Genomic DNA, 72,089 nt, shown 5'->3' with positions numbered 1-72,089 from the left:
TCAAGGAATTCGAAATCCAAGGCTTCATAATCTTGGATAGGGTTTTCTGCTAGGAGATCAGCAATTACGCTCCCTTTTATCGCCTTTCTGGTCATATAGACAATATCATATTGAGAGAGTATGACCTGCCATTTTGCCACCTCTCTGGCACGAATGGGCTTTCAAATACATACTTGATGCGATCCATCTGAGAGATGAGCCATTTTTTATGATTCAACATTTAGTGTTTAAGCCGATTCACCGTCCAGGCCAACGCGCAACAAGTTTTCTCTAGGAATGAGTACATTGACTTGCAATCATTGAATTTCTTGCTTAGGTAATAAATGGCCCTCTCCTTTCGACCTGTGTCATTGTGCTGTCCCATAATGCATCCCATTGAACTCTGTTGGACTGCCATGTATAGAATCAACGGCCTTTCTGCTACTTGAGGGACTAATATCGGCGGGTTTGACAAGTACTGTTTAATTTTCTCGAAAGTCTCTTGACAAACTGAATCCCATTGAGTGGTGTTGTTCTTTCTGAGTAGTCTAAAGATGGGTTTAGCTTTAGCAGTGAGGTTGGAAATGAATCTCGAGATGTAGTTTAGTTTTTCCAGGAAACTGCGCACCTCCCTTTCTGTCTTTAGGGATGGCATTTCTTGAATGGCTCGAACTTTGTCTGGGTCTACTTCTATTCCCTTCTCACTTACTATGAACCCCAATAGCTTTCCAGATCTAGCCTCAAATACACACTTGGCTGGGTTCAATTTCAACTGATACTTCCTGAGTCTTTCGAATACTTTCCTCAACACTTGTACATGACTTTCTCCTTCTCTGGATTTGATGATCATATCATCCACATACACCTCTACTTCTTTGTGCATCATGTCGTGGAATAATGTGACCATAGCACGTTGGTAGGTAGCTTCAGCATTCTTTAACCCAAATGGCATGACCCGATAACAGAACACCCCCCACTGAGTGATAAAAGCAGTCTTATCCTTATCTTCTTCATCCACAGGATTTAGTTGTACCCGAATGCCCCATCAATGCACGAACATTTACCCAATCCTGCAGTGTTATCGACCTGCACATCTATATGTGGGAGAGGAAAATCATCCTTCAAGCTCGCTTTATTGAGATCCCTGTAGTTAACACATACCCTGACTCTCCCGTCCTTCTTCATTACCAAGACAACATTAGCTATCCACTGAGGGTACTTCACTACTTCCAAAAATCCAGCATCGTATTGCTTCTTGACTTCATTCCTAACTTTAAGCAGAGTATCGGGATTCATCCTTCTGTTTTACTGGAATTGTCTCGGGAATTAGGGAAATCTTGTGTGTCACTATCTGAGGGTCTAATTCGGTCATATCGTTGTAGCTCCATGAAAATACATCCAAGAATTCTTTGAGCAATCTGACCATATCTCCTAATTCTCCACTCCCCACAATCTTAAGTTTCCTCTTTATTTCTTCAGTCCCTAGATTTATGGTGTGCGTTTCGTCCCCGCAAGGCACCAGGGAAGGTTCGTCTCTTTCACCTCGCTCTTCTATAGGTTCTTCTTCAGAATCACTTGAAGTAATGGCAGTGATAGGAGTTTCAAAATTAACATGAGGAATTTCTGAGTCTATTGAATTATTAGGCATTAATTGATGAATGGTCTTGAAGAAACGAAAGTGGAGTACATTATAAGAATGAATTTTAAGAAAAAGAGAATTGGATGCAAAATGCGCTATTAATTCATTAACACTTAAATCATAAGAAGAGGGTCCATTTACAGCATTACACTTGTCACCATGGACAGAATGATCAAGTGTAGATAATAAAAGTACTTTACTCGAGATTGAGCACAAGAAGATCTTCTGCTTCCCAATTATCCAGCTCTTGCCCCTCAGCAATTGGCGAAATCAGGGCTTCATATAAGGAGTCCAGTTGTATGACATCAACAGATGGTTTTTCGGGAAATTTTTCACCTTCCTCCCGATTCTCAATGGTTGATTTGGTGAAGACATCTGTGATTTTTGGGACAACCTTCATTTTCCCAACTCTCTGGTCAAATCTCTGATCTTGAAGCATGTTCCTCCTCTAAAATCGCCTATCCATAAGAGCATCTTCTTCATATCCCAGGCCAAAATGGCCGATCTTCTAAATAGCTGGTATGGGTTTAATAATTCCTTGCAATGCGGCACCCAATCCCTTGCCTACTTTGTATCCGCTCTTAAGCATTACCTTTGCAACCATAGTTGTAGCCCCTTCATCCCTCAGGGTAGTTTCTTGCAACTCTAGGGCCTGGAAAGAACTTTCCAAGGACTTTTCAGTTGTTTCCACATAAGGAAGTGATTGCGGCTTGGTGACCAGCATGGCTTCTTCCCCCCTTACAGTGATGATCCTGCCGCCCATGATGTATTTAATTCTCTGGTGCAGGGTCAAATGTACGGCATTTGCTGAATGGATCCAAGGTCTCCCTAGCAACATGGTATATGCAGGTTCAATGTCCATCACTTGGAATGTGACGTCGAAAGTGCATGCCCCAATTTGGAGCGGCAAATTGATGTTTCCCAGTACCTCCCTCCTTGTGCCGTCAAAGGCTCTTACCACCATGGCACTTTAGCGTATGTTTGATCGGTCGACAGGTAGCCTTGCCAAGGTGGCATTGGGCAAGACGTTAAGGGCAGATCCGTTGTCGATTAGAACCTTGGCAACTATGCACCCTTTACATTTGGCTGTCACATGCAAAGCTTTGGTGTGCTTCAAGCCAGCTAGGTCTATCTCTTCTTTCGAGAAAGTGATGAAACTAGATGCCTATATTTGCCCAACTATTTTCTCGAATTGCCCCGGCGTGATATCGGGGTTTACAATGGCCTGATCCAGGATCTTTTGTAGGGCTTGGCGATGCACTTTCGAGCTCAAAATCAGTGCCAGCAACGAAATCTGGGCAAGCGTCTTCCTCAGTTGTTCGATAACATCATATTCACTCTGCTTTATTATTTGAAGCAACAGCTCCTCTTCTCCCCTTGGTTCAGTAGGTTCTCCTTTCTTGACTTTCTCAACCCCCTCTTTCGTGTTCTCTTGTGGCTCTCCCATTTTTACTTTCCCCTTTTTCTTTTCCCTCTCATCGTTCCCGTAACATCTCCCACTTCGGGTTATAAATTCTACCTCTTGCTCTGGTGGGGAGGAGTTGCTCGTTGTGACAGGTTTTGGGTTTGATTGGGGAGTAGCATCGTCGCAGGGTCCGGCGTAAGTCATTTTGAAGTGCTCGTGGGGAGCGAAGCACAGTTTAGGAGGGGTCATGGGTGGAGTATGTGTATAGGCAAGGTTAGGCACTGAGGTGCTACTAGATGCCTCTTGAGTGAAGACTTGGAGATTGTAGTTCCAAGGCACTGCATGAGTGTTTGTGACTGAGAGTTGAGGTGGGGTTCGGATGACTGTTATTGGTGGTGGTGGTGTGGGTGCGTTGGGAGCAGAAAAGGTTAATCTGGGATTGGGGGTGGAGGCATTCTGGCCAAATCTAGCTGTGTTCACTTCGTCCTCTACCTTTGACCTCTTTTGATATCTCAAAATTTTGAGGAACATCATCCTTTAGACCTCTTGCCGGAATCCCTCACAGTTGCGCAGCTCATTATTAGTTGCTCCTCCATGGTAAGGGCATCCTGTATCACTTTCTGACCCTGATGCCTAAGGGAAAAGGTAGCCTTCCCTTACCGCTATTGCAAAAATTTCCTCAAAATGAGGAATCAGTTGATCTACCTCTGCAGTTGACTTTTCATCCTCAGGTTCTACCATGTTTACACCACTGCCCGTACCATAATTGGGCAGGGGGTTTGAAGTGACATTGGGGAGAGAACTGTATCCTTCAATCTTCAACCACCCATTTCTGATCAGGGCTGTACTCTTCCCATAAGAGCTCCATATTTATCAGTCGAGTGCCCGAGTGCCCCTCCATGATATTCACATCGGGCACTGGCATCATACCACCTGGGGTATGGTGGCTGAATTGGATCAAGGGGGATTGGCACTATCTGATTTATACCGAGGAGGTATCGGTATATTTCGCTGAGTGGGAGGGGGAGAGGTGGATCAGGATTTCTCTGTGGTCTAGGATTATTTTGGGGAGGAGGTGGTCTTGATTGAACAGGTTGAGGAGGCGGTCTGGGTTGGTAAGCTGCTTGCGGTGGATACTGTGGGCGTGGGTGAGGATAATTTGGAAAAGGGGATGGAACGTTTGCTATTGTCAAGCCATGAACAGGAGGATATGGCTGAAAATTATTCTGAGAGAATAGAGGTTGGGCTTGTCGGGTGATGGAGTGCACATCACCTTCCTTCTTCTTACCAAAGCTGGCAATCTTCTTTGCAAGATTCTCAGTCATCTCCTGCAATCATCCTAACCTTAGGTTATCTTCGATTCTTTCACCAGCTTGGATGATATCTGAGAAGCTATTGGAGGTGTTTCCAATCATCAGATTGAAATATGGAGCCTTTAACGTTTCAATGAATAAGGAGCAGAGTTCATTGTTGGTAACCGGGGGATACATCTCCACTGCTTTCTCTCTTCATCTCTGGGCATACTCCTTAAAACTTTCTCTTTCTCTCTGCACCAGATTTTAGAGGTCTCTCCTTGTGGGGGCGACGTCACAGTTGAATTTGTACTGTTTCAAAAAGGCGTCGGCCAAATCTTTCCAGGAGCGCAGTTTGCTCCTATCTAATTGAATGCGCCATCGTAAGGCTGCCCCTGAGAGACTCTCATGGAAGAAGTGGACCAGAAGTCTATCATCTTCTGTAAGGGCGGACATCTTGGCGATGTAAGTAGCTAGGTGAATGCGAGGGTCTGAATTCCTAGTGTATTTTTCGAAGTCTGGGACTTTGAATTTGGGTGGCACCACCACATCCGGCACCAATCTTAGTGATGACACATCAACCGAATCATATATGTTCAGGCCTTCTATTGCCCTTAATCTTTCTTCAAGAGCAGAAAGCTTCTTGTTCTCTCCTGCTCTGCTCTCTCCTACTACATGAGCTATTCCCCCTCTTGGGAGATAAGGGGTAGGATGAACTGGAGGGATTGGGATAGAAGGGTATAGCTCGGCATTAGAGTCAGTCGGGTAGTAGAGGAAAGGTAAGTCATTATTTAGGAGGGTAGGATTGACAATGATTGTCGAATTCAGAATAGACGGCTGAAAAGTAAAAGAGGTTGAAGCTTGATGAGAATCAACCGTTGTAGGAAGTGGGGGAGGTAATGGCAAATTTGGTTTTGAGGGAGGCTTGTTCTGGGATATCTCCTTCATTAATTTCATGAGCTCTGAGACTTGATCTCTCAATTTGGAAACTTGTCTCTGTAGGTTCTGGACTTGTTCCTGATCTTCCATTATCTTCTTCGTTCGTGATCTTATTAAGTACACTCATCTCGGTTGAACTGCTTGTTTGGTCAGGCTTGCTTTGCTTGAAGCAATGTTGATTTCCTGTGGGAAAAAATCATTAAATGAATTTCAAATTTTGTTAAAAATTAAAGGTCCTAATTTGGACAAAGGATACGGTGGCATCTAAAAGCCAGGAATGGGATCTGTAGAAGGATAATTGCATCAATTTTATCATGGCATCACCCGATAGTCTAACGGTGAATGACTGGATCGAATGCGTGTCTATGAAACTTGTCCATATGCCACATTCGTCTTTTCGCATAACCCTAGCGAGGATAGTTCCTACGGGAGTCATACTATTCATTCATAATTTTGCTAAACAATGGTCCAAAGTGATTTTATTAATCAAATAGTTCATACATAGCATTTTACAATTGCCTAGGCTCAAGGAGACTTTTTAGAATGCAATGGCATCTTTTGAGATACTCGTAGAGCCTTTCCTCTTATCGAGCAGGGTTGAATGTTTTCAAGGCATATTCAGATTCTGGCAAGAGCTTTTGTTTACCTCGTGCTATCATTCTCTCCAGCTGGTCAACATTTTCTCTCAGCTCTTGATGGAGAGTAGCCTGTCTTTCTTTTTCCTTTCTTTCCTTAGCACACTCCTTCAAAATATCATTGATAAGCTGTGCTTGCTCTTTTAGTTCAAGCTTCTTCTTTTTGCCCTCTTGTTTATACTCTTCCATGAGTATCTCTTGGTATTTCATTTTCTCTTGCAATTCGTCAGTCCGTATTCCTGCCTCCCTTACTACGCCTTGGAGGGAGATCTTTTCCTTTTCCCACTGCGTTTCTTGTTTCTCAAATTCTGCCTTTTCTGTCATTGCTTCTTCCTGAGCCTTTTTACCTCCCTTTTGAGGATTTGCTGTCAGTTCTGCAACTGCCTTATCTGTTCTAGCAATTGCTGGTTCTCAATATCCGATCTTTACAGAGAGCTGACCAACTGAGCATTAGCTTCTTTTGAAAGAACATTCTGACGGGGGATGCTACTTTTAGGTTCTGTTGGCTCGGTAGTTGGGTATCCTTGATCCCTGCTAGCCCTCCATCTAAGGTAATCTTCTGTGGCACCTGGCCCTTTAGGCAATCTTTCCATCATAGTGATGCTCTCCCAGGATTTGCGAAATGCTTTCAATTCTTCCTCGCTACCGAGTTCATGATAAAAATGACCTTGATGGTATTCTTCAACATTGAGTGCAGACTGGGTTGAACCGAACTACCTCATTACCAATGCCGGGACGTAACTCGTGTATCCGGTCACTCCGATCAAAGATATCGAATAATTACTCCCCATGCTGAACAAAATAGGTTGACCCGACGTCCACATTTTCCTCCGGCAGTAGTTGTGACTGTTGAAGCTTAGAATCCGCTCTTGCCACTGCAACTTGTTCTTTGGTATGATTACTAATCTAGCCATTTTCTTGATAAGAGGTTGGTCAGGGTACCAAGTTAACCCCTTTGTCTCCAGATGACACATGTGACTGAGGATCCAGAGGTGTAACAATTGAGAGTAGCACTTAATAGATTCCCTGCCTTATTGTTGACAATAAGTAAGAGTCAATAGAGTCTCTGCAAGGATCACCGGTATTGGGTTGACTTTCTGGTTTTCTACTGCCCAGAACATCTCCGTGACACTACAGGTTATAATTCCCAAAGGCCCAAGGAATAAGATCAGGCCATAGATCCCCAAAGCTAGTGCTAATGTAGCTTGCTCCCATTGTTCATCCTGGATGTACAGGTCCAACTGCTTCTTGAGGTAGGTCCAATACCACCCATGTGTGTTCCCTTTGACAGTTTCTCTTGCCTTTGCTTCCTCTGGGGGGATCCCCAACATATGTGCAAATCATTTCCAAGTCTACCTATGCTCGAGGTATAGGTAGATCCGATTCTGTCCCACATAAGGAATCTCTGGCAGTGCCTGATATTCTTCCATAGTGGGGGTCGTATCGATGTCATTGAAGGAGAACACCCCATAATTGGGATTCCAAATTGACAGCATGGCCTTTAGCACTGGAATTTGGACTTTGATCCGTATCAAGGTCACAATCCTCCCATATTTTTCCTCGAACTTCGCCTTGATGTGATCGGGAAGCGATTTCCAACTACTGGATAGACCCTCAAGACCAGTCATTCTGACTTCAACTTTGCTTGGGTTTAATGGAGGTAGTAGGCCAGTATCTGCCCTGGTGATATCACTTTATGGGGACACTGAACTATGAGGCGGTCTGGACCATGGTCTAGCATTCTGTTCTTGTCTAAGAATTTCTTCCGTCGACTGACTCGAGGATGCCATGTTAAAATTGATGTTTATTCTTTTACAAACCCTAATTCTGTGATGCCTGTAGAGAAAACTCGTTAGTAGGACAAATTCAGGTAATTTCGAATTATACCATTGGCGGGGCGATACCTACACATCTATCAAAGTAGGAAGATGTGTAGATCGTTCTAATAGTATAATTCAAAATTACCCTCAAAATTAAAAAACACAAGAAAACACAAACAGAGTAGGGTGAGAGCAAGTATGTCCCTTTTGTCCTAAAATAGGGAGAATCCTAGCACCGGGTAAGTACTATCTAATTGAATAGTTCTATCTTATGAGGTAGTTTGCTACGGCTTCTAGCTACTGTGATAGTTTAGCTCAAGGTCTAATTTTCTAAAAGCCATAGGTTCCTAAATTACCCCTACTGTAAACAGTAGAGCTCCATTCCATCACCATGATACTAACGGGAGAATTCCACAGGTATCGCAGTAGATGGAATGAGTTTCAATTTGAGCAGAAGCCTTTACGGATACAAACGGGGTGAAACCCACGGGTACCGTTACATGACTCCCTCCTACTTCCCTAAAGGATAAGAAAGCCCGGGTATAGGGCTGAAGTGTGTGAGGATATTGTGTAAGTACTCAGTGTGTAAAGGGACACATTTACCACTTCCCTTCGTGGGGGATTTTTTTTTTTACTTTTTTTTTTACGAAAGTTGCTGTAGAAAATAAGACAAGCAAAAATGGTTAGAATAATAACAAATCAATATATCAAGATTTTCGAATTTTGCAAATTAAACCCCCCCCCCCCTAATTACAAATTCAATTTATATGAGCATATAACTAAATCTATTCTTGGACCTCTAAACCAGGGTAAAAAAAAAGTCCCCAGAGGAGTCGCCAAGCTGTCGCAAGGTATTTTGCGATCACCCGGATGAAGCTCTTCACCGATCTGGGAAAAGTGAGGAGTCGCCACTCTAATTTTGAGGGAAATTAAAGAAAACCATTTTATGAAAATAAATTAAAAGGAAACCACTTCAAAAGGGAAAAAGAGATTCTAAGTTCGGGGTCCGTATACGGGCGGAGAAGGTGTTAGGCACCCCGCCTTGTCCCTTAATGAGGGTAAATAGATTTAATGTTATGCTCTTTATAAATTGAAGAGATAATTAGAGGGTTGGGATAGGGATGATGTTAATCCTTTGTGCATAATAAAGGAGTGTTCGATATTTCACTTATTTTGGGTTGCCCAAGAACACGAGTTCGTGAGATGGCCCTTTAGTGAATAGGTGTCAAATAAAGTTATCTTGTATATTGGAGTTGTGTTATTTTACTTTTGATTTCATTAAGAGAGCTCAGATAAGAAGTTTCTACCAATCTCTAGATATATTTTATTAAGAGTTTTAGGTGAAAGATTTCGGATAAGAACTCTCCTCCGATCTCCACATATTTTATTGAGGTTTTGGTTGAGAAACGGGTAAGAACTCTCCCCTGATCTCTTAGAGTGTTTGGTTTAAAAATTTAAATGAAAGATCTCGAATAAGAACTCTCCTCCGATCTCCGTGTTTTATTTAAATGAGAATCGGGTAAAAACTCTCCCCTGACCTCTTAGAGTGTTCGATTTAAAAATTTAAATGAAGGATCTCAGATAAGAACTCTCCTCCGATCTCCGTGTTTTATTTAAATGAGAATCGGGTAAGAACTCTCCCCCGATCTCTTAGAGTATTCGATTTAAAATTTAAATGAGGGGTCTCGGATAAGAACTCTCCTCCTATCTTTTTATTTTAATTAAATGAAAATCAAGAAAGAACTCTCCCCCCGATCTCTTAGAGTGTTCAGTTCAAAATTTAAATGAAGGATCTTGGATAAGAACTCTCCTCCGATCTTCGTGTTTTAATTAAAAGAGAATCAGGTAAGAACTCTCCCCTGATCTCTTAGAGTGTTCGATTTAAAATTTTAAATGATCTCAGATAAGAACTCTCCTCCGATCTCTGTGTTTTAATTAAATGAGAATCGGGTAAGAACCCCCCCCCCCCCCCCTCCGATCTCTTAAAGTGTTTGTGATATAAGATTGAACTCTTCACCGATCTCCTAGGTGATTACCTTGTCAGAACTCTTTGGCCAGCTATATCCGATCTCTTTCGGTTATTAATTTGGGATCTGATCTTATATCGATTCCCGCTTTATTATGCTATCTCCTGGACTCATTTAGTAACCCGACCTCATAACTTTTCCTCTGAGCTACTATTCAACCTTTGGTTATTTTTATTTGTTTGAAAAAAACTTTCACGTTAAGATACTTCTACCAATATGTCGACACCATATTTTGGCCGATCCCCGAAATCAACAGACTTTGAAATCGATCCCCAGCACCAAGTCTCCATGTCGCTCACTTCATTACCGATCTCTCTTTAAAGAGACCAAACCAACACCAACTCTCCAGGTCGCTTAATTCATTACCAATCTCTCAAACCAATTATTGAGTCACCTCACCAGCCGATCACATTTCCGACCTCCATTTTATAAATATGGTGGATAATCGTTAAATGAAGTTAAGGTTTCAATCCGGTTCGATCTCCATTGTGGATAATTGTTTAATAAAATTAAGGTTTTAATCCGGCTTGATGTTGCTTCCGATCTTAAGTGTTCAAATCAGGTTTCTAATTTTAATATTCTTAAGTCCCGTGCGGTGTTTGTTCTCAGCCGATCTCATGTTTACAATATTTTTTCGACCTCTTATACTTAGATTAATAATCACTTTTAAGTTTGATGTTCTGATTGGTTTAGACGGTCAGGTGCTTGTACAAGTTAGATACTTTCTGATCACATCCAGTCATTAAACAAAAGAGAGAATTTCATTTCATTTCAAAATAAAATACAAGTCATTCGGCTGGAGGATCACCCCTAGCCTATTCTACATTTCGCTCACCCTCTCTGTCACCTTCAGCCTCCTCCTCGCTATCCTCTTCGTCTTGGGGAGCCAGGTCCACCATCCAGGAAAAGTCCTCCTTGGGATAATGCTTCTTGAGCTCGGCCAAAAGGTCCCCATGGGCGTTCACATAAGCACTCGCCTCTCGTCACTGCCTCTTCTTCTTTTGCTCTGAGTTCTTCAGTGAGGCGAGCGACGTCAACAGCTCAGAGTGCCCGAGCTTCTTCAAGAACATGAGCCTACTCGGCCAATTTATCCTCATAGAATTTCATCCGCCCCTCAATTTCAGCTATATATTCCTGGGCGGATGAAAGTTGGGATCGGGCGAAAGCTGCTTCCTAACCCACCTTTTGGATCTCCTGCTTTAAATGATGAGCCTTTTCCCGGATGATATGTTGGTTCACCAAACTCTCCATGCTCAAGCTCATAGTCTGGGTCAGGATATCGTCGAGACTGTTCGGGATCAGCCTATTCCGATCCTCCTGAAGGCAGATGGAGGCCCCCAAAACCTTAGCCAAACCCAGATTCTCTCGAACAGTTCGGTTCTTCTCCAAGGAGTGAATCAAGACTTGAGCGCCGCGGGAAAGGGTCCTTGTAGGAGGTTGGGAAGGACCCCCTTCCGCACTTAGAGCAACCGTTGGAGGTGGCAGTTCTTCTTGTCGAGGAGGAGATCGAACCACTTCTACTTCAGGGATCGGCGGTCCCGAGGGTCAGGACGAGCCTCCTTGCATCTCCCCAGGATCATGCCTTAGCGTCTGAGAGGCCTCGGCGTGCTTCATCTCCCGCACTTTTTTGGAGACCTCTCTCTTCCACTTTCGACTCTTTTTGGAGGCCTCGCCGCTCGCCATGCCTGCACAAAGAAAAGTCAGTGAGTTTTCTAAGGCTCAAAGATCAGAGATATAGAAAGTACCGAAGCCGAAGTCAGAGAGCTGAAGCCCGCGTTCTTCCCCGGTAACCAGCCGCATCATCCAATGATGCAGTTCGACCGTCACCACATCTAGACAGGAGAACTTCTGATTGGCCACCTGATCCTTTAACTCCATCACCATTGCACCCTCTTCCCTACTCAGGGCGATGTGCTTTGGGAGTGACGAGCCCAGATGCAGCCAACTACGTGGGAAACCCTCAAAACCGTTTGGAATCTTGCTCCTCATAATAAAGAAGCGATTCATCCAATTCTTCAGTGAGGAGGGTAGATTGGTAAAGAGCCCACAATGCGGTTTTGCCTGAAAGAACCAGTACTCATCGTTCTTTTGACGAGTTAGCCTATGTAGCTCGGCGAACACCTTCGCTATAGGACTGAGTCCCTTAGTTCGGCAGAGGCCTCTAAAGGCTACCAGGATCCGCCATGAGTTCGGATGTACTTAGGCTATACATACTTGGTGGAATTTCAGAACGTCCTTGAAGAAGTCATCAAGAGGAGACCGCAACCCGGCTTTTAATTGCTCTTCGTATATCATGATCATATCATTTTCTTCGAAGAAATTATCGGTTCAGAGATCGCCATGGCATCTGATAAGCTCATATGAGTCGGTCTGAAGATTGTATTCTTGGCTAATTGTCTGCAGATCGGTTTCTTGAAGGATTGACGGTAGCTCATCCACGGGAAGGCTCTCTGTCCCTGAGGAATGCGTTCGTCTTGAGGGTGTCGCTTGACCACGGGCTGAAACGGAGGTCGTAGGAGGTTCAGATCGCCTGCTTGGTCCGACCACTTCAACTTCATCTGATGACCACAAGACATGAACAGAAGGGGGGCTCGCCGCTTTCTAACCCTTGGCGCTGCTCATTTTCAAAGAAAAGAGAAAATTTAACTAAAAGAAAGATCAAAACCCTTACCGGAGTGTGATCGGTGTCGGAAGAACTTGAAAAAACGAGAGGATTTTGGAATCGCTCGCGAGATGCTGAAAATGATATAAGGGAGCAACTGGCTGACCCATCCCCTATTTATACTCGTCTGAGCATTTAATGCTCACAGTATCCCAAGCGGAGCATCGGTTAGCGGGATTCGCCAGTTTTTTCTGACACGTCGCAAGAATATTCTAGAAATTCCATAAGTAAGTAAGGGGAGATCGATTGCGAAAAGATCGGCAGATTAAGGTAGATGTTTACAATCACAGATCGGCTAAGGTCTATTCAGTCAGGAATTGGATCGAATAAACACATTAGAGATCGAAAAGTAACCAATGCAATAATAGTAAAATGATAATTGTCAAAATAAAATTTCATTTCCAAAAGGTCAGATTACATCATTTGGCCGATCTCAAGAGATCAGATTACATTAAAGGTCAGACTACATCATTTGGCCGATCTCAAGAGATCGGATTACATTAAAGGTCAGATTACATCATTTGGGCGATCTCTAGAGATCGGCGGTACATCCTACCTAGTAAAGACCTATGTCAAAGCTTAGTCTCGTGGCTGAATCAAAAGATATATTCGATCAGGAAACTAGCCATCGACACCAGATAAATGTACAGCTCAGATGGGGTGACTATGACTCTCATGAGGGTAGGAGAGGTCATCGTCAATGTTATCGCTCGGAACTGAGCCGCTGTCGGGACACCCGATGTGGTGAGGAGCCAAGTGGACTTCAAAGGGCAGTCACCAATGATGAGAGGGAAATTTGCAGTCTTCTCGCCCAAAATCGGTTCGCCGATCATATCGATCGATCGACTCGAGATGGACACAATCGATATTCTCGATCTGGATCGGTAAATTAGTTGGGTTCTCTCACTGTCATCAGAGGTAGCCATCATGATTTCTGATCACCGAGGTCCTAAATTTTCAGTCGATAAACAAAGTGAACAGTCGGAAAAAGATCAAAAGCAGCTGCCATGGCTGGGATTGTTACCGGAGCGGCTAGAATAGGAAAAGTGAGAAGCAGAAAGAGGAGAAAATGAAATGCGAAAAGGATGTCCCGTTGAAGGTATATATATATAGAGAAGGTTTGAGCATTTATTACTAGCGGAAAATGAAGCGGATGCCTCGGTAATCGGAGGAATAAATGCTTTGACTGAACCAACTCGGATAGAAGAGAAGGTTCTGGAATGTAAGAAATCGGGAGAGGGGCCCGGCATGAGAGATCGGAAAAAGATCGTATTAGGAAGATCGGAAGGGATGGGAGATCGGAAAGCAAAGAGAGAATAAGACAACTTCCAATAACTATCGTCATAATCAGAGCCGAGGTAGTTAAAGCATTGCAGACGAGATCAAATCTCCACCGCACACCTCATTTGCATAATCGCCCACATTACTGACAGATTGCCAGAATGTGTCATGACAGTCCTGTACATCTCGATCTCCATCTTTGATCTTACTTGTAAGGACAAACCCAGAGCCCTTGGATCAAAGAGAAGACGACAAGGCCAGCGCCTTTTATTCCCAGCCCTCAGATCTCCCTTGATAAGAGGATTTTGAACCGTTGGATTAGAAAAGAAAAAGGACAAATGTTCGGAATAGGATCTCAGCCATTCATTTTGATTCTCTTCAATTCTCAGGTATTAGATCATGTCCTTTAAAATCCAAACCTTCCATCTCCCTCAAAGAAAATCCTGACCCTTCATTGGGAGCACCCGTTCCCTATAAATACCAGCATGAAAACTATTGAAAGGAGAAAAAAAGAGAAAAAGGGTGGTGATTATAGTGGAAAGGCTCTGAAAATCAATTCAGTTTTGCTACTCTGCTATTTTTAAGCTTTCCAAAATAGAAAAACCTCAAAAACCAATTTTCTAAAGTATTTTCTTTGAAGGAGTATTGGACACTGAAACTCTTTATTTTCAGTTTGTTCATTGCTCTACGATACGCTCTCTTAGTTCAGTTCTGCTTTCCTCATATTTATATCCACTCTTATTTTTCAAGCTCAATCTCATTCGAGCCTGGTTATTGTCATTTCTGTTCGACTGCATTTTAACTTAGTACTCTTCATTAAGAGACGAGCATTAGTCCCCAGGCTATTAGCAAGCAGCTCTACCATATTTGTGACTCTATAGTTAGCTCGATAGATTCAACTCCCCACAGGTGAGCGTCTGAACCGTTGTTTTATCAAGCTTCTTTATTTGTTTTCATGTTAAAGAGTTTCACGAGGATGGTTATTCTCTTGAGTTTACCTTTATTACATCAGTTCATGTTATTTGTTTGTTCTTAGCCGTATTATCTTTCAAATATGGGTGTTCTGGTTACTGGTAACGTATAGGTAGTTTAATAAAGGTTGATAGCCGTATTTTGATACGAGAGTTTCTTAGAATAATAAAAGTTTGGATAATAAATCGGAGGAAGAGTCATGGAGTCGAACTATTAAACAAGCTCAGGATTTAGCCTGGCATGATGGGGGATCGAGGTAAGATCGGATCCAGGTCAGTAGGCAAAAAGAGATCGGACATCGCCTTCTGAAAGTACTAGTAAGGCGATCACAAAGAAGGTCGGAAGAGATTCAGTCTGGTATCCTTTCCTTAGCTATAAGGTACCAATGGGCTAAAAGAAAGCCTTGTTCAGGTCCCTGGCGTCTTTGGGTGCCAGAACCCTTAGTCTTAGGTTCTCATGATATGTAATTGTAATCAAACTTTAAGAGGTCGGGGAGAGTTCTTACCCGATCCTCACTTAAACGAAAAGGAGATCGGAGGAGAGTTCTTATCCGATTCTCAACCAAAAATTTTAATAAATGCTTAAAGAGATCGGAGGAGAGTTCTTATCTGATTCTCAACCAGAAATTTTAATAGACATTTAAAGAGATCGGAGGAGAGTTCTTATCCGATTCTCAATATCGGAGGAGAGTTCTTATCCGATTCTAAACCAAAAATTTTAATAAAAATTTAAAGAGATCGGAGGAGAGTTCTTATCCGATTCTCAACCAAAAATTTTAATAAACATTTAAAGAGATCGGAGGAGAGTTCTTATCCGATTCTCAACCAAAAATTTTAATAAATACTTAAAGAGATCAGATGAGAGTTCTTATCCGATTCTCAATCCAAATTTTAATAAATATTTAAAGAGATCAGAGGAGAGTTCTTATCCGATTCTTAATCCAAATTTTTAATAATTATTCAAAGAGATCGGAGGAGAGTTCTTATCCGATTGTCAATAAAAATTTTCATAAATATTTAAGAGATCGGAGGAGAGTTCTTATCCGGTTTTCAATCAAAAATCTTCATAAATATTAAAAGAGATCGGAGGAGAGTTCTTATCGATTCTCAATCAAAATTTTAATAAATGCTTAAACAGATCGGAAAAGAGTTCTTATCCGAGATTCCCCACTCAAACTTTAAGCAAATTATTCCTAGAGATCAGGAGAGGCTTTTACCTTGGGTTCCCTCGAATTCAAACTAAAATAACACAATACGCTAAGTGATCCCCTAAACAAAAACCGCTACGCAACATCAACTCACTAAAGGTTGTCTCATGTACTTATATATCTGGGTAACCCAAACTAGTAAAAATCAAATTTTCTATTTTATCTAAGGGATTAACATCATCATTCTAAACCCCCTAACTTCCGATTTTAATTTGTAAAATGTTAAATCTGTTTACCCTCATACAGGGATGAGGCGGGGTGCCTAACACCTTCCCCGCCCGTATATGGACCCCGAACCTAGAATCTCTGTTTCGAAGTGGTTTCTTTTAATTTACCGTTTTTTTTCATGCAAATGGTTTTCTTTAATTTCCCGCAAAATTAAAGTGGCGACTCCTCACTCTTTCCCACTTCGGTGAGTGTTCGTCCAGGCGATCGCAAAACACCTTACGACACAATATTTTATTAAATTACCTACAAGTTGCCCACAACCAGAACACCTATTTTCGAACGAAATGAAAGCTAAGGAGAAATAAATAAAGTTCACGGACGAATAGAAGAAGTAAAAATCGGGAAATAACTATCGGCCTGAATAATCTACATTGGGATTTTGGTGCAACTGAACTTAATGGAAATTTGAAAAATGAAAACAAACAAACTGAAACACGAGCATCCAGCGAAACAATAGTCTAGACACTTACCTATGGGAGGTTGAGGCTCTTGAGCTAACTCTAGTGTCCACAAATCTTGTAGAGGTGAAAACCGATGGCCAAAAGACTAAAACTTACTCGAAATAATAGGAACCAGGTAAGAATGAAGTTGAATAAGGAGAGTAATATATCGATATCAGGGAAGTGGGAATGAAACTGAGTAAAGAAAATGGTCTTTCGGAGCAGTGAACAAGCACTAAAAAATGAAGATTTCAGGGTTCAGAACTCCTTTGATGAAGATACTTAAGAAAACTAGTTTCTAAAGTTTCTTGAAAGCTCAGAATGGCAAAGTAGCAAGACTGAATTAGATTTCAGAGCCTTTCCACTATAATCACCACCACCTTTTTTTTCCCCTCCTTCTACAGTATTGCATGCAGGTATTTATAGGGAACAGGTGCTTCTAATGAAGGGTCAGGATCTCTCTTGGGGAGACGGAAGGTCTGGATTTCAAAGGACATGATCTGATGTCTGAGAATTAAACAAAATCAAAATGGATGGCCGGGATCCTATTCAGAATATTCGTCCTTTCTCTTCCTAATCCAACGGCTCAGGATCTTGCCTTACAAGATGGATCCGAGGGCTGGGAATCAAAAGCGCCGAACCTGTCGTCTACTTTTGATCCAAGGGCTCCGGGTTTGTCCTTTCAAGTATGATCAACGGTGGAGATTGTGATGTACAGAACTGCCATAACTATTTTTGGCGTCTGTCAGCAATGTGGGCGATTCTGTAAATGTGGCGTGCGATGAAGATTTGATCACACCTGTAACGCTTTAACTAACTAGGCTCTGATTATGAAGAGAGTTATTGGAAGTCATTTTATCCTCTTCATGCTTTCCGATCTCTGTTCCTTCTGATCTCTCTATTATGACCCTCTTCTTTTCCGATCTTTCACATATCGGGCCCCTCATCACTTCTCGATCTCTCTCATTCTAGAATTGTCCTCTTAATCTGACCTACCTTGGTCAACGCAATTAATTCTTTGATTACCGATACATCCGCTTCAGTTTTCGTGTGCAATAAATGCTCAGGCACTACATATATGCACCCGCGAGAGAGCCCCTCCACACTTTACTTCTCCTTCAATCTCTCTATTTCTTTGATTCTAGCTTCCCCGGTTATGATTCCGACTATGGTCACTGCTTTTGATCTTTTTTCGACTGTTTTCTTTGCTCCTCGACTGAAAATTTATGATCTCAGTGATCGGAGAAATATGAGAACAATATCTGATGACAGTGAAGGAACCGGACTAATTTACCGATTAGGATTGAAAACGACGATCGTGCCGATCTCGAATCGATCCACCAGTATAATTTATGGGCCGATCTCGGGTGAGAGTACTGCTAATTTCAATCTTAATGTCGGTGACCGCCTCTTGAAGTTCATTTGGCTCCTCACCACATCGGACGTCCTGACTGTAGCTCGGTTCTGGTCGATGACATCGATGATGACTCCACTCACCATCATGAGAGTCATAGTCACCCCATCTGAGCTGAACATCTATTCGATGCCTATGGCTAGCTTTCTAATCAAACACATCTTTTGATTCAATCACAAGACTAGGCTTTGACATAGGTCCTTACTAGGTAGGATGTAGTGCCGATCTTTAGAGATCGCCCAAATGATGTAATCTGACCTTTAAAAGTTCTCTTAATGATGTAATTCGATCTCTTGAGATCACCTAAATGATGTAATCTGACCTTTTGGAAATGAAACGAAATTTTATTTGAAGGTTATTATTTAATTATTGCATTGGTTGTTTTTCTAATCTCTGATGTGCATATCCGATCTAATCTTTAACTAAATTGTCGTTAGCCGATCTGCGGCTCTGAAAATTTGCACAATCCGATAACCCTAACTAACCGATCTCATTTTATTTGATTTTATTATTGTATTTCTGGAACGTTCCCTCGACATGTCAGGAAAGCGGGTCGATTCCGCTAACCGATGCGCCGCTTGGGACTTCGTGAGCATTAAATGCTTAAACGGGTATAAATAGGGGGAGGGTCAATCAGTTGCTCCCTTATGTCACTTTCAGCATTTTGCTAGCAATTTCAACATTCTCTCGTTTCTTCAAGTATTTCCAGCACCGATCACATTCCGGTAAGGGTTTTGATCCTTTTCTTAGTTAAACTTCTTTAGTTTCTTTGAAAATGAGCGGTGCCAAGGGTCAGAGAGCTGCGAGCCTGTCTTCTGTCCACGTTTTGTGGACCTCGAAAGAGGGCGATGTAATTAGATTGGGTGGTTAAAGTAGCACGACCCTCGTTCCAATAACTGGTCCGACTGCCAGACCAAGGCAAGGGGCATCTTTGAGGAGGGACAACTTGCCAATTGATGAGTTGCCTTCAGTTTTGAGAGAAACCAATCTCCAATCTATAAGCCAGGAGTACAATCTGCGGATCGACTCCTTTTAACTAATCAAATGCCACGGCGATCATTGGGCCTACCACTTCTTTGATGAGAGCGATCTCATCATGGTGTATGAAGAGCAACTGAAGGTCGGGCTCCATTTTCCCTTGGACAAATTTTACAAGGCCGTCCTAAAATTCCACCATGTTTAGGTAGCCCAAGTGCATCCGAACTCCTAGCGGACTCTAATAGCCTTCCGGGGCCTCTACCTAGCTAAGGGACTGGAACCCACAGCTAAAGTCTTTGCCGAGCTACATAGGCTCGCCCGAAGGAAGGATGATGAGTTCTGGTTCTTCCAAGCTAAGCCTAATTGTTCCCTTTTTACCGATCTCCCTTCTTCATTGAAGAATTGGAAGAACTGGTTCTTCATTTTGAGGAGCAAGATTCGGAATGGCTTTGAGGGCATCCCACGGAGTTGGCAACACCTGGTCGCTCCAATCCCAAAAAGGATCACCTTAAATAAGGACGACGACGCCGTGGTGAAAGAGTTAAAGTCTCAGGTGTCCACGCAAAAATTCTCTTGCTTAGACGTGGTGATGGCCGAACTGAAGTATTGGATGATGTGACTGATCACTGACGAAGAATATGAACTTCAGCTCTCTAACCTCGGCCCTGGTACTACCCATATCTTTGGTCTCTGAATCTTAGCGAACTCATTGACTTCTTCTTTGTGTAGTTATAGCGGGCGACGATGCTTCCAAGGAGAGCCGCAAACGAAAGAGGGAAGTCTCTAAAAAAGTGAGGGAGATGAAGAGGGCCACCATTGCCGATGCTTAGACCCCTCGTCATGAATCTGTAGAGGTGCCGAGCTCTCCTTCCCGATCTCAGGAGCAACCGATCCCTGAGGTAGAGGTTATCGCTCCTGCTCCTCAGCAAATCGAGCTTCCACCTCCCCCTCCTCCTCCGACTTCTTCCAATGTAGAAGGGGAGTCTTCTGGTCCCATGGTCAGGACACTTTCCTGGGGCACACAACTTCTGATCCAATCATTGGAAAGGAATCGCTCTACAAGGGGGAATCCCAACCTGGCCAAAATCATGGGAGCTTCCATCTGCTTCCAAGAAGATTGGAACCGGTTGGCAGAGGAGAGCATGGATGACATCTTGGCTCAGACAATGAGCTTGGGCTTAGAGGCCATTGCTAATCAGCACGTACTCAGAGAGAAAGCCCACACTTTAAAGAAAGAGATCCTTAAGGCTGTCTAAGACGCCTCAGCTGCACAAGCTCAGCTCTCCTCTGCTAACGACTACATTGCCACAATGGAAGAGCGGATGAAGCATTATGAGAAAAGGATAACGGAGGTGGAACGAGAACTTGAAGACTCCCGAGCTGGTCGATCTTCTAATCTCGCTCGTTATGCTAAAGACCTTCGGGCGAAGGAGGAAGAGCTCCGAGCCAAGGATGAGGAACTTCAGGCCAAGGAAGAAGAGAGCACTACGAAGGAGGCCGGGGCTTATGTGAACACCCATAATGATCTTTTGGCTGAGCTAAGGAAGCGATATCCTGAAGAGGACTTTTCCTGAATGAACGAGCTCGCCCCAGAGGTCGAAGATGAGAGAGACGAGGATCCAGAGAGAGAGAGAGAGAGAGAGAGAGAGAGAGAGAGAATGAGCGAAATGATAATGTCCTTAGAGAATAGGCTAGGGGAGACCCTCCAGCTGAATGACTTGTAAATTTTTATTTTGAAATGAAGTTCTCTCCTTTGTTCAATTTCTTGATGAGATCGGAAAGCGTCCCAATTGTATGAGTACTTGATAGTTTGAACGTATTAGAACATCAAATTTAAAAGCAACTATTAACCTAAGTATAAGAGGTCAGAAAAACATTGTCAGCATGAAATTAGACTAAGCCATGACCAAACACCAGGTATAACTTCAGAACATTAGAATTAGAAAGACTTGACTCGAATTCTTAAGATCGGAATCATCATTAAATCGAACAGAAACCTTACCTTTATTTTAAGGAATATCTGGGACATACAAGTGAGGAAACCGATTCTAGCATTAGCTAAACGACTTTTCACAATATTTATAAAGAGAGATTGGGAGGCAAGAATGGAGGGTATGGAGACCTGAAATTGGTTCAAACCTCTCTGATAAGAGATCGGAAAACAATTAACTAAGTGTGGGATCAGTTCATTTCATGATTGAGCAATCGATGTGTTTAGAAAAGTCATTTGTGATCGAAGGACGTCGGTTGGGAGTCAATTTAAAGTCCCTTGACCTCGGTGATCGGCCAAAATATGGTGTCGAAAATAATTGAATAGTAGAAAAACTTACTCAATGTACGGTTTTACTTCTATACAATTCAACAAGATGTACAATTGTGCTACTTGAAATTCTTGTTCTATGAGATATCGAACCTTTCCTTTTCCCAGTGGCCTATCGGAATGAGTGAAAATTGATAGATTCCCTAGATGTTCATCCATATGTTTGACTGTATCATCATTGCGTGGAACCTTTCGATGCCTTGTGTTGACATGGGGTTCAAAATAATGAGTGCAGAATGACGATGCTTCTTCAACTAAGTATGCATTGCATATGGAACCTTCCACTTTGGCTTTATTTTTCACATTATTTTTTAACTTCCTAAGGTACCTGTACCATTTACTATTTAGTCACAACAAAGTTTTTATTTCTCCATGTAATGATAGTATACAATAATACATTAAACTAGTTACCTCTCAAAAGGATACATCCACCGATATTGCACAGGACCAGCAATCCATGCTTCATAAGCCAAATGCACTGGGAGATGTTCCATGGAGTCAAAGAAACTTGGAGGGAATATACGCTCTAGTTTACATAATATTATAGGAATCTCTTCATTGAGCTGTAACATGGCTTTTTCTCTAAGTGTTGTTGAAGTTAACTCTCTATAGAAATTGCTCAATTCGGTCAATGCTTGCCACACATTTTTTGGAAGCAATTCCGTAAATGCTATTAGGAGTAATCTTTGCATAAAGACATGACAATCATGGCTTTTCATCCCAAACAACTTTAGTTTTCGCATGTCTATACACCTACGCATGTTTGACACACAACCATCTGGGAATCTAAGATTTTTAAGCCATTCACACAACACTGCTTTTGATTGTTTGTCTAATGTGTAACATGCTTTAGGATACTTTCCTGTTGCCATATCCCTCTCTAACTCAGGTCGGTGATAAAACTCTTTCAAATCTTCCCTTGATTTTGCATTGTCCTTCGTCTTCCCTTCAACATTCATCACAGTATTAAAAATATTTTAAAATACATTTTTCTCTATATGCATGACATCCAGGTTGTGGCGAAGCATGTTAGTACTCCAATATGGCAAATCCTAAAAAATGCTACGTCTCTTCCAACCCGTGTTTTTTACTTTGCAACTGTTATTCTCATCTGCACCCATATCTGTGACACACATTAATCCTAGATGTTCTATTTGTTCTAAAATTTCCTCACTAGATAGAATGGGGGGAGCACTTTTTGTAACTATCTTGTTCTTTCTAAAAGTAATTTTATTCTGTCTGAAAGGATGGTTAGCTAGTAAGAATTTACGGTGATTGTCAAACCATGATTGTTTACCACCCTTTGTCAATGTGAATGCATCTGAATCGTCCAGACAATATGGACAAGCAGTCTTGCCTACTGTGCTCCAACCGGATAACATTGAATATGCAGGGAAATCACTTATTGTCCATAATAATGCAACCCTCATATTAAAATTATTTTTCTTTGATGCATCATATGTCTCAACTCTAACTTCCCACAACTGTTTCAACTCTACAATAAGGGGCTGTAAGTACACATCCAATTTGTCTTTTGGGTTTCTCGGACCAGGAACTATTACCGTTAGGAACATATACTCTTCCTTTATACATAACCAAGGAGGTAAATTGTAAGGAGTGACAATGACTGGCCAAGATGAATATTGTTTTCCAGACTAACCGATGGTTGAAACCCATCGGTGCACAGTCCTAGCCTTACATTCTGAACCTCAGCAGTAAATGAAGGATGTGTTTTATTAAAATGCTTCCATGCAGTTGCATCTGAACAATGACGCATTACCCCATCTTCATGGTCATGCTCAGCATGCCATCTCATTTCTTTTGTTGTTGCATTCGAAGCATATAATCTTTGCAATCTCTGTGTGAGAGGAAAGTAGTACATTTTCTTATGTGGGACATTGGTTTGAAAATTAGAAGAGCCTCGACTATGTCATTTGAATCGTGGATGGTTACAAAATTTGCAATTCGTTAACTCACTATCTTCAGCCCAATATAACATACATCCATTAGTACAACGATGAATCTTCTCAATAGGTAGGCCTAATGCTTGGACCAACTTCTTCGTACTGTAAAAGTTTTCAGTCATTAAATTTTCATCCGGTAACACCTCTTTCATAAGTTAACAAATGTCATCAAAACACCTTTCTGACAAATGATGTTCGGCCTTGATGTTCAACATCCTTGCAACAACTGAGAGCTGCGAATGGCTTTCACAACCTGGCTACACCTCTTGATTAGCAGCTTGTAACATGTCATACAATTTTTGAGCTGATGGATTTGGAGGCTCCTCCATTACATCCTGAAAGAAATCAGGACCTGCTGCATCCATTACCATTTGCTCATATGTATTGCTTGTGCTATTATCAACCTCTTGAACAGACTCCGCTATCATAACATTTATGTTTTGACTATCAATATTACTTGTGTGGGGTTCCCCATGTAGAATCCATTTATAATAATATGGCACGAATCCATGCTTCATCAAATGCAACAGAATTGTATTCTCATCAGCATAATTATGATTCTGACACTTTCGATGATTACATGGACACTTCAGTTTATCCCCATCCATCCACTCTGGATGTTGCTTAGCAAATGTTATGAATTGTTCAATACCTTCCATTAATTCTGAGGTCAATAGACCATCTTTTAACCTAGCATACATCCATTTCCGATCTGATCCCATTTTGCTAATAGCTGTGTAATAATTAAGTGAATATTAGTAATGATATGTCATATATCAAAATTACATCATATCCCCAATCATGCGTTGAAAGGTAAGGCCCTAACCCAATTAGACTTGTATCATCTCTACCAATAACAAACAGATAATGACATGTCATATATTTGTAAAAATTCTGGCAGCATCTCCCATTAGTTCTCCAAGTGCACAACATAAAGTCTACACCCAGAGAACAATGAGAGATGTTACGAAATTTCTACAAATATATAATATATATTTATATCCATCCTATTCTTATGTAGAGTATGCAATTCCAATTTATCCAACAAGACAATCCATTGTCCACTGACATTAATTGTTAGTAGGACATTGGACGGGTTTTCTAAGGTTATTATGTGACAAATTTGATAAAAAAAAAAAAACTATTAAGATATATAGAAAATCTAGAATAGTGTCCAACAATAGAAAAAATTATCACCTCAAAAATTGATATGCATGCATCTACAAATTAAAATGTCATATTAAAATATTACTTACTTGTGTGATACTGAAAGCAAGGGACAAAATAACGATAGATAGTGACCAAAAGAGAGTGAGACAGACTGTAGTTACAAAAAAAAAAAAAAAAAGAAATTCTGTCAGTAAACTCTTGTGTAAAATTTAACACCCAAAAGTAAATAAATAACTACACTATATGGCATAATAGTATAAAATTAAAAAACATAATAATCATTAAAATTAAAGGACATGAAAAATAGATATTAGTATAGCAATAAAATAAACATACAATCTTTTATTTGTAATTAAATATTTAAGTTTGGTTGCTAATTTACATGAACTATTTGAGTGTACTCATCCACAACTAGTAGCCTACTAAATAACTATAAAAATAATTTTTTATTTTATTTTTAAAAAAACTTATTTTGCTTTTATAATTTTTTTATATTATTATTTATTTATTTTTTTATAATAATATGATTAATTTTATTATTATTATTATTATTATTATTATTATTATTATTATTATTATTGTAAATTCATAAATTTTCAAATAATTATTTAATTTTAATAATGAAAAGTATAGTATAATTTCAGTTATTAAAAAAGTTATTTGTAAATCAAATAAAAATATGACTTATATATATATATATAATTTTATATTTTTTTAATTTTTAAATTAAACGAAGATTTAGTTATAATATTCTACTTATAAATAAATTTGATTCAAATGTGTCATACTAAACACTCTTATGATTTATAAGGCTTAGATCTCATTTTTCATTTTACTGGTTGATTATCCTCTTATCAATTGGTTATTAGACTGCTCGGATGTTATCAAGACCAATCATTCAAAGTATAGTTTGGAAAAAAGATTGAAGGAGAAATTAAAAAATAAAAATCAAGTAAGAGCATTAATAAGTTATACTAAAGTATAGCAAAACACAATCAATATCATCGTCACTAACAATACAACCAACATCATAATAAAAACAAGAACTTAACACCATATACCAACTCTACATCTTATACCATTTTCACTACTAAAAATAATGAATCAAACTTTAGTTCTTTAATCAGAACGGGGAAAAAGCACATGAATTCTTTATTATTAATGTGATGTCAAATTTCACCATTTTGGGCAATCTTGGTTGACGGGAGTTATTTTGGTCCAATTAGGGCCCCAAACCACGTCATATGTTTTTTTCTTTTTCTTTATTTTCTTTCAGTCAAATAAAGGCCCAAAGACGTCATATGTTTTTTAATTTTTAAATTAAATGAAGATTTACATATAATCAGGCTCAAACTTGTTCATAGACATAGTAAATTATCTAAGCAATCAATCAAAAAATTTCCATCTAAGGTAACAAATGTCTACATCAATAATTTAGCTACTAAATATCAACATATTGAAATTTGTTCATAGATTCATTTATGTCGCAAAGCTAACTGAAGTCCATAAGCAATCAAGATCTATAATGTGGTTAAAATATAGCCTTACACTAGAGGACAAGGTAGGCCACATGGAATTCAGTTATCCAAAAACAGATAGATGACTGAGCAATCAAGATTCTCTATTAATAAAGCTCTAACAAAAAGCAAAAGGAAAAAAATTGCTTTTTGTGCATAAAGATTTCACTATGCATTTATTTGCCTTAAAATGTTCCAATGGATACTTAACTTCAGCTAGATTGAGTTGATCCTACAACATCATAACCGTAACCAAATATGATCATGTTAACAAAGCGTATATATTATTGGCATGATAGTAGAAAATAGAATCCCATATCTTAATATAATATTAAAGTAGCCAAGAATAATGAAACATATATTACATGCAAACAGAGGCGAACATCAATAGATGGAAATGATTTTAAATTGTTTACCATAAGAAAGGCATCATTGCCTCCAAGGATTATCCTTTTGGTTGGGGCTGGGGAAAACTTGATATCTAGAAACTCTAATTAGGAATATGCACCCCAAGAAGTGAAAACTGATATAAGAAATCCTAGAATTAAGTTCAAGATATTAGTAGTATGCCCTAGAGCATATCATTTAGTATGTATCTTGTACATATTTTTATTAATAAAAGGCATTTCCACTTTTTCGTTTACATAATATATTTATGTGTAATAGAAAAAGGTCCATTGATATTTTGTTAGAAATTCTATTCTTAAGTTGTTAAGAATATGAGTGACAGTATTTCTAGTACAAAGTATCATAAATAGGTTTACAATCGAGGATACTTCATAATAAGGACATGACTTATCCAGAAAGATTGTATTCATGTTTGTTACCAAGTTATTTATATGAGATATAAATAAGATGGAATGGTGAGTCTTATGCCATATAGCAAACATGATAGGCACTTATAAATGATAAGTAGGCCAAACCAGTGACACTTATGACAAGCACATGGAGTTTACTCTTGTCAATGTTTTGTCATAAATCATATCAGTGCATATAATCTTTAGACCTGAGATAGCACAGTTATCTTATATATAGGTAGTTTGAGTTTGATACTGCTTTCATACTTGTACTGTGTATGGGTATATGGGCATGTGTTGGCTCCTACTAGTTATATATGGAGGTAGGTGTTGATCAAGATGGAATCTGTTCCTCTAAGTAAATAGAGATAAAATCCTATGTTCATTTAATTGTTCTTGATGTTTCAAGTTCTGGCAGACAGATAGATTTATTCAGAAAAGAGTTTCTGATGAGAAAATCTTTTTAATCAAGAACTGGAATTAAAAAAGAACATAATATTCATAGCAAATGGAGTTTGACATAAACCATGACTCCAGCTTGAGTTGGAATTTTGTAACAGAAAGATTCCAGTGCATGGTAACATATGATTATAGGTTCATTTAAGGTAAACCTTATTACTAATTGGGTGGCCATGGCATGCTATGCTAGGTGTTAACCATGGTCTATAAGGTGCATAAAATGATTTAGAGAAATCATTTATGGTAAGAAAGAGTTCTGATGATATTAAGAGTTAATATCATATCTTATTGTTAATTAGTGATGAGCCTAGTAAGTCACACACATACACAAGTTATCACCTAATTAAATATGATTTAATTAATTAATTAAAGAGTTTAATTGATTAATTAAATAGGTTTGGTTTGCAATTAGATTGCAAAGTCCCTAGCATGACTTGAAACCAAATCTAGATTATTGGATGTATAGTATAAGTTAAATTTATATTTAAAGTGTTTAAATATGAATTTAATTAATGAGAAATTAATTAATAGAGATTAATTAATTAATTTATATTTGATATAAATTGATTAGAAGAAGAGAAATAATTATTTTGGGTTAAGAACTCAAAATTAAGACACAGGGGCATTTTGGTCATTTCACAGGGTGACATGTGGCACCATGAGATGGTGACACATGGTATTACACATAAGCTTGCCAAATGTCTTTTAATCATGTAAGATGATTAAAATTAAGATTTAATATAGGTTTGACACTTGGCACAATGTGATTGGGTCAATTAAACCTAGAACCAATCAGAGGGTGACATGTGGCAAGGGTTTAATGTGTTGATCTAGCTATATAAGTGTTGTTATGAATTAAAAATAAGACAACCAGCAGCCACTTCTCCTTTTTCACGCCATTTTGAGGCTCTCCATCTCTTCTTCTTCATCTCTCATCAATTCAAAGAGATTAGCCATCAATCTCTTGAATTAAAAATACTAGAAATCGTTTCTAGTGTCCTGTTTACATCTTTAATCTCTTAAAAGGCAGAACTTGATTTTCTAAATAACAGAACAAGCTTTAGAAGCTGTTCAAGGGCTGCCATAGGTGTTCTTGGTGTGGACAAGCTAGAGGGACAACATCTGGTGTCCTGAAGATGCATCTCAAAGGCGCAAATACACTGCAGTGCATCAAGAGGTTAGTGTGTTTGTTCTTGATTTAATCTAGGGTTCTAAAATTAATCTGATTAATTTTAAAATCTTAAATAGCAAATACAGATCCAAAAACATATTAAAAGATTTTTAATATGTTGTTTATCATTGAAATCAAATAGATAAAAATAAATCTTGCATTATACATGTGACCCTAGGTGAAAATTTTGAATTCAATGGCATAAACTTGTGTTTTTCACGCTTCCATTCCTTCACAAGAGTCATGATAGAACACTCTACATGTAGAAACAGCCTCCTACATCCCTAACATCAGATTCCACTATGCATATGCACAAAAGAAAAGCTCCCCATGCCAAATGATCCTCAACTTAACACCAAGCACCCCATGCTCCCTAATCCTCCCACCAACGCCACCCTAGCCTGCTCTAGTGCAACTCCATTCAACTTCTATCATCTTAAATTCTTAACAACCATCCAAAGCATAAATCAAAATAATACCAAATAAAGAAGAAGAAAAAAAGGAACCAAATATCCCAGGACATAAAACAATGAATTAGAGATGATTAATTGTTTCATTATCTCTCCTACAGAATACAAACTCATCATTAAATCTCTCTTTTTTGGCTATATTTTCCATCATCAGGATTTGAACGTAACAGATGCAATGCATCACTCTTGGACATCATAATGGATACAAAATGAGAACTCGAATATAAAATTTCAAACCTCAGCCTAAAGCACTTGTCTTACACTAAATGCCCTTATAACCATGAAAGCAGAAAAAAAAATTCAACACCATCAATTTATTAGCCAAGCTATTTTTCTATACATACAGAAAAAAGAACTAGCATGCAAGAAATCACATAACGAACAACTAGCTCATGCATATCATTCAGTATTTTCCTTGGATGAATTAAAATGAATAGCAACTTGTATTGGGAAGACTAAAAAATGATCCTCAGCCTACCCCATGACACAAACACACTAGATACTCTTTATTAAATAGCCATGTCATGCAAATAAAGTCAATATTATAATCACCAAATTGTTCTCACTTAGCACCTTTAGAATTTTTTGTGTTAAAATTTATTTATTACAATAGAAATGCTATCGCTGTACACTATTGTATTGACTTAAAAAAGAAAAGGAAAAACACTTTTACATATTACCACTAGAAATGTTAGGTAATAGTTGTATATTAATGTTACCTTACTAAAACCAGTTTTCTCTTATACTGCATTTCCAAGATCCAGCCTATCCCTATACCTGCAAAACCTATCCACAAGGCACTCTAATCCTACCCCCTACATCGAATCAAATTCCATTATCCTATCACTGAAAATTTCACTAGCCAAAAGGATAGGCCCTAGCCCAAGAAAGAACCTCATGAATTGTACCCATATCTGTATGAATTAGAGGTGGTAGTTGTGCTACTTTCCAGTTCACTTCACAATTTAACAAATGTTTGCTAGCTACTGAGAACTCGAATATAAAATTTCAAACCTCAGCCGAAAGCACTTGTCTTACACTAAATGCCTTTATAACCATGAAAGCAGAAAAAAAATTCAACACCATCAATTTATTAGCCAAGCTATTTTTCTATACATACAGAAAAAAGAACTAGCATGCAAGAAATCACATAACGAACAACTAGCTCATGCATATCATTCAGTATTTTCCTTGGATGAATTAAAATGAATAGCAACTTGTATTGGGAAGACTAAAAAATGATCCTCAGCCTACCCCATGACACAAACACACTAGATACTCTTTATTAAATAGCCATGTCATGCAAATAAAGTCAATATTATAATCACCAAATTGTTCTCACTTAGCACCTTTAGAATTTTGTGTTAAAATTTATTTATTACAATAGAAATGTTATCGCTGTACACTATTGTATTGACTTAAAAAAGAAAAGGAAAAACACTTTTACATATTACCACTAGAAATGTTAGGTAATAATTGTATATTAATGTTACCTTACTAAAACCAGTTTTCTCTTATACTGCATATCCAAGATCCAGCCTATCCCTATACCTGCAAAACCTATCCACAAGGCACTCTAATCCTACCCCCTGCATCGAATCAAATTCCATTATCCTATCACTGAAAATTTCACTAGCCAAGAGGATAGGCCCTAGCCCAAGAAAGAACCTCATGAATTGTACCCATATCTGTATGAATTAGAGGTGGTAATTGTGCTACTTTCCAGTTCACTTCACAATTTAACAAATGTTTGCTAGCTACTGAGCCTAAGAAGAGTTTTCCCCACAAAGAAGAAGCTAATGAAGACCAGAGTGTTTGAATGCTTGGTTTATTACGCAGCACTAAACAAGGTAGCTGCTTGTTGCTACACTGAGCCTAAGAGGAGTAGTCCATATTTCCAAACCCGTAATGTAACACCATTTTATACAGTCCTCCCCTGCTCTTATCTGTTCCCATTGTAATATATTTTCTTCAGAGGTTAGTATTTTCATTTTCTGTCTTCACTAACTAGCAACTAATCACTGATCTAAATCTTGAAAAAATAATAAAGAAAAAGGAAAAGGACAAAGTCCAAGAACTGGGGACGTTAACATTTTAGATGTGATTGTGCAAAAATAATTGTCTCCACACTCAACTTGAATAAACTAGATAGTATATCGTATTGAAGTACCACTAAGAAAGCTTCAAATTAACACCGGAACTATAGAATTAAGCTCCAAAAAACTAACAGATAATAAAATCCCACCACAAAAGGCAACAAAAGCAAATCCTACAGTAGATATTTAATAAGCAATGAACTTTTGACTTCAATCCAAAATTTCAACCAGCAATTTTCTAGAAAAACACCTCAAATCTAAAGGTCTAAATTAATACATAAAGAAGCAATAGAACCCAAATCTCCCTTTATAACCATTGTCCCAAAAGAACAAATCTCCCTGCAAATCAATGGTTAATGAACTCAAAATAGAAGAAGCAAGCACAAATCTAGCAATTCAAAGAAAAACCCCTAACTACAATATGATAACAGTGGTCCTCATAGAGTATAGGAGAAAACAAAAGAGTAAACGCAGAAAGAAGGAATAAAAAAAAAAACAAATAAACAAAAAAAGAGTGAGAGAGAGGGAAATAGAAAATTATAGGAGCTTGACTTGAAAATAGAGGAAAAAATGCCAAGAAGAATCCGTATAGTAAAGTCTCTGGTCGACTCACTAGGAGGAAATCAAGACAAAAGAAACCCTAAGTATCAGAGACGACCAGCTAGCGTGAAAGACCTAGAAGCAAAGAAACAAAATGACCATCAAATTAAATAGTAAACCTTAAGAACATCCCACTCGCGCTTCAATTCACCGAATTGAGGAGATTTGTTCTAGAGAGCAAAGAAAGCTATTTGGGTATTTGGGAGAACAGGCACGGGCAGCTGAGTGATATTAGATGAGAGTTTTTTTTTCTTAAATAAATAAATGGCAATTAGAAACTGACTAAAATTGGTTTCTAATTTAAGATTATTTTGAAACCGAAAATATTCGGTTTCTAAATATATATAAGTATACATAAACTTTTGAAACCGCACAAATCGGTTTCTAATTATAACAAAATAAATTAGAAATCGATAAAACTTGGTTTCTAATTTCTTTTTATATTTTAATAAATAAAATAGATAATAGATTAATTTTAAAATCAAAATTAATCGGTTTTGAAATATAAATAGAAGAATTAGAAACCGATAAAAATCAGTTTCTAATTTGATTATGTTTGAAATCGAAAATAATTAGTTTCTAAATATAATTAAATAAAACTTTATTTTTTGAAACAAAAAATAATCAGTTTCTAAATTTTACAAAAAGAATTAGAAACCGATGTGAATCGGTTCCTAATTTGACTTTAAATTTAATCGATAAAATTGAAGATAGATTTAGTTTGAAACCGAAAATAATCGGTTTCTAAATATTACTGCAAATAGAAATCGATAAAAATCGATTTCTAAGTTGACTTTAAATATATTAAATAAAATACACAATTAAATAAATTTTGAAACTGAAACTATCGGTTTCTAAATTTCAAAAAGAAAATTAGAAACCGATAAAAATCAGTTTGTATTTTGACATTAAAATTCATAAAGAAAGTAGAAATAATATTAATTTTGAAATCGACACAAATCGGTTTCTAAATATACCTAATAGAAATAGAAACCGACATAAATCGTTTTCTAAATTAACTTTAAAATTTATTAAATAAAATATACAATAGATATACCAAAAATAATCGGTTTTTATTTTCACTTTAAAATTTAATAAATAGAATAGAAATTATATTAATTTTGAAACCGATAAAAATCGGTTTCTAAATATAAATAGAAAATACATTCATTGTGAAAACCGAATTCAATCGGTTTCTAAATTAAATTCAATGAATTAGAAACTGACGTTATTTGGTTTCTAATATGACCTAATACGATAGAACTAATTTTGAGCCTTCAAATTAGAAACAGAACATATGTCAGTTTTAGATTTCGGTTTCTAATTGGTTTCTAAACTGATGCTAATTTGGAATTTTGAAACCGATGTTTTTCCGTTTCAAATTTCGGTTTCAAATCCGTTTCTAATCGGTTTCTGATAAATTTAACTATTTCTACTCAATTTTCATTTCAAAAGCTGTTTTAAATTATAAACCGATATAAATCAATTTCTAAAGTCGATTTCTGTTCCGATATTTTCTTGTAGTGTATTACGTAAGCTAGAATCCAAACTCTCTAAATATCAGCTCAGGCCGAGCTGTTAAGATGTAGAGTCAAGATTATTCCCTACTTCTTCCGTATTTATTACTTGTGATTTTTTCCAGTTTACCATCTTTTCTATGTTGGACATGTTTTTTGTTGTATTATTCTCATAATATAATAATGATGTATGGGGTTTAGATAATAATAAGTTACATTAAGAGTTCGGTTATAATAATGAAAGTAAAAAGAGTTCGGCAATAGTGATAAGAGATTGAAAATAATAAAATGAGGTCGGAATGAGCTCAGATATTGCAAGAGGTCAGAAATAGGGCACACAACGCATTTCCACTCTTATATAATAAGGAGTTAGGGAATAGTGCATTTTTTTTTTTGTTTTAGTTCAGGAAATAACATGAATTCGGAAAATGATGCTTTAAGTTCTATTTTATTTTGAATACTTCTCTTGTTTTACCAAAATGTCATTTTGAAGGTCGGCAAATCTTTTTGTCAACCAAAATATCTTCGTAAAATGTGGGAGATCAGAAGAGAGTCATTTTCTTGAATTCCGGGGCATTTATTTATTTTTATGAAAAATTTTACAAACTTTTTATTTTTACAAAATTTACCAAAATATATTTTAATGTTCGATTCAAGAGAGAGTCCTTCCAAGAGCCTTGAATCTTTTTACAAAATTTTTCACTGGGACCCAATGGAGAGTCCTTCTTGGAGTCCTCGCACTCATAACACAAGGGAGAGTCCTTCCTTGGGTTGCCTCTTGGGGTGCCTCATATGATATTAGGGTAGAGTCCTTCCCTCTGCTTGGTAATTAAATAAAATGCCAAAGTTATAAAAATATTGAATAGTTTAAGATGAAACGATACGGGTAAAGGTTTACGGTTGATTATGCCGATGATAGGACTTTTCTTCATTAACTGAGAGTCCTCAGTGATGAAGAGAATTCTCTAGGTTCTAATTAATACATCCCTTTTGAATCAGAGTCCTAATTAAAAGGAATGAAAATCTATACCCATATTGGTCCTGGTATAAAAATTCACTACACTCACACCCCACCCTTAACTATTTGGATGCCAATGACAAGGTAAATGATAAGTGAGCCGAGAGTCCTCTTCACTCCTTGTGAATCTCTAAGGACCAAATAATACCACTTCGAAATTAGAGTCCTAATTCAGGGAGGGAGGAATTTAATAAAATACATTTATATATAATAAATTAAACAAAGACAACCTCAACTCACTTTAGAGCCATCCCATTTACTTATGTTCCTGGGGCACCTAGAATAGTGAAACATCAAGCATTCCTATAATAAATATTGAGAACAAACATCATAATTTTAACCTAAAAATTATTGACTTTAAGTTATAAAGAGGACATCATTAAATCTACTTGCTCTCGTTAAGGGATGATGTGGGTTATCTAACACCTTCTTCACACATATACAGACTCTGAACCTAGAATCTCCGTCTTAGAAGTGGTCAAACCTTTTCTAAAAACAAAAAACAGTTTTCTTTAATTTTCCTCAAAATTAAAGTAGCAACCTATCACTTTCCACTTTGGTGAGAATTGTCCGAAGACCACAAACCCTTGCGACACCTCTTTGTCTAGCAATGAAGTGTTAATTGGCCATAGTGTGATCTGGTGACCACCAGGAGGCAAAGAGTGGCAGCGATGGGAAAGCAAGGAGAGATAAGGTGGTGGTGTGCAAGCTTTTGATGCCGATTTTCTGTGATTCCAACAATCGTTCAAAACCTAATCACCATGTTAGACTCCTTAGGTCTTGGGCTTTCATATAGGACAAGTGGTGCTCCATTTGGTGGTATTTTTTAGCGAGTGAAGGAAAAAGAAGCCCATGCATTTCTTGCCAATTTTTTCCCAATCTGGTTGTCATCTGGATGATCCGAGATCACTGATGAACTCCACTCATCGAGAGTTCAATTTAATACCAATCTCGCCTCGATGAGCTATTGGATGGAAAAGGCAATCATCAAATGACCTAAATAAAAAGGTCAATATCAAATGGTTAGAGAATAATCTTGAGGAACAATCTTTGAATTTGTGACTAGAGGTCTTTGGGCATTCCAAAAATGTACTCAAATCAATGATAGCTTATTGGTTCTCGAGGCTAAGTTTTCGGCCCAATTCGGATGCTTGGCTGACCGTCCTTGAACATAGACAAGATTATAATCGATCCCAATGCTTTTAGGCATTTCAGACACGTTTCAAGTAGTAGAATTTGCAAAGATAAACCAAACTCAACTTGTATAGTTTTTACCTAGTTTTAGGATAGCTGATTAATTAATAAAATATTCATGACAAGTTAAAAAATTTAAAACAAATTGTAGGGACTCTAGGATGATGTGAAGGACACCTAGTAATATTACTAGAATTTTCAGAGGACTTTTGATAATTAATTGAACTCTAGTGAAGTTTTGATAATTATTTTCTAGCATAGCCATGCATTCACTTATATGAATATTGATTTGATGTAATTTAATTTAGTTATTATATTAGGAATATTATTTAATTGTTGCATTATTATTTATGTTGCATTGCCTTGGGGATAAATTGGACCTTATTTTATATATTAGCGGTATATGCATGTGCTGTAGTTGTAGTTTTGCTTCCCCGCTAGTGTATATGGATCAATCTTGGTTGTAGCTCTACTCCCATGATGGATTGAATGAGATCCAGGTTACAACTTTGCTCTTCTAATCACTTAAGCATTTGAGAGAGGAGAACAATTGCCATAATATTTATGTAATTATGTATATGCTTGTGTGGGTGCATGAGTATATATGGAGTGAGTTAGGCTCCTCTGTATTCAATAGGCTAAGCTGAGGCCTCCACTTTTATTCTCTGCAAAGTAAAGCTTGACCCTCTGCATTTGGTGAGATGGGCTGAGCCCCTCATTATTATGGATATATGGATATGGATTTGGGTTGAGTAGGGCTCCCCTGTATATATTGATATGGATCTTTGGGTACATATGGCTTGAGTGATTTGCTGACTCACATGGATATGGATGTGGATACGGATATGGATCCGAGGATAGGTACGGTTTGAGCAATCGCTGACTCCTGTGGATATGTTTATGGATTAGGGTTGAGTTACGCTCCTCTATGTGGATGCATGAGTATTGCCTATGTGTGAAGCTATATTTATATATTTATATGTTTATGTGGCATATGTAGTTCTAAATTATCTCTTTATGCATAAATTGATAGTGTGTGTGCTATGATTTCGGTAATGCATTACTCATGTTAAGGCTGCATTAGTTATAGAAACTATATTTATGTTCAGTATTTAAATTCTCTAAGTAGAACACTCATTCCAGTTTAATATTTTTTTTCTCAAGTTGTAGGAGGATCATTTTTTTTTCAATGTTTAACATGCATTTTTCCTCGTAGGGTATTAAACTATGTAATTTGTAAACTTTTAACTTTATTTATTTAATTACTCATTTAAATATTTATTGTATTCTTAGAACTTTGCCATGACACTAGTGTATAATTGTATATATTTTAAATGCACTCCCCAAAATGATTTATTATATTTTATTCTATAATGTTGGGCCTTAATTTTAGGGTTTGAGAACAATTAGGCTTACTATGAATTTTGGGAGCCTTAAGCCAGTCCAAGTCCTAGTTAGAATTGGGTCATGACAGTGTGGAGAGACAGCGGGTTTTGGATGAGATGAATGATCAACTCTTATCATTTTTCACTTGTGAAGAAATTCAGTTAGTTATTAGTTAAATGCATCTCAATAAAGCTCCTGGTCCTGATGATACTTTTTGGTCTATAGTTGTTGAGTCTGTTGAGAGTAAAGTCCTATCAATTCTCAGTAATAGTAATCCCTTATGTCTCTTAATCATATTTTCATTACTTTGATTCCTAAGGTTAATAGCCCAAAATTTACAAAAGATGTTAGGCCAATCAGTATATATAATATAGTTTTCAAAATTATCACAAAAGTTTTAACTAATAAGCTATAAAAGAAAAATTCTTCATGATATTATTTGTACTACTCAATCTGTGTTTGTCCATGGTAGGCTCATAACCGATAATTCCCTAGTTGCTTTCCAATTATTTCATCATATGAAAAATATGATAGGGAGGGAAGAATGGTTCTTTGGTACTTAAATTAGATATGAATAAGGCTTATGATTGGGTTGAGTGGCATTTTTTGGAGAGGCTAATGGTTAAGATGTGTTTTTTCATAAGCTTGGGTATTTTTGGTTATGGACTGTATTTCTATTTTTTCTTATTCTCTGCTAATCAATGGGAATTCTAAAAGGTTCTTTTTTCCTTAAAGAGGACTTTGCCAGGGGGACCCATTGTCTCCTTAATTATTCCTTTTGTGCATTAAAGTTTTTTCAAGTTTAATTTGGAAAAGCAAAGTGTGCTCAACTTCTCCATGGACTCAAAATTTGTAAGAGGGCCCATCCAATATCTCACTTACTTTTTGCAAATCATAATTTGGTGTTTGTTTGAGCTAGAGCAATATGGGTCAGCAAGTGGTAGATGAGATTTGGGCTATTATGGGAGTTAGAGGTGTGGACAATCACAGAAAGTATTTAGGATTGCCAATTGTTGTTAGAAGATTAAAGAAGAAGGTGTTTAGTAGCTTGTGTGACAAAGTTGCACAAAACTTAAGGGCTGGAAGGAGAAGTATCTTTCTTAGGCTGGCAAGAAAATCCTTCTTAAATTGATAATTCAATCCATTCTTACTTATTTGATGAGTTGATTTCTTTTAACTTAAAGTATTTATTTAAGGCTATCTTCTATCATTGCGAGGTTTTGGTGGGGTCAGTGAGGAGAAGAGAAACAAAGTCATTAGAGTGCTTTGGCCTAAGTTGTGTAGCTCAAAAGAATGGGGAGAGCTAGGTTTTCGTGATTTTCATATGTTTAATCTTTCGATGGCATCCAAACAATATTAGAGATTAATATCTGATCAAGATTCATTGCTCTCTTGGGTTTCCAAAGCTCGTTATTACCCTCAAAAATGTATTCTTTAGGCATCAATTGGATATCAACCAAGCTTTTCATGGAGAAGTTTGATGGCAGCTAAGTGGATTATTGACAAGGGCTCAAGATGGTTTATAGGTACTGGGAGTAAGATAACAATTTGGAAAGACAATTAGCTTCCAAATCAAAATGGTTTTAAGATTTGGTCCCCTCCAACTATTTTGGATGAAAATACTATAGTTAATTAACTTATTGACCATTCTTCATATGCTTGGAATAGAGAATTGATTGATCAATTTTTTACGAATTTTGAGGCTAAACAGATTTCAACTATTCTTCTTTATCCTTTTCAGGATCAAGATTGTTTGATTTGGCATCATAAAAAAGATGGTCAATTTTTATAAAAGTGTCTATCATTTAGTGTTACATAATTCTAATTTGTAAGAGATGGCTACATCCCATTCCTAGTAAGCGAATCCTTTATGAAAGCTCATTTGACGGCAAGCTATCCCTCTTAAGGTCAAGCATTTCATTTTTCAGGCTTGCCAGAATCAACTACTAGTGTTATCTAAACTTTAAAAGCTTGGTGTATCAGTGGCTGCTCTCTGCCCTTTATGTGGTTCTAATGTAGAGGATATTGTGCATGTTTTCTAGGGTTGTTTCATTTAGTAGGGAAGTTTAGAATATATGTCTATTGAGTTTTTATTTTGTCACACAATTCCCTTCTTTTTCACTCACTTTGGTTTGCAAAAGCTTGTGAGTTATCTAAGTAAAGACCATATTGAATTTTCTTTCATGGTCCGTTAGCCTATATGGAATGCATGAAATACTATTATCCATCAAAGTATATTGAAGCAGCTTGTTCAAGTTTTGAATCAAGCTTAGCAGCTTCTCCTAGATTTTAAGAGCTGTAACCCTTGCAAGACTTTTGGTCCATTTGGTTGAAATACTGCTCGTTGGTATCCACCATGTGAGAATTCTGTTAAACTTAACTTAGATGCTATAGTGAGTAATAATCATATCTGTGGATTGGGCTTTTTCATTCATAATAGCAAAGATGAGGTCTTTCTATCTAGCTATTACAAAGTATCTACTTCTTGGTCTATGGAAGATGTTGAGGTTAAGGCTGAATATTTTGACCTATACATTGCTGTAGATCATTGCTTTTGATCCTCTTTGGGTTTAATGAGTCACTTGACCAAGAACCAATTTCTAAGTTTGTATTTCGGCACTAGACTACTGCAGTTGAAATTGCTTTCATCTTCTCTTACTTCTTTCAGTTGCAATCATACTTTTAGAGAAGCTAACAATTGTAGCTCACTTATTAGCTAAATTGGGTTAATTTCATTCATAGTCCCTCAACTTAATTAGTTATATCAGTAATATCCCTCAACTTCGATTTGTATAATAAAAATCTCTAAACTTTAATCTAAGTATCATTAAAATCCCTATAACTTGCTATTACAGGTTTCCAGGTTAATTTATAGTTAAATTTTACTTAACATCCCTTAACTTTGATAAATATACCATAAACATCCTTCAACTTTAATTTTTCTCACTAAAATCTTGAAACTTTAATTTAATAAATAAATAATTTTAAAACAAAATATACTAAATAATAATTAATAATTAAGATTGGATATATTATTTTGTTAATTTAAGAAATAATGACAAAAACTACATACAGTATCAACCTATATAAAAAAAATAAAATCATTCATACTTAATTAGGATTTAAATATTTTCAAAATAAAATAAAATAATTATATGTTATTAATTTTTTTCTTACATTAAAATAAAGTTAAAGAAATTGAGGTAAAATAGACATAAATTTTAGATATTAACCTAAAATTGAATTAAAAAAATAATATATGTAAAAATAATATTTCATATGATAAATTAAATAATTAATTAATTATCAATATTTATAAAAATATTAGACTATTTGTAAAAATAATTTTATTTTAAATAAATTAAAAATAAGTAAAAATTTAAAATTTAAATTGATTATAAAGTTAAGGGATGATTATGATAAATTTATTTAAATTAAGAGACACTAATTAAACTTAGCTATAAATTAACCTGAAAACATATAATAATATATCATAAAAATTTAGTGATACTCAAATTAAAGTTTAGAGATTTTATGATACAAATTAAAATTGAGAAATAATTCTAATATAACTACCTAAGTCAAGAAATTATTAATGAAATCAACCTAGCTAATTTAGTTTTAAGTCTTGATGTTCTAAAAAGTGTATGAATGGACGAACATTTTATAAAAATTTTAAAAATTAAATTTACAATTTCATGCACTATAAAATTCTGTTCATATATATATATATTATTAAATTTAATATATATTTAAATAGTAATTTACTAAAAAATTATTTATAAAATTTAAATATTTAATTTTAAAAACATTTCTTATGTTTAAAATTAATGGTTAAATCCAACTGATTAAAATTATAATCTAACCGAATGATATGGACAAAATAACTGAGTTGAAAAATCGAACCAAAACCATTCCACACAGATTTTCGATTATAGCTTTGATTGCTGAACCTACCCTTTTCGTTAACAGCGAAGTAGATTTAATGCTGAGTATCCATAAATGCATCACCAGTAGATCCCAGTAGATCTCTCACTCGCTATCTCCAAATAGGGGGACAGTGAGACACCCAAACTCCATAGCTCCGTAGTGACATAGATTGCATTGACAGAGAAACAAGCAGAAATGTCAAGGAGATCAGGGGCTTGCTTGAGATGTTGTTTGGTCATATTTGCAGTAATTTCAGCTTTGGCTGTGTGTGGCCCTGCTCTTTATTGGAGATTTAAGAAAACCATTCGACTCTCTGGTTCTAAAATTTCTTGTCCTCCTTGCATCTGTGATTGCCCTCCTCCTTTGTCCCTTCTCAAGATTGCTCCTGGTATTGATCTCTTTCTGTATCTTTTTTTTTTTTGGTGCATCTGGGTTTTCTTTTTTAATATATAATTTGATTGATTCTCTGTTTTGAGTTCAATTGATGGTTACCCTTTTCATCAATTTGAGTTTTTGATCTATTGCTATTCCTAATTTTGGATCCTAAACTCTCTCTTTGCTTTGTTAATGGAATAGTTACATGTTCCTTCTAGGGTATTTTAGATGTACCTACATCTTTAATTTCAATTTTTTTTAACTTATCTGGAAAATTTTCAATTTGGTCTGAGCTCTATCTCACAAAATAAAACCCACTTATTAATTTTTCTGGAGTGAAACTATGGCTACTTGGTTTTCCTTTTTGCGTTTTATAATTGCTGCTGTAACTGGATTTAGATTTCTGTTTCTTTCTTTCTGTGTGACTACGTTGTAGGTAGAAACAGATATTTGTTGTCCAGTGTTGCAAGTTTGATGAACCTGCTTTGAGGTGGATGGAATCAGCAAAATCTGGCCTTATATATTCTTTATATGATCTGAGCGTAAATGATAGTCTTCCTTGCTTTGTTGAATTTGAAATATTACCATAATTGTCCCTCTTTTGCATGCATCTTTCCACTTGGTTTCAGTACTTGAAGCCTTATATGAATATAATTTGATGAATCCAATCAACTATGCACTTTGTTTCCTAGTCATGAAAAGATTTATTATCCATCTTTTATGGTACTTATATTTTGTTTTTGTTCAAAATGTAAATAGCTATGTTCTGGGTTTAGTCCATGCTTGTAGAAATGATACTTGTATGACCATGGCTGATTGCTATCAAAACACTTGAAGAGCCAAGCATGTTCATAAGAAATATTTCAATGAACTGTTTGCTGTCAAAAAATTATTGATCATAGAATTGATTGTTGGCTCTTCTTAAATAGAATTGTTCTAAATTTTGTTTGAGAATGGACTTGATATGATTTTATACATCCTCTTTTTTTTAATTGCGGTTATATGAAACATGCCCTTTAGGACATTACTTTTAGCTGAAACCGTAGGCCTGAGATAGGAAATAGTTTCCAGAGACCTTAATAGGAAATCCATCTATGTGGAACTGCATTGTGATACCTTTTTCTTATATCTCTGCATTTTTTGCTTTCATCGACTATTTTCTTGTCTGTTGTACTCTGCCTATGATGATAGGAGATGCACATATAGATGAGAACATGGAGAACTAGTCCACATTTTTGTTTTTCTCAGAAGTTAATGATGAATGGTTTGATCACTCTGTTATTGGATTTGGCCTAGAATAAAGGCCATCTCTTTGAAGGGAGAATAATTGCCTTCCTGTCTAATTTAAGAAGCTGGCTTTATCGTTCTTTTTTCTTTCTTTTGCATATTTTACAATGCGTAGCTTTGTGTTTAAGCAGCATGCAACTTCATACCAGGATAGAAAATCTACAGTTCAGTTGAAAATTGCTTACAAACTAGGAGCTTTATGTTTTTTATCGACTTGTTAATATTCATTAGCTTATGCTTGCTCAAGAGTTTAAGTTTGAGAAAATCAAAATCTTATGTACTAATATTTGCTTTGTTGGTGCTTTTTCATTCTATGCTTGCAGGGTTAGCCAATCTGTCAGTCACAGGTTAGAACTCATTTTTCTTTCACAACTCCCTTACTCTTTTTCTCTCTCCCTCTCCCCTACACAAACACATAAACAAGTTGCTCGTAGAGTAAAACTAGCACACAGCTATTTTATTGGGTTTTATGATTTCCTGTGCCTGCATTTGAAACTTATATAATCTGGAATTCCACCATCCAACTGCCAAGTGTGTGTGTAGTGGTTTTTTCTCAGTTTGGGTAGTGGAAACTGGGTACCTTTTGTAATTGTTGGGTTTCTCCATTTGTGAATTCATTCTTACCTAAAAATAGTTTGACTAAGCTTACTTCAATGAGCTTGTTAACTCACTGCTATTGGACTCCAAGTTTATGCTTTTAAGGGTATTAGACTTGGGCCCTTTCAACCCGTCAGGCAATTTTGATGACTGGAAAAGGCCTAAAATAGTTTTTTTTGTTAAATGTCCTTTTAAAATTTTTGTTAGAGTTTGATTCAGTTGTTCTTTTGTCCTAACTTCAGTCATGACATGGTTTAATTTGCAATAGTATTCCAATTCAATGTCAATCAACAAAATTAGGCAAACAAGAAAAAAAGAGAATTATACTATTCCCATGTGTTTTTACATTTTCTTCAGACGCCCCTGAGTACAAACTCATCTAGAGGGTCTAATTTAGGATTTGGCAAAAAATTCTGGGCCACCAAAAGCTTCCAACTGTGCTGTTCAGTGACCCTTGTTCCATGTTGTGCTTTCTGGTTTACTGCTAATCTTTCAGATTAGTGGAATCATGATCTCATTGGTATGATTATTAACATATGGTGATATTGCAGATTGTGGAAGTGATGACCCTGATCTCAAAAGGGAGATGGAGAAGCAGTTTGTCGACCTTCTAACGGAGGAGTTGAAATTGCAAGAGGCTGTTGCTGAAGAACATATTCATCACATGAACGTCACTTTTGCTGAAGCAAAGCGGGTGGCTTCCCAATACCAAAGAGAAGCAGAAAAATGTAATGCTGCCACCGAAACATGTGAAGAAGCTAGGGAGCAGGCCGAGGCATTGCTGATCAGGGAGAGGAAAATTACTTCCTTATGGGAGCAACGGGCTCGCCAACTCGGTTGGGAAGGAGAATAATTGTTACATTAAGTGGTGTATATTTTTCCTTTCAGTCGAACCAGGGGAATCACAGCAAGTATTTATATGGGAGGCAAGCAGCTTGTTTGTGTTATCTTGCCAAGGCAAAATTCTCTCTCAAATTGTGTGTGTTCTGAAGGCAAGCAAACGATACATGTATTCATGACATGTTTTAAGTCTGTCAGCTCAAGCAGCTTCCCATGCGTTGTATTTTGTTTTGGTACAATTAGTATTGACTCTTTTAACGAGAGAGTAATTTGATTACGAGAGAGTAATTTTAAGAAATTAATAAAATAAAATAATTTTATGTAAAATAATTGACAGATTAATAAATTAATGTAAAATCTTTAATCTTAGATAGTAATAATTTTTATAAAATTAAATTAAAGTAAAATGAATTTTATAAAAAAATAAAATTTAGTAATTTTATAAAAATATTCGTAATTTTAATCATATTTTTACCTAATATAAGTTAATAAATTTAAAAAAATAATAATAATTTTTGTTTTTTTCATTAATTTTAATCCTCGCAACGTAAAATTATGATGATTCCAATTGCCAAGTGGCTGAGAATTCAGAAATGGATTTTTGCCGCAACAAGTAACAACAAAATGAAAAGATTATGTCAAACTCAGCAATGTCAGTGTCATCCGCATGACAAAAACACAAGAAAGGAAATAAAAAAAGGGGTAGTTTTAGACTTAGAGAAATGAGATGGGACCCAATCCTCCAAGGAATCCGACTTTTCTTCTCATCTAACAGGCAAAAAAGCGGTCAAATGCCAACAGATGATAAGGGTTTCATTTGATTTCACCAACAAACGCGGTTTCAAAGACTTTCAAAGTTCATGCGCTTATACAGCTGTGTCTGTGATTGGTCTTTCTCCCTTCCTTGCTTGCATTAATATAGTGTAAGAAAAGCAACCATTTTTATATTCTGTTTTAGATCTTAGACCATTAAAAGATATCAACTTGGATTGCATCTATCCAAAACTAGCTGACCATCCTTACACTAACCCAGATCCATAAATTGCCATCCAAAGCAGTTTTCTGTTTCTTTTGGGATCTGAAATTTTCAGTCTTTAATCTCTCTCTCTCGCTCTTGGAAATTTCAGTGCAGCGGTAATGTTTCTTGGAGTTTAAGTGGATATTTAGGACAATCTTGGTGTTCTATATTTGGAAAGATAAATCAAAATATTTGGATTTTTTTTCTAGTTTCTATAAATGGAAAATTCAAGGGGCAGGAGTATAGAGAAAAGGGGTTATGAACAGTGTGTTGAAGACGAAGCTGACCACTTGCCTGATCCAAAGAAGGCAAAAATGCCGGCTTTAGCAAGGTTCTTATTTTTTTACTTCTTGTTATTACTTTTTCTTGATGGGTGTTCCTTTTTTTATTCTTGTTGTTAATATTGTTTCATGGTTTGAGCAATTTGTAATTGGTATTGCTTTTGTTTCTTGGCTTGAAAGATTACTTGTGATGTGATGAATTTTGTTAACTAGAACTAGAATCCAAACTGGGTGTCGAACTTAGAGCTTTCTTGGATCAGTTTCTTTCCTTTCAAAACTTAGAAACATGTCTCCTAATTTTGGATGCCCAAACGATCTATATTAGATCCTATTCATGCAATGCTGATGCCTTACTAGCTTATGGATCACATCTCCAAACTTGGCTATGCCAGGTGGAATCACATTTTTAGTTCAGAATTTCAAGTCCAGTGAGTAGATTCAATTGGAAGAGTTATCCCTTGCTTATAGAATGGGTATTAACTCAGTTGCCCTTGTCGGTGGATTGATTCAAAATTCAACTTCAAGTTCAAGTTCAAGCTTGTAAAACTTCAAGTTATAAACATTAACCCTTTGGAATCATGTTTCAACTGCCTTAAACTCGTATCTAATTCGATTGTAATTTTGAAGTTGATATTTATTTCAGTTTGTTTGCCTGGTCTCCACTTTGTGCAAGTTCTGTGGAAAATTTCTGAGTCCATTCCAGTGATATGTGAGTTAATCTATATGCAGTGTTATTGTGGAAGCTTTGAAGGTGGATAGTTTGCAAAGACTTTGCTCGTCTTTGGAGCCTCTATTTCGCAGAATTGTGAGTCATAAATTATTTGTTTTATTATTTTAACAGTTGTTCTGAACCCTTCAGTGGTATAATAGTACTGCTGCTGCTCTATATCTACTACTACATGATTGTATGGTATGGCTGAAGACTGAAGTTACCTATTAGATCTTATTTATAGTTGTAATGGAAATAGTTGGGAGAAAGAGATGTGCAGAAAACATTGATTTCCATTTGATTTAATGCAACATAATGCTAAACAAAAATCATTGATGATATTTGAGTGTTTTCTTGTCATCCAATATTTTGTAGCTGTTGGTTCAATTTATCAATGGCATTATTGTGGCTCAATCTCCTTCTATCTGGTTTAATTCTGTAAGGTTCTTCTTTTGTTGATTTTGGAATTTCAAATGAATGCACAGGTTAGTGAAGAAGTGGAGCGTGCTCTGACAAGAATGGGTCATGCTAAGTTGGCAGCAAGGTAAGCTCCCTAAAATAATTTTAGATGATAAAAATTGATAATCCTCTTTCATTTTACTCTTTAAGAAGGGTTTCTAGTCAGAGGACTCATTGTCTGATGCTAAAAATTAGCTTGTTAGTGAAGTAAGTGATCAGACTAGGGAACTTTCAAATATTCCAAGGGAAATAGACAATTGCCTGAAATATTTGATATCACAAATTGCATTTCTACTTATGGCAGATCACCACCAAAAATACAAGGGCCAGAAGGAAGAAATCTACAGCTTCATTTCAGAACAAGGATGCCACCTCACCTATTCACAGGTGGGAAGGTTGAGGGGGAAAAAGGAGCAGCTATCCATGTTGTCCTGCTAGATGCTACCTCAGGCTGTGTCATGCAAACTGGACCTCAATCAGTTGCAAAACTGAATGTTGTGGTTCTTGAAGGTGACTTCAACGAGGAGGCTGATGAAGATTGGACTGCAGAACACTTTGAAGGCCATGAAGTAAAAGAGCGTGAAGGGAAAAGGCCTCTCCTGACTGGGGATCTACAAGTGACTCTAAAGGAAGGGGTAGGAACTCTTGGAGATCTTACTTTCACTGATAATTCTAGCTGGATAAGGAGCAGAAAGTTCAGGCTTGGTGTTAAGGTTGCTTCTGGATCTTGTGAAGGTGTTCGTGTTCGTGAGGCTAAAACAGAGGCATTTGCTGTTAAAGATCACCGAGGAGAATGTGAGTTTTTCACTTGTTCTTGTTTATGATTGATAGGCTAAAGATAGACTGTTAATGAGACCTTAGACCACAATGTACACTCAAAAAGCTTCTTCGTTAGTTTATGAGAAAGAGCACTAGGTGAATGCAAACAGTCTTGCACTGTATAATGCAGAGAATGCTGGTTGATGATGGTTTGTAATAATATCAGGAGAGTCACAGTCTTCAACAGTCTTGAGCAAGTTTTTCTAATAAATATTTTATGTGTAATTTGCAGTATACAAGAAGCACTATCCACCTGCTTTACATGATGAAGTTTGGAGATTGGACAGAATAGCAAAGGATGGAGCACTGCACAAAAAACTGGTAAAGGCTAAAATTGTAACAGTTGAAGATTTTCTTCGGCTTCTTATGCGGGATCCACAGAAATTGAGAAATGTAAGTATCCTACTCGACCTTTCCTGTTTTTCCGTAAAATGCCACTGGAAAATTCTATTCTCACTTCACATTCTTTCTTTTCTTATTGATTTATTTTATTTTCTGTTTTCCACTTTGATGTTCACAACATAGATACTTGGAAGTGGAATGTCCAATAGGATGTGGGAGAATACTGTGGAGCACGCTAAGACCTGTGTTTTGGGGGGGAAGGTTTATGTTTACTTCTCAGATGTGACTCACAGCACTGGTGTTGTTTTCAACCATATTTATGAACTCAGAGGCCTCATTACTGATGGGCAGTTCCTCCCTTTGGAATCGCTTAACCACAATCAGAAGGTGAGTAATCTACATTCAGAAATCCCAGCCATATCATGCAACATTTAGCATATGATAGATGTAGTTTGAAATAATTTCTCAAAAGGGGTTCCAAAATCAATAAATATGGTGTTCAAATATCTAAAATAATTTGAAATTAGACAAGTGAAGGCAATTTTACAACCATGACAAGAAACAGAGCATGACGCACACTCATTTTGTACAATGCAGTGAAGAGTTGCACCATAATTTTCCTTTTACAGCCATCTGGCTTCTTTATAACTGAATGGTTAGGTAGCTAACTTGTCATAAAAGAGATCTCTAAATCAGACACCGAGTTATGGCAGTTTAGTTGTGATGTTCCTTTACTTAGCTTGTTGGATTGGAACTTGTCTTCAGCAGAACAAGATTTACGACTTAGGAATTGAAGAATTGCATCACCTTTATTTACAAGTAAATTGGCTCATTCATGTTGAATTTTGGCTACAGGTATCAGTGGATTCTCTGGTAAAGCGAGCATATGAAAATTGGCAGCAAGTCATAGAATATGATGGCAAGGTCCTGAACTCCCTAACTAGTACTAAGAACAGGGAAAGAGCCTCAGTTGCACCCATAATAAACAACTATGACACAAATCAGTATATTACTTCTAACCACAACAGGCAGCAGCAATATATCTCATCCGAAATATGTTCGCAAAGCCAATCTGTAAATAACCACACATCAGTTCCTCAGTTAATTGAATTTCCATTTGTGAGGCCTGATCATAATGCAGTCACGACCCTAAATAATCCACAGGCAGCATTAGCTGGTGGTGGCATGGATCACATGTCAATTGGAACTCCTGCTGGGGGTGCTTATTTTGCAGGAGACTGGTCTCAACCGAGGAATGGGCAGGGATCAGAAGACTTCTTTGCTGAAGAAATCCGGCTCAGGAGTTCAGAGATGCTAGAGAGTGATGACATGCAGAGACTTCTCAAAACGTTCAGTATGGGAGTTGGGGTTGGAATGGGTAGTGGTTTTGGTCATCCTGATGAGGCTTGTTACTCTTACAGTATTCAAGCATATGAGCCTCAGATGGATCAAGCATACACACAGGAACGCGGCAGGGGTTCAGGAAAGGCTGTTGTGGGATGGCTTAAGCTGAAAGCAGCTCTGCGCTGGGGGATATTTGTAAGAAAGAAAGCTGCAGAGAGAAGAGCTCAACTGGTTGAGCTTGATTGAGTTGAATGTATTATCTAATTTTAACTTCACTGAGATTGAACCTGTTTAGATGCATTGGAATTCTTAATCCTTTGATTTTTGAGTGTACTATATTCCAGGTGCTGCTTTCTTTGCATTTATTTTGGCTCCATTGCAATTCATTGAATTTTATTTTCTTGATTTTTTATTCATCCATCCATAAAATCTTTAAAATAAGGGATTTAAATGACATTGCCATCAAGTAGAAAATGTGTGTTTTTCTTCTTCTTTCTTCTTCTTTTTTTTTTTTTTTTTTTATGAACAACAATAATTGATTTATGCACTACAACTAAAAAGCGTAAACCTTTATCTTTTAATAGAATTATAAGAACACCATTACTATGGACTTTTTATGTTAGAAGTTGCATATTTTTATGTTATATAAGAGTTTGCTCATAGCCATTTTTTATTTTTTTATTTTTTTTTAAATTAGGAATTTTTAAACTATTAAAATTTAGGTAGAGTAATCAAAATGGCAAATACTTCTTGCCTAATATTAAAATCATATTAAAAGTAACTAAATAAAATTATATAGAAAATATTTTTTTCTCCATTTTACAAAATGTGCCTGGTATAATATTGAAAAGGGTAATTTACTATTTAATCTTTAAGTTTTGAATAAGATTACAATTTGGTGTAAATATTTTTGAATTTGAACAATTTAGTCTCTCATTTATATTTCTATAAAAATTAGAGATCATTTCATCCACTCTTTGACTTTAATTTAAGTTGAAAGATAAATATATCATTTATTCAATTAATTAAAATTTATCATTTGATCTCTAAGTTTTGACTTATATTATAACTTGATTCATGTATTTTAAAAATTAAACGATTTAGTCTTATATTTGATAATTGCTAAAATCATTAGAATTTGTTTTTTTTTTACTAACTTTGTTTTTATTAAAATTTTTTCTTGAATTCTTTTTATAGAACAAAAAAAATTACTTTAATCGATAATAATTAATTTTAATTGAAGAAAAATATAAGTAAAAGATTAAACGTTTGATTTCTAAAATATTAGGATTAAATCATAATATTGATCAAACTTCAAAAGTTAAATAGTAATTTTCACTTTATTGAATAAACAATATATTTATTTTTTTTCACTTAAAGTAACAGAAATATTGGACGGAAAGAACTCTAATTTTGATGGTAACACAAGTGAGGAACTAAATTATTTAATTTCCAAAATCAGGGATCAAAGTTATAATATCAGTTAAAAACCAAAGACCTAATGGTAAATTTCCATATTTAAAACATTTACAACCTGATTATTTAAAAAAAAAAAGTTTAAAAAAAATTGAATTATTTTATCTACAACCTAAATTTGTTTGGCATGTAAGCCATATATGAACAGGCTATGCTCAGCTTATCTGAAAAATAAATGAATTAAACCCAAGTTCAGCTCAAAACAGTGTTAAGAAAGATGAACTATAGTAGATTGAGAAAAAGGAGATTAAGAAAGAATTGAGAAACTAGGAATTCTGCTATCAATATTTAGCAGGAACTAACTATAGTAACAGAGAATAACAAAGAAAGGGGAAGAAGAAAGTACATTGGGAAGAGGGCAGGAAAAGGGAAGATGGGGTTAAAAGAAAATGAAATGCAGAACAAGTTACAAGATGGTACAAATTCCTCCAGATGAGGAGTGGACTTGGGGATTTTGTCTGCCCTGTTTTTCCTCTACAATTCAGCTATAGCAGTCTCACAAACATGATCCGAGGGAGTATGCGTCAAATCCGAACTCTCCATCCATTAGCATTGTTTCATTTTGCTCCTGCTTCAAATAAACAAATGTCAAAGAATGATCAAGAGGCGCACAAGGAAAGAAATGTTCAGAGTAAACGAGTAAAAGAGAAGACGTGAAAGAAACTACTGTTATGTTGGATTCAATTAGAATAGCAGCAGTAGCAATATAAGTACAGATATTTGGACATGTAGTAATAGTTAAGGGGTCTTTCACTGTGCCAGCCATTGCCAACACTTGAATATGGATAGTGATTATACCATAAAATAACTATACTTCGGGTGAATATGGAACTTAGCACTTATAAAAATCTCTCATTTCTTTCACTCTAAACCCAGACCACATGACCTTCAGTGTCAAATGTTATGAAGTTATCAGTAGGAAAATTGTAATGGCTCAAAGATAGCAGATTATGCCCATCCTACTTCACCACAAAGACTGGGCAGAGAGAGACCAGCTTTTCTTTAATAATTTAAACATGACATTTGTGTTCAGCTCTTGCTTTAGCTCACAAGCATCAGAACAAATAAAATTGGTTATGTTTTTCCTGTCAAGTTTTTCATGAACTTTCATGACTTCAATCTCTTTTATCATCATGACCATAAGCAAAATTCCTTGAATCACTTTCTATTATCTGCGCCTAATCAGGATTCATGGCAGCAAATTATTTTATAGAAATGAAACTCAATGTTAAGGTGATTCTGCTGTTCAATATTTTATTAAGCAATGCTTATCTCCAAGTCTTGAAAAAAAAATGTTACTAAAATAAGTTGCCAGAACAAAGTAAGTGCAAACTAACAAAATGAATCGTCAAAATATTAAGTTCATTAAAGCAGTAACTGTACATATCTTAATTAAAACTAAAATATATATATATGCATAATACAGAGAGAGAAAGAGAATGAGTAAATTATATTCTTCTAATACTAGCCATGACACTTCTGGGTTCCTGATATTGGTTAATTGACTACAACAGTAGACATCATGCCAACCAATGTATCAACTCATGCAGCCGTGTACAGTGCAACATTGTAGAACCAATTAATTTCAACTCTCTTCTTTATGCTCAAGGAGCAAAAGTAAATAGATTAAAGAGAGATTAAGATAACTCATGAGCTTGTCTGGTTCACAACAGAATAAAAATACATAGGACCATTTATGGGATGCCCATGATTAAAACCAAATCTAACAGAAAAATTAAGTTTAAAAGTTTATTTTCTCCTGTAACCAACATTTAGTACTATAATTCTGTATTTTAATTTCCTCCTAGAATAATATTTTGGAAGTTAGCCGGTGGTACTAAAATCGAAAAGCAACAAGCTTCTGAAGGTCTTGACCAGAAATAAGAAAATATTCACGAGAATAAAAAAACAAAGGTGAAATCACATTCAATTAGTTCTTTGTGTGCATCATATTAGCACTAACTCAGAGATCATAAATAACAAGTGAATAACAACAAAAGAATCTAATAATGCTATGTGGATTTAAGTATAAAATCTGAAATTTTCCATTAAAAAAATGTTATTTTAAAGATAAAAGGCTCCATTAACAAATTTTAGTATTCACGTCATTTGAAGCAGTTATAAATTTCATGCCACATTTCTGTCTACCAACAATGGCAGGACCCATCTGCCAGCAAAAATAATAATAAAAAAAAAAATCTTGGATTCATATTACTAAGCTGGTATGAATCTAATATGTCCTATCCTTGTGAAACCACCATTTCATAAAGAACTGATAGAGTAAGTTTATTTCAGAAAGATGCAATAGCAGGTAACAACAGCAAGAGTTTAGCAAAGTAAATTGGATTTTGCACATGAAATTAAACAAGCACAACACTTAGTTTCTGTAAGCTTTATGCCCAAAAAAAAAAACGTACCTTATCTAGTATAGCATTGAACATAGACTTCTATTTTTGTTTATCAATATACCACAGCCAACTAAAAATAATGATAGTATAGCAAAAGGAAACATTCAAAAAGATGTAACAGAGACAGCAAGCAAAACATGTGATCATACCCGTTTTATCATCGCATTCATCATATCATCCAAAGACTCATAATTGTTTTGAGCAAAACCATTCTGAGACTTTGTTTGCTCCAAAAGGTAGTCCTCATTGGACCTCATTTTTGGGTCCAAGGCAGAGTTCTCAACTTCACCATGCTGGAAAATGGATGGTGTGACATTATTTAACTGGCCATGCAAAGGCACATCAAACTTCTTTCTCTGGTCCATAGTTTGGCTCAATGAACCCACAACGCCATTGCCAGAAACAAAAGAGTTTATGTTGCTGAATGAATTATTTAGGTTGGGATTATAATCCTGGCTATGTTCTTCCCACCTCTGTCTTGAATTGTAACTCATATTCTGAACAACATCACCCATTGAGCTTGTTTGCCCTTGCATATCTACTCGGGAATCTGAAGGTGTGGCAAGCACACTGGAGGAAGAAAAATCATTCAAGCCATTCCCAATCTGAGAGATGGTGGATGATATATTGTCTCTCAAATTACTTGTGGACAATGAATCATGACTGAATGGTTCACTCAAAGGTAAAGAATTTGTTGTAAATTTGGATAATTGAACAGCACCCTGCCAGTTTTCAGTGCATCTGCTATGATCCAGAAAATTTGACGAGCCATGGACATCAACATCAAAAGACTCCTGATTCAATGAAGGCACACTTAGAGAAGATTGAGTTGCAAATGCTTCCCTACTCTGACTTTGTTGGGGGTTCACTTGTAGCATCAAAGGGTTACTTGTGGAACTGGACACTGTATTATTCAAGCCACCAATTGTCACTCTGCCATCTGAGAAGCTAGTTGCAAGTGTAAAGCCTGCTGTATCATCATTGCGATTAAATTCTCCAATGTGAGTATTGGATTTTGCCTGCAGCTGGTTAGGCTCCACTGATGATTGAACACCTTGAAACAAATTTGCACCTTGGCTTGCAGGCAAAAGAGACGGCTGAAACTTTCCAAGAGTATTAACAGAATTACTCAGGGATTGGGAATGGCCAGACTGGAGAAGACCAGAAGAAGATATAGCTCGCAAGGTTAAACCACCAGGAGAGTTCAATCTGCCAAGCATACCCCCTGGTGTATATGATGATATAGATGTGCTTGAAAGCCTCCCCGGGCCACTCAAAGTGCGAAAATCTCCAAATCCATCCAGTGACCCCATCCGCAAATAAGAGGAATCTTTAGCCCCAAATGCAGCAACCATATTGGCTTGTTGGGATGCTACACTACTGATTCTTTTCAGATAGAGCCTATATTTCTGTAACAAAGTGGAAAACAATAAGTTTCCCTTTCAAACACTTTGGGACCCAAATTACTTGTATTTATGTAATTCATAGTTATGGTATGAATTTCATTAGGCACATCTACTCCAGTTGTCACATATACTTCCAGATTAGTTATAAACTATCTATAACTTAGATACAAATAGTGAGGGCAGTTTGAATTTTCACTAAGCTCAATCTTCAAATGTTTTGCATAATCCTTGAGATCTTACCAAATTTGAGATATTACAAGTGGCATCTGGTTAACCCCATATATTCTAGAACCAGTAACTATTAATTCATTCATGTTCGTGATGTATCTAAGGTTTTGTGCAAAAGAAGCAAATAGGAAAATTTCGAACCTGCAGATGGCTTGCCACATTTTCCCTTGTAAGCCCTTCAACATTCATAAGGTCAAGAATTTTCTTCGGAACAGCCTCTGCAGTAGATTCATTTAAGAGTTAAGGTACAATAAAAAGAAACAAGGGAGTGACAGGTACATAAAAGCGAAAAAACATCACTTCTATGTAGAGGAACTCACTGTCAAGACCCAATTGATTAACAGCTGCAACAAACTTCCTATGCAGCTCCACAGACCAAACAACCCGGGGCTTCTTCTGAGTCCCTGGTTCTTCATTCTCATGTAAATTCTCTTCACCCTCTTCTTCCTCATCTTCATCTTGGTCCTTTCTTTTCCGATTCACTTTTCCATTCTGATCCGCACTACCACTTGATGACACTCCTTGTCCACTTCCTCCTGCTCCATCAAGAGGTTTGTCTTGATTTGGGGACCTATTTTGGTCCTTGGGTTGTAATTTTTTCCTCCTGATCACATGTTGCCATATGTTCTTGAGTTCCTCAATTCTCACAGGCTTTAGCAAGTAGTCAACAGCACCATGTGTAACCCCCTTATATACAAGCTCCTTATCACTATGTGCTGATAACACTGTAAGAAAATTTACAGGGATGTTTAATCTAATCCATCCATTGCTTAAAAGATATTTCATATATATTCTTTAAAAGTTGAAAAGCATGGAGTAATTATGATAAAAAAGTTGCTTAAATTTTCAAAAAAAATAGACATTATATCAAATCCCAAGAAAAGTCACCTAATCTTAATCAAGATTCTTTTACATTTTGGAAAAATAATCAAAAATTGCAAAAGCAAAGAGGGTCCTCGCTTACTGATGACGGGTAGGTCCATTTCAAGCCCCACAAGCTCAAGTAGCTTAAAGCCATCCATGTCAGGCATATTAACATCGCTGATAACCAGATCATACTTATTTTTGTTTTCTCTAAGCATTTTCAGAGCTGCAATTGCTTGATTGGTAGTTGTAACTGCAGATATTATTAATGACAGATGAGAAAAAGGAATCAAAACTCGAAAGAATGTCCATATTGAAAACTGAAAACGCATATATTATGAATATAGATCAATTTACATGGACCACAAATTCCATAAACCCCACAATATTGGGTAACAGTAATATATTCAATTTACTAGCAAAAACCAAAAAAAATAAATACAACAGCAAAAAATAAACCAAAATTAAAAATTTACTAATAATAATAAGAGTTAAAAACCCAACAATCACCAGGCTCAAAATTAGGACAGAATTGCAAATTTAGACTACATATACACAAAAAAAGTGTAACAGAGCACCTTAGCAGAGTGTTTAGTTCCATAGAGAGTTTGGTTTTAAGATCAAATCAACGGAAGAATTGAAAAACAAACGAATCACGTTCCAATATCAAAAGAAAGAGCAAATTCATAAACGTGACACACGGGATGAAACAGAAAATGTACCCTGATACTGGCATTTCCGAAGCAGATTCTCTAAAACTTTAAGGCAAATTGGATCATCATCAACAGCTAGAATACGCATACCAATTGGGAACTTATCTTCATTGACTAAACCACTTCTTTTATCCTCCACAGTCATTGTGAATCTACTAACACGAAACACCCAGATAAGAAAATGAAACAGAGATCACAAACACAAAAAAAGGGTAAACTTTTCCCACAATATTGAAATTAAGACTTGTGTTACTTTAGTTATTAAGCCTTTCTAACAAAACCCAGATGACAAAAATGAGAAAGGAAGAGAGAGACTCAATGGGAGTAGATGAAAAGAAGAAACCGAAAACTCTGAGAGAGGGAGAGGGAGAGAGAATTGAAGCAAATAAAAAAGAAACAAGCTGTACATTTGACAATGATAGTGATGGCCAGAAGAGAGTGAAAGGTGGTTTCAACCCCAACAAAACAGAAATCTATTAGTTCTTCTCCATCTCTCTCTCTCTCTCTCTCTCTCTCTCTTCTGTATTTGTCTTTAGCTTTTTCTTTCCCTTCTTCCTAACAGAACACAAAAGCCTTTCTCTTTTCCTGACATTGTTTATGATTTATATATGATAATGGAGTCCTTCTCTATCTTCTTTTCTCTCTCTCTCCTCTGTCTCCACGAAACCGGTAGACCTTCAAGAAATGATTCTCTGTGTATCATGTACAAAGTATATACTCTATGTTCACCAATCTGAACCGTCCATTTCATTTTGTGGGACCTTTCAAGCTCTTTTTCAGTTGTATATTTATTTAAAGATGGTGCCCCACAAAATTTTGTCAGTTATGATTGTTCCCATCACATAATGTGCTTTTAATGCAAAAATTTGTACGGTGATAAAAGGCAAGAGTTCAATAAGTTCTGATGGGTACCCATCATTCAATGTGAATTTACTTTTCTTTAAAAAAAAATTATTATTATAACTAATAAAAAATTTAAAATCCAAAGGGAATCTGGTAATTATTTAGGCCTTTAAATGCTAATGATTTTCTAACTTTTCAAAATAGGAAATTATTTATAAATTCTTGAAAGAATTCCTTGGATTTTTGAAAAGTTCCCGTGATTAGGGTAGGATTATTAGGTAATAATTAATGATTTAGAGACAATTTAGCCTTCAATTTTAGTTTTTTTTTCTTTATAAGGCAATTTAAGTAAGTGGACACTGGGGTTGAGCATTTGATTAACTGAATCGATTTAAATTAAATTTTTAATTAATTTTAAAAATATTAATCGAATCAAATTAAAATTGAGAGAAAATCGAAATGAACTAAAATAAAAAATATTCAATAAGTTATCGGTTATAATTGAATTAACGAAAAAAATATATATATATTATTAATTATTTAATAAAATATTAATAAAAATATATTTATATTCTTTTTATTTATAAAAAATAATAAATATAATTTAATATTAATAAGATAATAATTATAAGTTAAATATTATTATAAAATCATAAAAATAATAATTATAAATAATATAATATTAATAAAATTATAATTAATATATTAATTAATTAAAATTCGATTATTTCAATTTGTTGGGTTATCAAATTAAAGGTAATCGAATCAATAATTGAAAATTGAAAATTTTTATTATTGCTAATCGAAAATCGAACTGAACTAAATTTATTCTTACCGAAATAACTAAATTTCATTGGTTCAATTCGATTATTCGATTATAACCGAATAATGCACACCCTAAGTGTGTATTTGTCTTTTTTACTTAATTTGAGAGCTAAAAAAATTAGTTTTTTCTTTTTTTTTCTTTAATAAAAAATTATTTAAAATAATTAATTTGTTTTGGTAGGTAAATTTTTTGTTGGGAGGAGAAAATATTAATGTGGGATTCTAGTTTCAATTTGGACTCTTGATAAAAAAATTGAAATTAGAATTAAACTTTTTTTAATTAAAATCAAAGTCAAAATTTGAGTAATTTTGATTTTAATTCTAGTTTTGATTTAATATTGGTTCTAATTACAATTTGAATTTTCATTATGACGTTCTGTTGTTCCTTTCAAAAGAGTAAAAATAATTCTAAATTTTTAATATTAAAATACTGATAAAAATAATAATATTAACATCAAAAATATATTATATACAGTACATAATAAGTATATTATCTTATCTATTTTTAATTATATAGTTTTTAATTAGAAAATACATATATAATTAAGAATTAACAAGTATATTATATAATTAATATGTGATTTAATCAATAAGGGGATTTAATAAATTTATAATTAAAATTGTTAAGAAAATAATATTAGCTTATATATACACACTTACAATTAAGTAATATATACAATTTATTAAAATTATATAATATTTTTAAAAATGATAAAAAAAATTGTGTAAAATCAATTTTTTTTCATTTGATTAAATAAAATTTGCAATTTTTATAAAAAATAAAAATTAAATCAAAATAATAAAATAAATTTTATGAAATTCATAATAATAATAATAATAATAATAATAATAATAATAATTTTTTAATTCCAATTCAATTTTGTGCCATTCTTCCATTTCATATAGGTTCCCTAAAAAGTATATGTGAAAAATAAGAAACTTCATTAAGTATTAAATTAAGCATGCAATATCATTATAATTATTATTATATTTTTGAAATTATCATTATAATTATTGTTAGCTATGAAATAAAGGTGGAAAAACACATGCACATTTATGTTTCTTTCATGTGAAAAATGAGGAATTTTTAGATGACTCTAATTATTATTATTATTATTAATCATATGTAATTAAAGAATTGATAAATATAAGCTATAAGTTTATACTACTTTCATTCATTTTTATTTGTTTTATTTAAATTTTTTTATTTTAAATTATTTATCACATTTAAAAAATTAAAGAGTATTTTTTTTAATTTTGTCATTTATCTTTATTGAACACAATAAATATTTATATAATTTTTAGATAAAATAAAAAAATAATTTAATTAATTATTAATATATTTTTAAAAATAAAATTATTTAATTATTACATAAAATTTAAATTTGATAAATAAAAATAAATGGATATAATTCTATTTTCATAATAATATTTTGTATGTGATACATTACAAAATTTTATTTTTTATTGGCCAAATGGGAATTGATTGAAGTTTATCCAACTGATTTTTGTTAACTAAGGACTCACCAACTGATTGTCTGCCCTATTTTTATGGTTCATATTTTTTTTTGCTCTTGTCTAATATAATCATCACCATTTTTATTATTTTTTTAATCTCTAATATTTGAATATAGAAATATAAATTTAAAATTTTTAAGATATTTAATGTTTTATCTTATCTTCTTTGTATATTCTTTTATTTCTCAAGTTCATATGATAAATTTTTTTTTAATTCTCTAAAGACAAATTTAGTAAATTTTAATTTAAATATTTTGAAGTTATTTAAAATATTATGATATTTTGAATTCAAATTTTAATCAGAGTTAAATAAATTTAAAAAATAAAATAATAAATAATTAAATTTTATTTAAAAAATAATTCAACAATATTAAAAAATATACATATAACATGTTGATGGGAAGGCCTCTTGATTTCCAACAATAGGTTTATCACTTCTGAAAAACAAATAGGTTTATTGAATCTTCTTTTCAAAGCCATAAAATCTCACTTGTTGTACTTCAGATCTTACACTATATGGAATATGAGGATGCAAAGGGAATTTTTATATTATTTGATAAGAAGGTATAATAAATGATAGTTTAATAATGTTTTATTTTCTGGGTAGAAAATATGAGAAAGTAAGATAAAATATAATGAATATACAGATACTTTTATCGTGTGAAAAGATATATGTCGATATTTAAATAAGGATAAATTTAGAATTTTCTTAATAAATTGACCACAATATGAGTAACGAAGGCTTTCAAAATCTTTTCAATCCACCAATTTAATGGATTAAAAATGTGAGATTTTATCTTAATTATTTGATAATTAAGGCCAGTGTATCCTCATGAAGGTTACCAAATCGAAGTCTTATAATTCTCCTACTTTTATAAGAATCTTCAACTTACCTTATTTCTCATTTTTCTTGTTATGTCTTGACTTGTGAAATTATCATTGGCACTTTCAAAATTTTTTTTTTTTCTGCCTATGTGTGGCTTTGATCCATCTATTGATGCATGCTTGTGCTTATAGTAATTTTAGGTTTAAAGTATGAATCAAGGAAGAAAGAGAAAGGAAATAAGAAGCAAAATTAAATGGTCATTTTATTTTGGGAATGAGGAAATCCACTGTTTTTTAATTTAAAGTTGAATGATATTATTTTAATAAATTGAAAGTAAGTGACTATAATAAAATAAATTTCTAAATTAAAGGACAGTTGATGATATCGACCTCTTGTTTCCCTAAAAAAAAAAAAATATTTTATTATCCTTTTAGGCAACCCAAGAGAGGAGGTGAATTGAGTAAACATGAAAGAAAAGAGACAAACTTGAGCAATTGAAAAACACAAAAAAGGTAGCAGGTTTGGAAAAAATGAGTATACAAGCGATTTATAGAAGTTCAACTATCTCAATCCTACGCACTCTCCTCAAAGTCATTCTTGAGAGCTTCATTTCACTGACTCAATCTTTTTGGGTGAAAGCCAAACTTCTTACAAATGTTAAGTGCAAACTTTAGCACTGTTGCAATCTTTTACTCATAATAGTAATTCAAATATACTCTCAGTAAATATTTTACAATGCTCTTACAACAATTCTCACTCTTAATCTCATAACAATAATGGATGGGACACTCAAAGCAATCACAATCAATTAATTGCTTGCTCAAGTTTTAGAGATAAAATGTTTGGAAAATGTGTTGTAAATTCTTTCAATCCATAAACATTCCCTATTTGTAGTTTTAACTTAAATTTGAGAATTAAGAGTGCATTAAATGCATTTAAAGTTGTACATCTACCAAAATAGTCGTTATGATGTTATCAAGAAACTTAAGTTCAGCAACTAAAATATTTCAAGCAAAAAAAACAACACTTTTGAAAACTGGCTTTCACTGCTAAAAGTGCCTTAAGTTGGCCTTTGCCTTGCCTGTAAAAGTATTTGATATAGTCTAAGCAAAGATCCGATCTCTAGTAGAGTCAGACTTTCCTGATACAAACTCTTTTTGATCGAATTTGTCCACACACCAAGGGATGTTGAGTCAGACTATTTCCCAACTCATAGAGATCAGACTAGATCTCTTCATATACAATTCAAATCTTACTGAGATGGTGTTCAGGAAATCAGCACAGCAGGTTAGAGATCAGACAAATACAAGACATATGACTATTGAATATGATTAGTGTGATCTTCATCGAGAATCAAGCTAACAGTACAATTCTGTAATGCACGGCTAAAGGAAAGCTTGAGATTAGCCAACGAGATCCTGAAAATCATACTATTATGTCTCATATCACCATATAAATAGGCTTTCAACACCTACGTAGGTACATTTTTTTTACACACATTACAAATATACTATTTTATTGTCATCTCAAATATTATCTCTAACTTGAGTATTGAAGTAGCTGCCAAACAATCATCAACCTTACCCAATTCTTATTTATAAGCAACCCAGAATTCATTCTCCAGTATCTGACGACCCAGAGATCCACAGCAACATTAATACTTTTGGTAGTTGAAGATGCAAGCGAACCTTTGCCTTCAAAACTTTAAGAAACATAACTTTGATAGAAAACTCTAATTTTAGAATGTTTGAACTGTTGTAAAGTAAATTCAAAATACTTTTCAACTAAATAAAATTTTCAAAAATAATTTTTTTTCCTTTAAATTTGTAAAATTTTGTTTGAATCCCATGATCACCAACTTTGGTACTTAAGATCATCTTAAACTTTCCTAAAATAATTCGCTAGAATTAACTCAAAACAATCAATAAATTAAGACATCTAAAAGATAAAAGAAAATTACATAAATCTACTTCTAATTTGGATTTTCCTTTCTTTTCTTGTTTATTCTTGACCTTAAATTTGAAGCATTTATACTTGTCTCATTTAGAGTCTACAAACTCAAAATAAAGACTTTCCAATTTAATTAGTAGCACACAAATTATTTATTATCATCAAAATATAAGATAAAAAACCTCGATTCAACACATCAATTATTATTAAATACCCTTTAAAACATATATATGCACACACTTCTCCTTTTACTTAAAAAATCACCATTGAAATTTTGGGGATTATATGCAGAATTTGGTGGCTTCACTGTATCCTAATTGTTCTGCCATTAAATATTTTTAATATTTTAAAAGGAGAGAGTTATCATGATTTGTATTTCTAACATTTTATATTGCAAGACATACTTGGTCAAATGAATATATGAACATTAGAATTAGATAAATAATAGTTGAATTTCTTGGATTAAAAGGAACCATTACCTTAAACAATGCCCAAGATTGCTTGCTTCATTAAGGATAAGCCAAAATTTTTAAGGATAAGCCTAAATGTTCATAATTTAGCTAGCTTAACCTCATCATTTGGGTGCAATTTGTGTCTAGCAAAGATAACATTATAGAGTCAGCTTGGTTGCTTTTCTACTAAACAATCTTGGAAAAACTGAGAAGTATTTTTATTTAGCCTTATGTTGAAGAAAGTGGAATTGCAAAACCAATTAATAGAGGGATAAAATTATTTAATCCTTCAAGTCAATGTACAAGACTTAAATAAATATTATATAATTATAAATCACATGATTGATTGATTATGGCTGCTTAATGGGTTTAATTATATTAAAAATTATGTGTATGACTTAGATTCATTTCTCTTCTTGACAAGTGACACCAATTGCCAGCCAAATAACTTCATTAGCAACTAGTTGAAATTTAAGAGCCCATGTGATCTTTGCAAGAAGCTTCCTTTTCCTTGCAAACCCACACCACATGCTCAACAAAAGGAAAGGAGTGCATTTGCTGGAGAAGTGGTTGGGTCATGGCTACTCAAATGAGGAAGAGGTTAATAGGAATGATGCTACAATTTCTGCTTCAAGGTAACATGCCTTATTGGGATATATTTTAAAGTAGAATGTAAATTTAATTAATTTAAGTGATTGGTAATTTTAATCGTTTTTATTTATAGAAAAATTATTGTTTAATCTCTATATTTTAATAAAATTAATTACTTATAGTCCTCTTATTTTAAAAATAAATTAGTTGATTCATATATTTTTGTTCCGTCTGCTTTTTAATCCTTTCAATCAAGTTTTATGTTAATCAATTATTTAAAAGAGAGAGAAATTATCATTCCAAGAACTAAATAGTTTAAAATTTAGAAAATAAAAAAACTATATAATTGTGTTTTTCATACTATACAGACTAACATTTAAAATGTTCAAAGGGATTAAAAAGTAAATGAAACAAAAATATATAAAAAAATTAATGTATTTATCAAAATAAAAGAATAAAAAATTAATTTAATAAAAAATATGTTATAAATTAATTCTAATACTTATATCTATAGTCTCATTTATCATAAAAAATATTTTAATTTTGATATTCATGTAAGTGATGAAATTTCTTTAAATATATGTGAATGCAATAGGTACAATGTTTTCTACCAAGGGTTTAAAATAGAATATACTATTTTTTTTTTATTTTCTTTACAAAAACCAAAGGCTATTTGTGTGTTAGTCCTAGTAATGTAGTTTCCTGAAGGCATAATTTGGAGATAGATGAAGATCCAAAAAAGCAAGAAATTGCTTAAATATCTAAACTTGAATTGTCACAAATAAAAGGCATATTCCTTTTGCTTACATGAAACTTGATGTGATCAACATATAGTTTAGGTAGGTAAGTAAACTTCAACAACTTAATTAAGGTAGGGTCTAAATCCATTCCTTTAAATGACATATTATTCATTGAATTTCTTCTAATATGATTCAACCCATTTTAGTAAAAAAAAAAATAATAAAAATAAAAAATGAGAAGGGCCCATCAAGCCCTAGTATTATTACTGAACTTTTGTTTTGGGAGAGTAGGTATATGCCAAACACTGAAACTCTTGTCTCATATTAATGCAAGTCTTTCCTTTTAAATAGGAAAGCTGTATAACAATTTCAACATATGGTTGGCTCTGTATCCCCCAACTACCCAACATTTCAATCAAACTCCCTTTCATCTCTAATTTATTAAAATCCAACCATTTAATTATAAAAAAAATTTTATAAAATATATATTTTTTATAAATTATGCACTGTATAATTTGCTTGATATTAATAGATAACTTATCTTCATTCTTGGTTTAGCCAGTGTTTTCTATTTCTTTTTGCAAAATAATAAAAAAAAGAGCCTAATTAAGCAAAGAGCTCCTTCATAATATGGAAAGGAGAAATATTTTAAAAGTTATCACTATCAACCACAAGAACATAACACAAGTGATAAAACCTTAAAATAACAAAAAGAAAGTTCAAGACAAGGACCCACTTTGCACAAGCAAAGGGAAACAATAGTTGTTGTCAAATTAAAAAATATGGAGGAAAGATAATTAACAAAAAAAAAAAAAAGCCAAAAGTACATAAAAAAACTTTTTGCCCAAACATCAATTTTTAAAAAATAAATCAAGTGAACTTTAAAAGCATAGTCAACATGAAGAAATTGGACTAATAAGAGTGTTATTATGCTTTTTTTTTAACTAAAATTAAGAATTAATTAATTTATTTAATATTCTTAAATTTATTAAATTACAAAAATTTAAGAGTGAGATGAGACATTTTTAAAATTGAGTGCAACATTATATTTTTTTTAATAAAAATTAAAGATTAATTTATATATTTAACATTTTTTTTTAAAGGATGCTAAAGGCATAAGTAGCAAATCATCTTACATCTAAATGCCCATTAAATTTCTTAGGGTGAAATCCATTAGGTGAAATGAGTTATAGCCAATTAGCCATATGGCTTAGTGATTCACTTGTTAAACTTAGAAGGGCTTCATATGGTTGGGATTTTTTTCTTAATGGCATTTTATTATGCTAAACTTTCAATCCCCTATTCAAAATTGACAATGAAAGCTTCAATCAAAGTTTACCAATGTCTAAGTGGATGTGCTCTCAATCAAATTGCTTTAATGCCTTCCTATTTGGAGTATACTGGTAATGGTATAGTGCCAAAGTATTATAGCTGATGTGAATATATATATATATAATGCATTCAAATTTACTTATCATTATTAAATTAAAATATAAATTTGTTAACATAATTAATAACATTATTTATGCATAATAAAATTAAATTTATTTTTAAATTTTAAAATATATATATATTTTTTAAAAAACTAACACTTTTAATATTTGAGATTTATTAATGAATTAATACATGAATAGTTTTTTAATTTAAATCAAATCATATTATAATTCTTAAATTTTAAATTTTAACTACACATTCATCCAAGTCTAATAGACCTCTTAAATACAATTTTATATATTAGGAGAGTTATTAATTTTCTTTCTTGGTGGTATAATACTCACAATTGGATATGTAGGATTTCTATATATATATATATATATCTTTGATTTAATAATATTCAAGGCAGACAAGAGCCCTATTTCATGGGATTAAAAATTATGTATGTGTTTGTTTTGTTAATAAAAATAAAATTCATGTTTTGTTATAAATTAACATGATTTTCTAGAAACTTTAAATAGTCAAACATGATATTTGGGGTCCATTATTATATTACAATACTATCTTCCAACAAACTGATTTATAACATTGTATTAAAAAAATATATATTATTAAATAGGTTAATTAGAAAGTATTAAAATTTAATTTAATATGTTTTAATTATTAAACTTTAAAATAATTAAATAATTGTTTCAATCACATTTAAATGATTTTTTTCGTAATACTTTATCACATTTGAATTTTATATAGTGATAAAAGAAAATAATTAGATAATCTCATTTTTATAAAAACATAATAGTAATTGATCAAATTACTCTTTATTTTACACAAAAAATTATATAAATATTTGTTATATGTAATAAAAATAAAGGGTTAAAATTGAAAAAAAAAATAATTAATTTTTTTTAAATGTGACAGATAATTTTAAATAAAAGAAAATTTCAAATATGATAAATAAAAATAAACAGAAATAGTAATCGTTTAATCCTTACAACTTCAATTCTAAACCAAACCATATATATTTATTATAAATTTAGGTATGAAGAAATTTTAAGATTGATTAAATACTCAAACCAATAACTTTCTTCTTATAATTGTTATTTTAGTTCAAGTTTGGGGAAAAAAAAAACTATTTTAAAAATATTTTCAAATTTTAGTTTGCAAATCTCTATTTTTTTTTAATTTTATTATAGTTTAAAAAGTGTTGAATTTTTTGAAGTTATAAAATTTGTGAGTTTTATAATAGTACCTAATTGAAAATTAGGAGCTTATTATACAAATCTCCAAATGTTTAAGAGGTCCAAAATGCATTTTCTATTAAAATTTAATGTGATTCTCTTGCTTGATCAATGTTGGTTGAATTATATGTTAAAATACATCTATTAATTATAGAAATATTATTATTTAATTCTTTTAGTTTAACAAAATTAAATATTTAGTATTTTTATTTTAAAAATATATTAGTTAATTAGTTTTTATATTTTTATTCAATTTACACTTTAGTCCTTTTGATATTTTAAATGTTAATTTAAATTTTATTCAATTTCTGCAATTTAAATATATATATATATATATATAATCCCTTTATTTCTAAATCTTAATGGCAATTTCTTTTTTTTTTTAAATAAGTTAATTAATATAAAACTTGATTAAACTGTATGGAGAGACTAAGAATAAACGAAACAAAAATATAAAAATTAATTAATATATTTTTAAAAATAAAAAGACTAAATAATTAGTTTTATTAAAATAAGAAGATTAAATGGTAATTTTTCCTTAATTATAAGAATTATTGTTTTTTCATTTGATTTCAATTGAAATTTAAATTGGAGAATTCATAATTTTAGAAATAATATTAATGATATGACTATTATAAGTTCAACTTTATATGAAAATGAATTTAACAATAATTAAATTAAATATTTATATTTAAATATTCATACACTCATCATATATTTTAAGTACTTCTATACATATCTCGATATAAATATTTAATATAATAATTATTAAGTTAATTCTCATATAAAATCTCGAATTACATTAAATTTATCCTTTAATTATATTATTGAAATAAATAAATTAACTGTCTTTTCAATGATTTGAGTCACTATTTAACATCAAAATCAGATTATCTATATGCGTGGTCAATGGATGAATATGTTGGATTAAGGATAAAAGAAAAATCTCATTTAGAAATCAATCCTAAAACTATTGAATTGTAAAAAAGTTGTTAAACTTTTCAAATTTTAATGATTAGATCTTTGTAAAGAGATTAGATTTTAATATTCCATGAATTCATATGTAGTGTTTCTATCACTAAACGTTACATTAAAAGTTGTTATAGAATAATATATATATATATATATATCTCAATGGCCTTTGGTATTCGTATTTGCCTAAAATGTCACATTCCCACTTGAGATAAAAGAGAAATCCAAAATGGTTAACCTCTCCAATTTCATTTTAGTGGCCTTTCATTTCATATTGAAAGATGAAAGTGGACACAATAATGGGTATAAGGATTTAATCTCAAATCACAAATAATAATAATAATAATAATAATATAAATTTGCCCAATTAATTTAATAGAAAAAGAAAAATATCTAATTAATGTTCTTTGTTTCATTTTGAGTTTGCATTTTTAATTGAAGATAAATTGATAGAAAAAAAAAAAAGAAAAAAAATTCTAGAGTTGGCCAGACATTTTTCCACAAGAACAAGGCCTGCCTAGTTTAGATTGTAAATTGAAACAAGGCCTGCCTGGTTAATAAGTAAGGTAATAATGAATTCGATTAATATTTTCAATACTTGAATCCATCTATAATCTAATTAAAATATATTTTTAATTATTTAAATTTATCTCAAACTTGATTATTATTATTCAAAAAAATCACACATGTTTAATTTTATATAATTTAAATAATAATGTACATACAAAATATTTTTTATAAATAATTTATTAATTGTATAAAATAATTAATTTCTATTTATTTAAATTATAATATATAAAAATTTACAAATATTATTGTAAAAAAATATTTTATATTTAATTAATTATTTTTATAAATAAATTTGGATAACGGATATCCAAAGTTCAAAATTTAAATTCATCGTAGATATTATTTTCCAAATCCAAACTCGATTATATATTACTTAAATCTATTTTATGTCAGGATACCAGCAAACACTTGATCGATTGACTTCCTTAGGAATAAGGTTGTCATTTATACTCGGTGTGAATCAGTCTATTAATTTTTTTAGTAAAAATGTTGTTAAACTTTTCAAATTTCAATCATTAGATCCTTTGTAAAGAGATTATATTTTAATATTCCATGAATTCATATGTAGTGTTTTACCACTAAACGTTACATTAAAAGTTACAGAGTAATATATATATATATATATATATATATATATATATATATATATATATATATATATATATCTCAATGGCCTTTGGTATCCCTATTTGCCTAAAATGTCACATGCCCATTTGAGATAAAAGAGAAATCCAAAATGGTTAACCTCTCCAATTTCATTTTAATGGCCTTTCATTTCATATTGAAAGATGAAAGTGGACACAATAATGGGAATAAGCACTTAATCTTAAATCACAAATAATAACAAAAATATAAATTTGCCCAATTAATTTAATAGAAAAAGAAAAATATCTAACTAATGTGCTTTGTTTCAATAACAATGACATTTTTTAGTTTTAATTTTTAATTAAAGTTAAATTGATAAAAAAAAAAATCTAGAGTTGGGCCAGACATTGTTCCTCAAGAACATGGCCTGCCTAGTTTGGATTGTGAATTGAAACAAGGCCTGCCTAGCTCAGAATAGAAATTGACTAAGGGGTGAAATGTTTAAGGGCACTCCTCCCCCCTCCCCCTAACCCATTGCAAGTAATTTTCAGAATAAGCAAGGCAACAATGAACTCGATTAATTATTTCAACACCCGAATCCGTCTTTAATTTGATTAAATTTATTTTTAACTGTTTGAATTCATTGCAAATTTGATTATTATTATTCAAAAAAATCACATCCATTTAATTTTATATATTTTAATTAATAATTTATATAGAAAATATTTTTTATAAATAATTTATTAATTGTATAAAATATTTAATTTCTATTTTTTAAAATTATAATATATAAAAATTTATAAATATTATTATAATTTTTTTTATACTTAATTAATTATTTTTATAAATAAATTTAAATAACGGATATCCAAAGTCCAAAACTTACATCCGTCACAGATATTTTCTTTCAAACCCAAACTCAATTATATATTGCTTAAATCCATTTCATATCGAAATACCTACAAATACTCAATACTCGATCAATTGACATCCTTAGGAATAAGGTTGTCATTTTTACTCAGTGTGAATCAGTCTAAAAATTAAATTGAACCATATTGAATTAGAAAAAAAAGAACTAAATCGAATCGGTTCATTAGTTTGAATCGAATCTTAGGACTGCATAAAGTGCTGCATGTCTCCATTCCCTACTTCAGAATGCTCTCTCTTGCTCAGGAAGATACTCTCAGGACAGCATAAAACTTTTATCATGGTCCTCAAGGCCCATTTTGCCATCAGAGCTCAGACTCTACTAAAATCTAGTCTCAAACTAGTTAGGAGAGACGCACAGTAAAAGGTAAATGATCAAAAGCAAAAAATAGTAACTATCACGTATTTGCTTTTGGGAAAATGATGATAGATTTTACACAGCACAACTCGGTTAAATTATACAAGAAACCCAGATCAAGCACATTTCAGTTTTGATTTCGATTTCGATTTCCAATAGAACACTTGCTAGACCGTTTTTGTAGAAGCTCCCTAAGGCTACCCTAAAAAAATTTTCTTACCAAGACCTCATACTAGGTGTAATTCCTATCAGTTCCTTTCTGTAGAAACATACCAAGTAGTAGCAAACTTGGCTGCCAATTGCAGAATGTGCAAAACAAGCAGATCTAATCTTGGATATAGGTTTATCCTTGCAATGAAACTACGTGTTCAATGAACTAATTTGAATTGCTACCTTTTTTCCATCTTAAGCACTTGTTATGTTTTATCTCGATGCTCGGAGTAGAAGTAAGGTGCTTTGCTGGTTTCGTGATGGAGATTTTCTCCATTGCATTCATGAACTTCCGCAAGTGTTTGATATACTCGGGGTAAGTTTCAAGGTTGCAATGGCCACCACCTTTGACCCATAAGGGGTCATACCTTTCCTTTGCGAGTTCCCATAGGCGCTTCCCATGAGACCAATCAACAATGTCATCATTTGTTCCCTGAGAATGTTGAACAACAAAACTCAGCAACAATAACACAAATATACATATTCAACCTGAAAAATCAATTAGAATCATGGCAGATTAAATATTCACATATGAGATTGCAATTCAGGGGTGTCTGATGGCAAAGGTATATGCAAGAAACAATATTGATAACAACTGTGCTCATAAACATAAGCAGAGAGAAATTATAGATGAACCAGATATAAGAAGAAAATGACAGAAGCTTGATTTGATCCTCAATATTCTAGTTTCTACTAATTTGAGCTACGTGCAAATCTGTTTGATAACCATGCATTATTTCCTTCACATGTGAGTTTTATAATTTGTATGAGATTGAAGGATTGTTTCTTAGAAGCCAACTAAAAATTTACAATCCTATTAAAAGGGCTTCTTTATTTAGTTACTAATGTTCAAATGGAGCCCCAAGAAATAAGAGGACTTGAAAAGCAAGTCCTGAGAGCAAATGATTCAAGAACTTGAGATATCATTTCCGAGTTGTACAACCATAAATAAGCGTAGTCTCTGTGCATCTAAATTCTTTTTTTTTTTTTTTGTGCTCCCTTTGCGTTTCCAATGTTTGTGACAAGCAAATCTTCAAAGAGTATTTCATCTATTTTATCAAAGTGAAACTATTCCAGACTAGGCTTAAAGTTTTCATAACTGAAGTTGTCTGGTTTAATAATTGAGCAGAAAAGTTTCTAGGATTTTTAACAGCCTGCCGCTGGAGGTTCCTAAAACTATATAAATTTACTACAGTTCTGGCATGCAACTACAAATAAGATTCAACAAATACAACATTATGTGGCTTTATACTGATGATGGAAAAACAAAAATGCAAAGACATTCAAAATTTCAGGGACAGATACAGTGATATTGTTTTGCTAATTATCAAATCAATTTAACCTTTCTTACTGCCAGCTTCTAAGTGGTTTTATCTCCAATTATATGGCCATTTACCATCAAACAAGGTCTTATGGTAATATTTGAAAACAACACAAGTAGTATAATATGCTAGCAATGCCATGAAAATAAACATGCAAACTTCACTAGGAAAAACCTTGAATCTTGACAAGAATGGCAAAAAGTTCTAAGGAAACAAAGGGAAGAAGCTGAAAATAATGGATAAAATAATAAATACAGGAACTTACATGTATAACCAGAACTGGACAACTGACATGCCGGATTTTATCTATATTCTGTAAATAATAGACAAGTTATCCAACTAAAAGAATAAAGAAAAAGAAAAAGAAGTAATTTACTATTACAGAAAAGAATAAGAGATCCAAGGAACTGATGCTAGACTTACCTTGTAAATGTCAAACCAAAACGTCATCTTGACAGCAGGGTATAAGACCCGTATGCCTGAAAGGATTGCACTGTGAAGAACAATGCCTCTCAACTTCTGTAAACGAGAAGCTAAATGCAGGGTTGGTCCACTTCCAACAGATTGGCCATACAAAATCAAATCCTCTTGCTTAACTTCATAATCATTCTTCAAACAATTGTACACGGCCTCTATATCATAATATGTGTTGAACTCAGATGGCTATTAAATTCGCACAAGTATAAAAACTGATCAGGAATAGAATTAGAAATGCAGGTAAAGACAAATTAGGAAATTTAATAATTGAAAAAATGTTTCTCTTTTTTTTTTTTGGTCCCTTTTTAATTAAAAAATAAATAAATATGCCTATTTGATCTTATAAAATGCAGTTACCTTGCCAGAAGATGCTCCATATCCTGAATAATCATAGCTGCAAAATAGCCAAAAATCAAATAACTAACAAAGCACATAAGTCATCCACTAAATCTTAACATGCTAATTCTTCATTTATTTCTGCACATATGTAAAAGATCTCAGATGCTCAACAAGCACAATTTACACAACACAAAAGGGAAAATTCAAAAAGTAAATTTT

The 72,089-nt window shown here is 34.0% G+C and overlaps 4 protein-coding genes across 10 annotated transcripts in view; 2 read left to right on the top strand and 2 right to left on the bottom strand.

Annotated features, from left to right (window-relative positions):
* The first annotated feature begins 40,489 nt into the window (after nt 1–40,489).
* Nucleotides 40,490–43,901, top strand: LOC110648345 (uncharacterized). 2 transcript variants are annotated; one of them, XM_021802559.2, is made up of 3 exons: nt 40,490–40,915; nt 42,513–42,536; nt 43,338–43,901. In XM_021802559.2, exons 1-3 carry the CDS (start codon nt 40,723–40,725, stop codon nt 43,637–43,639), a joined length of 519 nt encoding a protein of 172 aa, XP_021658251.2. In that variant the 5' UTR covers nt 40,490–40,722; the 3' UTR covers nt 43,640–43,901. The 2 variants fall into 2 exon arrangements, with proteins under 2 accessions (XP_021658251.2, XP_057988069.1); XM_058132086.1 differs by lacking the exon at nt 42,513–42,536 and having other exon boundaries at nt 40,491–40,915.
* A 523-nt stretch (nt 43,902–44,424) lies between these two features.
* Nucleotides 44,425–49,010, top strand: LOC110648342 (calmodulin-binding protein 60 E). 3 transcript variants are annotated; one of them, XM_021802556.2, is made up of 8 exons: nt 44,556–44,760; nt 44,854–44,975; nt 45,655–45,730; nt 46,120–46,178; nt 46,398–46,888; nt 47,145–47,305; nt 47,438–47,641; nt 48,110–49,010. In XM_021802556.2, exons 2-8 carry the CDS (start codon nt 44,863–44,865, stop codon nt 48,842–48,844), a joined length of 1,839 nt encoding a protein of 612 aa, XP_021658248.2. In that variant the 5' UTR covers nt 44,556–44,760; nt 44,854–44,862; the 3' UTR covers nt 48,845–49,010. The 3 variants fall into 3 exon arrangements, with proteins under 3 accessions (XP_021658247.2, XP_021658248.2, XP_021658249.2); XM_021802555.2 differs by having other exon boundaries at nt 44,425–44,975; XM_021802557.2 differs by lacking the exon at nt 45,655–45,730 and having other exon boundaries at nt 44,556–44,975.
* Nucleotides 49,011–50,332: 1,322 nt separating this feature from the next.
* On the bottom strand, nt 50,333–56,281 carry LOC110648348 (two-component response regulator ARR18). Of its 3 annotated transcripts, XM_058132085.1 has the most exons (7): nt 56,101–56,281; nt 55,703–55,845; nt 55,081–55,233; nt 54,437–54,841; nt 54,258–54,334; nt 52,632–53,891; nt 50,333–50,645 (listed from the first exon to the last, which is right to left on the bottom strand). In XM_058132085.1, the coding sequence occupies exons 2-7, from the start codon at nt 55,836–55,838 to the stop codon at nt 50,571–50,573; spliced, it is 2,106 nt and encodes a 701-aa protein (XP_057988068.1). In that variant the 5' UTR covers nt 55,839–55,845; nt 56,101–56,281; the 3' UTR covers nt 50,333–50,570. The 3 variants fall into 3 exon arrangements, with proteins under 3 accessions (XP_057988068.1, XP_021658254.2, XP_021658255.2); XM_021802562.2 differs by having other exon boundaries at nt 55,703–56,281; XM_021802563.2 differs by having other exon boundaries at nt 50,333–50,642; nt 55,703–56,280.
* A 13,255-nt stretch (nt 56,282–69,536) lies between these two features.
* LOC110652884 (uncharacterized) overlaps nt 69,537–72,089 on the bottom strand; it is a 4,301-nt gene continuing 1,748 nt past the window's right edge. For both annotated transcript variants that reach the window (XM_021808499.2, XM_058132084.1), the window contains exons 2-5: nt 71,889–71,925; nt 71,478–71,717; nt 71,320–71,367; nt 69,537–70,165 (exon numbers count right to left, since the gene is read on the bottom strand). In XM_021808499.2, the coding sequence (XP_021664191.1) occupies nt 69,899–70,165; nt 71,320–71,367; nt 71,478–71,717; nt 71,889–71,925 (592 nt within the window). In that variant the 3' untranslated portion in view covers nt 69,537–69,898. The remainder of the gene's footprint in view (nt 70,166–71,319; nt 71,368–71,477; nt 71,718–71,888; nt 71,926–72,089) is intronic.

The sequence above is a fragment of the Hevea brasiliensis genome, chromosome 13 (genome assembly GCF_030052815.1).
Source record: "Hevea brasiliensis isolate MT/VB/25A 57/8 chromosome 13, ASM3005281v1, whole genome shotgun sequence".
NCBI lineage: Eukaryota > Viridiplantae > Streptophyta > Magnoliopsida > Malpighiales > Euphorbiaceae > Hevea > Hevea brasiliensis.
Note: the sequence above shows the minus strand (reverse complement) of the source record. Positions and strands in the feature narration are given on the sequence as shown.

Bases quoted from the DNA above. Each gene is read 5' to 3' on its own strand.
- LOC110648345 (XM_021802559.2), top strand. From the start codon at position 40,723: ATGTCAAGGAGATCAGGGGCTTGCTTGAGATGTTGTTTGGTCATATTT. The intron at 40,916-42,512 runs GTATTGATCTCT...CTATGCTTGCAG, and splicing joins CCTTCTCAAGATTGCTCCTG to GGTTAGCCAATCTGTCAGTC. The intron at 42,537-43,337 runs GTTAGAACTCAT...GTGATATTGCAG, and splicing joins AGCCAATCTGTCAGTCACAG to ATTGTGGAAGTGATGACCCT.
- LOC110648342 (XM_021802555.2), top strand. From the start codon at position 44,863: ATGGAAAATTCAAGGGGCAGGAGTATAGAGAAAAGGGGTTATGAACAG. The intron at 44,976-45,654 runs GTTCTTATTTTT...ATCTATATGCAG, and splicing joins AAAATGCCGGCTTTAGCAAG to TGTTATTGTGGAAGCTTTGA. The intron at 47,306-47,437 runs GTAAGTATCCTA...TTCACAACATAG, and splicing joins ATCCACAGAAATTGAGAAAT to ATACTTGGAAGTGGAATGTC.
- LOC110648348 (XM_021802562.2), bottom strand. From the start codon at position 55,838: ATGACTGTGGAGGATAAAAGAAGTGGTTTAGTCAATGAAGATAAGTTC. The intron at 54,842-55,080 runs GTAAGCGAGGAC...ATTTTCTTACAG, and splicing joins AATGGACCTACCCGTCATCA to TGTTATCAGCACATAGTGAT. The intron at 50,646-52,631 runs GTATGATCACAT...GTTTATTTGAAG, and splicing joins TGAATGCGATGATAAAACGG to CAGGAGCAAAATGAAACAAT.